At 40.1% G+C, this 71,646-nt stretch overlaps 4 protein-coding genes across 5 annotated transcripts; 2 read left to right on the top strand and 2 right to left on the bottom strand.

The window, feature by feature from the left end:
• Nucleotides 1–34,773: 34,773 nt before the first annotated feature.
• On the top strand, nucleotides 34,774–41,205 carry LOC145501871 (uncharacterized). The gene is made up of 2 exons (XM_081481258.1): nucleotides 34,774–35,423; nucleotides 39,976–41,205. Exons 1-2 carry the CDS (start codon nucleotides 35,267–35,269, stop codon nucleotides 41,166–41,168), a joined length of 1,350 nt encoding a protein of 449 aa, XP_081337384.1. The 5' UTR covers nucleotides 34,774–35,266; the 3' UTR covers nucleotides 41,169–41,205.
• On the bottom strand, nucleotides 41,206–51,189 carry LOC145501874 (arrestin domain-containing protein 4-like). The gene is made up of 6 exons (XM_081481261.1): nucleotides 50,865–51,189; nucleotides 47,720–47,946; nucleotides 46,379–46,586; nucleotides 45,258–45,418; nucleotides 44,114–44,351; nucleotides 41,206–42,870 (listed from the first exon to the last, which is right to left on the bottom strand). Exons 1-6 carry the CDS (start codon nucleotides 51,085–51,087, stop codon nucleotides 42,788–42,790), a joined length of 1,140 nt encoding a protein of 379 aa, XP_081337387.1. The 5' UTR covers nucleotides 51,088–51,189; the 3' UTR covers nucleotides 41,206–42,787.
• A 239-nt stretch (nucleotides 51,190–51,428) lies between these two features.
• LOC145499924 (DNA repair protein XRCC4-like) lies at nucleotides 51,429–60,856 on the top strand. 2 transcript variants are annotated; one of them, XM_081479439.1, is made up of 13 exons: nucleotides 51,429–51,705; nucleotides 52,645–52,793; nucleotides 53,906–53,941; nucleotides 54,570–54,671; nucleotides 55,137–55,202; nucleotides 56,049–56,105; nucleotides 57,122–57,176; nucleotides 57,685–57,717; nucleotides 58,757–58,835; nucleotides 59,062–59,113; nucleotides 59,380–59,492; nucleotides 59,781–59,885; nucleotides 60,171–60,856. In XM_081479439.1, the coding sequence occupies exons 1-13, from the start codon at nucleotides 51,576–51,578 to the stop codon at nucleotides 60,259–60,261; spliced, it is 1,068 nt and encodes a 355-aa protein (XP_081335565.1). In that variant the 5' UTR covers nucleotides 51,429–51,575; the 3' UTR covers nucleotides 60,262–60,856. The 2 variants fall into 2 exon arrangements, with proteins under 2 accessions (XP_081335565.1, XP_081335566.1); XM_081479440.1 differs by lacking the exon at nucleotides 57,685–57,717 and having other exon boundaries at nucleotides 51,431–51,705.
• Nucleotides 60,857–62,972: 2,116 nt separating this feature from the next.
• LOC145501897 (creatinase-like) lies at nucleotides 62,973–70,618 on the bottom strand. Its single transcript, XM_081481290.1, has 6 exons — nucleotides 70,414–70,618; nucleotides 69,459–69,657; nucleotides 65,458–65,555; nucleotides 65,061–65,367; nucleotides 64,161–64,275; nucleotides 62,973–63,668 (listed from the first exon to the last, which is right to left on the bottom strand). The coding sequence occupies exons 1-6, from the start codon at nucleotides 70,519–70,521 to the stop codon at nucleotides 63,218–63,220; spliced, it is 1,278 nt and encodes a 425-aa protein (XP_081337416.1). The 5' UTR covers nucleotides 70,522–70,618; the 3' UTR covers nucleotides 62,973–63,217.
• Nucleotides 70,619–71,646: the final 1,028 nt, after the last annotated feature.

The following is a 71,646-nucleotide window of genomic DNA, read 5'->3' as shown; positions in this document are numbered from 1 at the left end:
ATTTAGAATGTTTCGGTTTATTGTTACTTTTGATCCGATTTAGAACAGAAACTGTTAGTACTTTGCTCTGAATTTGATACTGGGTTAGCGGTCAATGTAACGTTGATGACAAGAATGCAGAATATGCAAATTGTGTGTATGGATGTCCCGGAGTCCCAGATATGCTAATCGGGCTAATGTGTGCGTGAGTAGGACACAGCTTGATGAAGCGAAATGTTTTGTTTTGGCGTCTTGTTTGTCGGTTTTTGTGTGAATAAATTGAAAGAAACAACAAATATCTTGACATCTGCAGAGCAATACGTTCGGAAGTGGATGAAAACAAAAAAAGATTATACGACAAACGCTAAGCGACCTTCGTGCATTTGAAAGTTATGCAAATATAAGGCGTCACTATACAAACATGGTTATTTTGCTTTTCAATTGAGCCATTGCTTTCTCTGATCAGTGTTTCTGCGGAACGTCACATGATAATTTATTTTATATCATCGACTTCACAGCAAGGATTATTATTAGTCTGTTTACAATAACCATAAAGTCCATGGCCTTATGACGGAACTTTGTTCACCTAGCCATTGTCATGCACGTTGCAGTGTAACTAAATATGAAGTTGACTTCAGACCGTAACAGCTATTTTTCACGTCTTGTAATACACGGATTTCTTTACTTATAACCTTTGCTGGGCCATTCTAACGTATAGCAAACGGTTACATTACCGTTTAACGTATGGGAATTTTTTCTAACTGCTCTCCAGTGGTTAAAAGTAATATATCAAACACAAGAAACAGGGTTTCATCTGGATATCCAAACACCGAGAGGAGAGTTGAAAATACGACGCGCATCAGAGTACTTTTGACGAAATTCGAGGCGTTTGAATAGCCGATGAAACGCTGTCTCGAGTGTTTGATATATCTTCTCAATCGAAACAAAAACTAAGGAGTAAACGGAGAAGTAAAATCGTCAAAATCTACGCTAATTAAGACCAGGTATCTAAACCTCCTTCACGGTTGTGATTTTAACTTGATGAATTATTAATGAGTTTGAAAATTTCCGATCTAACGTTTTGACATTCTAAGCAAACCGGGTAATTAAGGTTAACGTGTTTAACGTCTACGAGGAAACTTTCTAACGGGTAAACTAACGGATGACTAACGGTTTCGCCCGTTTAACGGTAAGCGTTTAAGTATGTTATCCCGTGAACCGTCATTTTCAACCTCGAGCGTAAGTAGAAATCAAAACAATCGCCGGATGTGTAATTTGTTTGAAACGCTTATATTTTAATATTAATCGCATCTATCAAAAAATTCCCGATCGTGATTGGTTCTCCGCGAGCATATTTGTCACGTAATCGGCGAGCGATTACGTGGATGTCCAATTAACAGTATACTATTTGAACTATTTGTACTTGGATACCTGTAATTGAATACCCAAGATATTCGTAGTCCATAACGAGATACATATCACCAATGGAATACCAATGGTTGAGTGCCATTCCATTGGTACCAATCGTACCATTGGTACCAATGGACGGGTAGAATGCACCCCTACTCAGCCTAAAGCCATCGCAAGTTTTCTAAGTCCTTATAATGAGGTGCATTTCACCAATGGAATACAAAAGGATTGAGTGCCCTTCCATTGGTATTAATCGTACCATTGGTACCAATGGACGAGTAGAATGCACCCCTACTCAGCCAGAGGCCATTGGAAATATTTTAAGTCCTTGTACTGAGATGAATTTCACCAATGGAATACCAATGGATTTAGTGCCATTCCTTTGGTACCAAACGTACCATTAGTACCAATGGACGAGTAGAATGCACCCCTACTCAGCCTAAAGCCATCGGAAATATTGTAAGTCCTTATAATGAGATTCGTATCACCAATGGAATACCAGTAAAAGAGTGCCATTCCATTGGTAACAATTGTACCATTGGTACAAATGGACGAGTAGAATGCACCCCTACTAAGCCTGAAGCCATCGGAAATATTCTAAGTTCTTATAATGACATGCATATTACCAATGGAATACCAATGGATTAAATGCCATTTCATTGGTACCAATCATACCATTGGTACCAATGGACGAGAAGAATGCACCCCTACTCAGCCTAAAGCCCTCGGAAATATTGTGAGTCCGTATAATGACATGCATGCATTTCACTTACGGAATACCAATGGTAGGCCTTGGCGGATTGTGCTCCTAGAAGTGGCATATTATGCTACTGGCAGTACTCGAAATTTTGCCAAATTATGCCAAAATTATGCCAGAAAACCCAAATTATGCTCCTGATTTCCGAAATTATGCTCACAAAATGACATATATTCCGGCCGTAGATATAGGCGCGCAATAACGACACCAAATTATGATGTTTTTCAAATAAACTGTTGTTGAAAATGTATTTGTGTTTTATGGCAGTTTGTCTCGACCCTCAGCTGTCCAAATTAGCTGCTCGCATCTCGGAACCGTTTGTAAAATGTCTTCAACGACTTAACGATCACACTTGTATATACTGACTGAACCAAAAGAATATAGCACTCTCTTGATTTAAACTAACTCAAACTACAGCAGCTTATAGCGAACTATAACGTTGAAAGTATCAAACCACGAAGTAAATCAACTTGTCTTGACAGTTCTGAGTTCTTTCAACACCAATAATTGCTTGAATAAAAATGGATAAGAATAGTATACACAAGTCAACATCAGCGCTTGTTGTACTGCAACATTATGCTGGCCTGGAGATAGTCTGCAAGAGCGCTGTCCTGCTGATCGCTAAATTCGCCAGAATTCGCCGAAAGAGGCCTAGTAACTAAGCATGTCAGAACAAAGTCAATGCTACTATTAGCGTAGCTAAAACACGCATTGCAAGAACATACCACCTAAATTTAATTTATTTATATAGAAAATACACCATATTTACTAAATTTTATGAATTTATGCTCCAAAAAGTGCTAAAATTTGCTAATTATGTCGTGGCAGTGCTTGTTTCAAAATTGTGCTTTTTTGCTCCAATTATGCCAAAAATTATGTTTGCACAATCCGCCAAGGCCTACCAATGGAGTGAGTGCCATGCCGTTAGTACCAATCACATCATTGGTACCAATGGACGAGTAGAATGCACCCCTACTCAGCCCGAAGCCATCGGAAATATTCGCAGTCCTTATAATGAGATGCATAAATCTAAAACCTCCTGGCTAAACTCGAGAGGCAAAAGACCTAATTTAGCTAAATGTTCTGGATAAGTTCAATCACATTTCAAGATAAATTTGTTGGAACGTCGTTGAACACGCTCAAGGGCCTTGTTCTTTTGTTTAGTGTAGGGAGACCAGACTTGACATGCGTACTCCGACTGCGGTAGTACCAACAATTTATATAGAATCAACAAAGTTTTTTGGTCACGATCAGTGGAGCACGTTCTGTAGATAATATCCAACATCTTATTTGCTTTACTTATAATTATAATGAAGTTACAGTTGTATGAAGGTAACAAGGCGATGAAACCTTTTCTCACCTCGCCAAAGTAAGCCCCAGGGCCCAAGGTGGCGACCACAGTGGTGTCATCATCTCCAATGACCTCAACCAGACCCCTCCTGATACAGTACATCTCCCGACCCATGTCTCCGGCGTAAATGATATAGTCACCTGAAATCAAGACGGTTCGAAATCAGTGTTTGGAAAACAGGCGTATAAAACACTAATCTGTGATAAAGCGATATACTGACCTGGGGAGAAAAGATACGAAGCGGTTTTCAGGGACAACTGACGAAGAAAATCGGCATCTCTTTCCATAAAGATAGGCACCTAAACAAAGATAAGGTAAATACTTGTATTAGGCCATTTTCGTATTCTTAGCATTGGACTGGAACTAGCTTGCAACTGAGGCTAATGATTGGGAGTCTTTTCAAATGCAAATGAAATTTTTCTCTTTTTAATGATATTTCCCGCATGAGCCTCCATTGCAAGCTAGTTCTAGTACAATACCGAGAATACGAAAATGGATGATTTTTCCACCAACCACGAAATGAAATGTGAAGGTTTAATAATAAAGGGTTTTTTTCCTTTTTAGTCAACTCGCGGCTACGTGACTATTTGCCGTCATAGAAAACTCGGGCTCGTAGTCTAATTGTTAAATGAAATAAGAAATGAGCTTCTCAGACTCAATAATAATTCATGAAGTTTAAACAAAGGAAGTCATGTTCATGTCGGTGTTGGATATCTAATCTTAATTAGCATGGACCTTTTCAATTTTATTTCTCCGTTTTCTTCTTAGTTTTATTTTCTAATGAAAAGCTATATCAAGCCCTCAAGACAGTGTTTGACCACATTTCCAAACACCTCGAAGTTCGTCAAAAATACTCCGCCGCGCGTCGTATCTTCAACTCTCTTCTCGGTGTTTAGAAATGTGGTCAAACACCGTCTTTGGTGTTTGACATTTTATATCATGATTACCTTTGCCAAGAGGTCTTTTGTTTCTTCATACGAGAAGTCTTGTTGAAGTGACAACGGCATATCCTCGATCATAGTCTTCCCTCCAGGGATGGCTTCTCCTCTAAAAGCACCGTAATGTGTTGCATCAGGAATAACCATATGAAGTACCTATGAATTAACTAATTATAATATAAGCCTATAGAGCGGTTTTCAATTGAGTGTCGAACGTAATCGTAATTTTTGGTTTTGGTTTTCCTACGGTTTGAGATTGGCTGAGTAGTCCATTTGGTAAGTAACTGGTTGGGTTTTGACTTTACGACACTCGAAAAACGCTCTAACAATATGACCAAATAAGCAATTAACGTCCTCAAAGCCGACAAGACAGACGTATCAATCTGTTCAAGGCTCCAGATTTATCCCATCTAATACCTGTGAACTCTCCACAAAATCGCCAGATAGTTCTCTGTACGAGCGATTAACGCCCGGCTCAGGTTTTGTTGTGCCATGAATTCTTGAACGGCTTTCATTTTCGCGACAAATTCCACCCTAAAACAAGAAGATACCAGTCAAGAAAGATGGAGTAACTGAATTAATCCAGGAAGGTCAAGAAATTGTCAATCCTTGTCGCGTATTCTGCTCACGTGGACAACCCAAACCACTTACACATATTTTTATCCTCCACGAAAACATACAAACAGCGTGCGCGTGGTAACATTATCCGCAGGCAAAGCGGGAGAACCGGGTACCACATCAAAAATTAACTTGAGAGGCCAGCGTGACTATATATGGCAGCCGATATGGCGGACTAACTCCCACCCTTTTCTTTCACTTGTTACCAGACAATCCAAACCAACCCAAAGGTCATTAAACCCTTCGTCTGGGCAGTCTATGGAACCTGAGGGCCCATTATGAGCAATAAAATGTTTTGAACAGCAATTTTCCAAAGATCGCTTCTTTTCCTTTTTTTCCTTAATAGCGCATTCCGTATACTTTACGACGAACCAGATCTTAACCTGACGACAACAAATTTATGTACCATTTGCTCTGTAGTGCGATGCGTACAGAGATATAATTTTTTGCATACTTAGGTGCCGCTGAATTGGCAAGAGTAGCAGTAATACTACTAAGGCAGTATCCATACAACAAAAGACCAATGAGCATGACCGCTATGGCAATCAGCTGGCTCTCTGTATTGTGGGCATGGATGTCGCCATAACCCGTCGAGGACATCGTGGCTGCCGCCCAATAGAGACTGGCGATATAGTCGTCCAGGCCAGCGATGGTCTGGGTTTCTCCAGTGTGTTGGGCCCAGCTTCCTGGGGTACAACTACAAGGCAAATCCAGCAAAACAACTAAATCCTTAGTACTTAATTATATTGGCAATCACGAACTTTGCAAATTGTTCTTGGTAAAACAAATTAATGTTTTCCTACTTCCTATCTAGAAAACTATTAGAACAGTGGTTGTATCTCTTCATGTAATGACCATCGGCTCAGCACTCGCAATTCAAAGAATGCTTGAATAATATAATGGCTCTTTCCCTGCAGGAGACACGCCTGTAAGGGATTGTGGTAGTTGTATTCACCAAGTTCACTCCAGGTCGTCCAGGTCCATGATGGCGGCACACTTGAGAGCGCATGAAAAGTCTCTTTCGAAAGGACGAAATGGTGGCATTACATGTTACGTTCCTGAATGCTTCAATAGGGAACTTAAGGGACTTAAACTTGGGGGCGACAAACGACAAACGAGCGAGCTTGGGAAAGAGGGAGACGTCGTTCCCGCCAAAATCCAAACTTAAGCAAAGAGGTATTTTTGCGACGGCAACCCTTTCGAAACCTGCCTCGAAAGCTTGAGAAAACCTCTGTGGAAAATGTCTTTTCCCGAAACAAGAGAGATGCTGTTACTAACGTATGATGGTAAAATAATTTCTGATGAAGAATTCGTCAGTGGTCTTGTGGTAGAGCTGCCGTTCTAAGAACCCTGATTTTCCGCACAGTTCGTATGCAAGATTTGATCTTCAAAACATTGACGAAACCGAATGTTTGGCAGAGTTCAGAGTCCAAAAACAAGACGTCCCTGTGCTGGCAAACGTTCTTCAACTAGCAATGAATATCCATTGTCAACAAAGAACAATATGTGATAGAATTGAAGGTTTATGCATGCTGCTGAGAAGGTTTTCTTATCATTGCCGTTATTCAGATATGATCAGCCGATTTGGAACGAGAGGAGCTACAAGCTAGTGGCATTGATTGTGAGTCAGGGACAGATTCCATCGGTCCCTGACTAACCTTTTCTCCTTTATCATAAATTTTGGACTATCAAGCTTGTTCAATCTTTCCTGAATTGACTCCCAGATTTTGCCACGGTCTGGACTGCCTTTCTTGTACTGAAACAATTTGCTAGCAATCATTTGACGCAACAGGAGAATGTCATGGACATCTGTCCATTCCATTACCAGTTGTTTATTGGTAGCCATCTTCACGCTAGAGGTTAAAAAGTTCAAAAAATGACTGTAAATACTTGACAATCGCTCGTACAAGCGTCAAAGCGATAGAATAATATTTCAAGTATCACTAAGTTCAAAACATTACAGGAGAATTGATGTAAAAACACGAAAATCATAAAAGCGAAACTCGCGTTTTACATGCGACGCCAAAATAAGCAAAACAAAGTCGGTGCAGAGTCGCGACGGCTGACCCTGTCGGCGGGAAACGTGGATCGGAAGTAAATCTGACTTCCGGTTGCCGTCGCCCCGTAGAAAACGTCAGGGCTAAGCTAACCCAAGGTTTACCAGAATATTGATTTCAATTTTGTAACTTTTCAGTGAGGATTTCTGCAGATATTGTTTGTTCTTCAGTTTTGAGTTTGAATAACCTCAAACTACACAAAGCATAAGTAGTGAAAAACATTTTAATACAAGAAAAATCAACTCTTCGGTTAACATTTAATCCTGGGTTAGCGTTAACCAGCTTTTGAACAACTCGGCCCAGGTGCTTAAGTTCCCTATCAATTTAAAGTGAAACGCTGAGGTTAATTATATTTTCTGCATCGAGAGAGAAGTGGATAGAACAAATCGAGATGGAAAACTTTACTCTCCGCACCGAGTATGTTTGGCACACTTCGAAGGTGAGGAGAAAAGCTACATGAACAGTGTAGCAACCGCATTTGCTGAATTTGCATTTGAGTTGTCGCTGTAGATATAATTCAAGTGTGAGTCCCGAAACGAGGAGTTTTCAGAAGGCAAGCCTTCGTCCGCATTGTCCTCCATCTTGGACTGGACTCGATGAATACAACTACCATGTTTCCCTGTAGGCAAGCTTCATAGAGGGAAAGGGCCATTTGCTTATACACCATACCAATGCCTACAAATGCTTTTAGAAGAGAGCAACCACTACATCAGCTGACAGCTATCAATCATATATGAGAACGTAAGCCCAGGAAAAATTAACAAGTTAAACATGACTAAATGTGTTTGTCTTTGACTGTTTAAAATTCGGTCGCTCATTTACATACATACAGACATACAGACATACAGACAGACAGACAGACAGACATACAGACAGACAGACAGACAGACATACGTTTATTTCACGTCCCCTTGGGGCTTTTCATTGAAATATATTACAAGATAAAATGATATGGAGTAAAATAAAACACAATAAAATTAATTCTATCTACAACTAAGAAAGTAAAATTCAGAAAGATCAAACAGAAGCTTTTAAATCAATGACAAACTGAAAGCAAAGGCGAAACAAAGCTGGTCTACTCTGGTTTATGTTCTCGTTATACTTTTCCGTTGGTGCTAATAATAGATGTCCAAAAGGAAAAGAATGGCGAGATGCTGGCTAAGAAACCTGGGAATGTCTAAGCCACACAGTGATGGGGACTTACGTTTCTCCAAAACAGGCACTCACAAACCACACGCAAGCGCTGATGTGCGTGGTCAAGATAATGTAGATTGTGAACTTTATGGCTCGTACTTTACCAATGCTGTAGTTTAAGTTGTTCTCCAGGTTAGTGAAAAAACGTGGAATCTAGGAAAAGTCACATTGGAATTAGCCTATGTTGTGTATCACGCCATGGTCTGCAGAGCAGTTTCTTAACCCAACTTGGCATGGGCACTGCCTCGTTATATCAAGGGTCTGTACAAGTAGAGTTGCTGTACTGGCATTTCAGTACTGACTTAAGGTGGTATGGTACCCTAAAATATGGCGATGTTCATGAAAAATTCAATTTCTTGGAAATACAAGACTTAAGACCCTTGAGGATTGTCAAAAACATTTTGAAACGATCTTGCCGAATTTCCTTCCAGATGAGTGTGAAATTTAAGGAAAGTACACACTTTTTTGGTATAAGTTTTTGCACGTGGCAACGGCCATAGCAACGACTGTTTACTATAAGAACGTGACCAAAAATATAGATTATTTTTAACTTATATGAACGAAACTATTTAGAGAAAACTTTTAAGACATGCACAACTCGATTGGTTTAATTATTTGTGAAAAGCTTTGCTTCGAATTGCCATCACAGGCTCATTCATTTCCCTTATGACAAGGAATATTTCCCACAACTGCGGTAACTTTTTACAAAATAGAACAACCATTGCACCCCCTCCCCCGAGATCCAATCTGCACCCTCTCCCCCCCCCTATTTGTGGCTCGTTAAATGCTTAATACTTCGTGTAACAAACTTAAAGTGCATTTTTCTCAAAAGTTTACTTTTGTACCGACTGACTTCGCGCCAACATTTCTACTTTGCAAGGTTTTTAAGTAGAATTTCTGAAACTTGGGCTCATCAAAGACCAATAGTGTCGTGATGATATAAACCAAAAAAATCGTAACATTTTAAGGTCTGTCACGTGACATGAGATGATTTGTCCACTGGGTGTGGTAAAAAATAAGGTTATTTCCAAATAAAGCTGTAAAAAGCACTGAAAATAAGAGTTAACTGTCAAAACTTAGGTTCATATCACAGAACAAAACAGAAACTTACATGATATGCTTATTTGACAGTCAATTCTTGTTTTGTAAAAGAGCAGGAAGTGTTGGCGTCAATACTATAAAACACTCTTCAGAAGGCTGTGGCTGGTTTCTATAGCAACCATTTTGAGTAAAACTCTAGAAATTTAATTTCTCTTCTTGAGTGCAATAGCACACAACTGATCTTTCTTCACCATATTTAAACAAACTTTTTGGTCCATATTGAGGGTACCATACCACCTTAACTTTTCGGCATTATTTAGCTATCAGTTTAATACAAAACCGTGCCTTTTCTCTGCTGAAACGTAAAACTTTGATAAACCCTATCAGTTGAACCCACACCCTCTTATATTCGGCCGGAAGTCAAGTTGATATTTCTATAGTATAGACTGTAGATGTCTATTGGCCGGAAGCGCCTGTTCGCACCATGTTTCGATTGGTAATAATTTTTTTGTTTTATTGTAATAGTTTATTTACACTCGCTACTTTCGACAGAGATCGGATCATTTATAAACACGGTTTAAGATGATTTCCAGTCCGTAATGCGCGGTCTCAGCACCCTAATGTTTCAGAATGTTTATAAACATTAGAAATCTCACTCGATGAATGCGAATCGATGTTATTCGTTACGAACCACATACCTTATATTTGAAGCTTTTCTAATTCTTTTCCAACAGCTTCATTGATTTCTACAGCTGCGAAGTTGTTTCATCAAGTGATATGAGAAAGAACGAAGCATTAAGCTTCGACCGCTTCGCATCCATAATGGCGGTTGTTTTTGAAACGCGAATTTACTTCACGTAAGTATTTGTAAAAGTTTACATTTTGTGATGTCTTACGTGAAGCAAACCAGAAAACGCAAACAAACTCTTGAGAGTGCGTAGTACGGACTGGAAATCATCTTTAACCAAAAGGTCAATAATCTCGTTCCCAGAGCCCGCGTGTCTTTTGGTCAGCGTCAAGACACGAAGCTCTGGAATAATCAATTTCCAGACTCCAAGATTTTAAGAATTCCGGTTTCACGGCGCATGCGTGCCTTGGTTTAAAACTTGGCAATCTCGTTCCCGGAGCCCACCTGTCTTTTGGTTGGCGCTGACCATAACACACGCGGGCTCTAGGAACGAGATAGCCAAAAGCTCATGCACACACATTTCTGAACGTTTTGCAGGCATTACCAAGATAGAAATGATTTCCAGACAACAAACGCAATCTGATAAAAGTATATATTGTATCTGTTACAATGTACAGATACAATGTTTCTCTTAGGGGGTAGAAATCCTCCTAAATCCAGCATCAACAAATCAAGTAAATGTTTAACTTACCCTGACAGCTTTGAGAAGCCGATTTAGACGAAGAAAAGCAAAAAGATGCCATCTTTCGTGGAAGATTGGCTCTGTAGTGGCTAAGATCTCAATCGGCAGGATGGCCAGCAAGTCGATCCAAAAGAGTAGGCTCCATTTGTAAGATTTTCTAATGTCTTTCAGTTCTACAACAACAACAACAACAACAACAAGCTTTATTTACAGTGTTGTAAAAACTTTTGTAAACTTAAATTTAAACGGTAATGATTTTCGTGAACATATAATAAGGTGATATAGCAAACAAGTTACATCGGTTTGATCTAAAAGTACAATATTGGGTAGATCAAAGCAAGATATGAAATGAATTTTACAAATGGAATGCTAACATAATGATTTGTAGAGGTCATAAGTTCGCCGATGGCTTTTAATGAAGATAATTGTTTAAAAGTCGGAATGATATGTTCTATTTTTCTATAAAATTCATCTCTTAGAATAGAATATTTATTGTAATATATAAGAAAGTGAGATTCGTCTTCAATTTGATTAGATTCACAAATAGGGCAGAGCCTGCTAACCCTTGGAATTTGATCATATCTACCAGTCTCAATCCTTAGTTTGTGATTGCCTGTCCTAAATTTTGCTATTTTTTTTTTCTTTCGCTTAGCTCGCTTGTTAAGCCTAAGTAAGAGGAGGGTGCACAATCATTCTACAAAATGTTAAAAATATCTATAACTATTAAAGTTTTGCGTGGTATGTCACCAGTATAAAATAGACTTTTGTTGGAATTGGCTAACATACTGTTTGATTTTAACGTTAGTTAAGTACGTAAGATCGAAAAAAGGTATATTGTAAATTCAGATATATTTATTATATTAGGATAAGGCACAAACATCAATGACGAAACTATTGTCTTTCTTAGACAATATTTCAAGGCTAGGGATTTCCTATGCATATACGCAGAGTGTCTCCAGTCTTCATCAGTTGGCAGAGCTAGGACAGATCGAAGGATGGGGACTCCCATATGTAAAGGTCGGCGATGCTCGTCGCAAAATTTGAACTCCCAAAAGAGATCAATCTGGGTGTAGCTCGAGCTTTATTTGACCCATAAAAGATGCCATTTAAAACGGAAAAAGTCCCGATTACCAGCCGCTGTTCAGGAAAGGAGCCGTCGCTAATATACCGAATTCGAGAGACCGGTGGGTCTAAAAACGGAAATTAGAACTTTAATTATCATTATCATTATCATTATCATTATCATTATCGTTATAGTTGTCGTTATCGTTGTCGTTGTCGTTGTCGTTGTCGTTATCGTTATCGTTATCGTTGTCGTTATCGTTATCGTTGTCGTTGTCGTTATCGTTATCGTTGTCGTTGTCGTTGTCGTTATCGTTATCGTTGTCATTGTCGTTGTCGTTGTCGTTATCGTTATCGTTGTCTTTGTCATTGTCGTTATCGTTATCGTTATCGTTGTCGTTATCGTTGTCATTATCGTTATCGTTGTCGTTGTCGTTATCGTTGTCGTTGTTGTTGTCATTGTCGTTAGCGTTAGCGTTGTCGTTGTCGTTGTCGGTGTCGTTGTCGTTATCGTTATCGTTATCGTTATCCTTGTCGTTCTCGTTATCGTTAACGGAGAAACAACAATATAATATTTAGTGTAAATTCTGGAAGAAACGTATACTCGGAAAAAATCCGAGTCCCAGATGGGATTTGAACCCACAATTTGACCCTTGCTTACCATAGAGTCTTCAGTAGCTCAATGGTTAGAACATCCGACCAGATCACGGAGGGTCGTGGGTTCAAAACTCGGATTTTTTTCGAGGATACGTTTAATTTCTCCCAAAATTTATTCTTAATATTATTATTACTATTATCATTATTTCCTCCAGTGCACCCTAAAAGATATTTTGACAGCTAAACATAGTAGCATTTCGTTAACAATATCCTTAATTAGACCAGATTCCTTGATTTATACCCCTGAGCGAGACGAAGAGCACCCCCGACCTTTCAATATGGGAGTCCGCCCCCACTCAAGCATCTTAAGGCATGCCAGGTTCCTTGGAAAGACTCCCTGGGAAGTTTAAAACTTTTTTCTATAGAAATAACGTTCCTTTTTGCCCTAAGAAGACCAAAAGTACACACCAATAGGAATTAAATTTGGCGTCCTTAAATCGCCTAAGATATTTTTATTGCGGTCAATAGTAAAACCTCAAATGGGATGGGAAAACATAACTTACGCGAAAGATAAGATGTCATTTATTCTTTGCCTTTACTCAGAGAAACTATCCGTGCCCGGAATGGTCTAATTTGTCATTCTCTTGACAAGATATTAAAAGACAAAATATGTCACGTGACCTGTTGTACTATTTTTCTCTTAAATGATACACTACTGCCAATCATTCCGGCCAGAACCATAGAAGGGAAACCAAGACAATTGCCATAAGGCTTCAAGTTATATCCTTTCTATGGCGTCTTGCCACCCCATTTTGACGGTGTTTTGGTAAATCCTTCAAAAGTTATGGCTGGTTTCAGATTTTATGCAAATTAGGATGAGACACATGCCTTAACATGCTTGAGCACCCCCGAGGGGAATGGACACGGTGAAGACTTTCAAACGATTGTAAGCGTTTCATCAGGGATTCTAACGAGAAAAGACGGGACACCGATGGCGGAATATTGTTATTGTTTGTATTATATGACTGAGAAAATTACTTCACTTTGTTTAGCTTTGTTGGGATTCTTAAGGTGGTTCGATACAGTTTTTTCTGGACCATACTTAGCATTTTCAATTTGCGTTTTACCAACCTTCCCTTACTGTGATCAATATGGAAGTTATACCAGTTTTTGGAAAAAGATTGAAGTTTGGTTGAATGTACGAGTCAGGTCTGTTATAGAAAATCTGATATCAAAACAAAACTTCACTGACACATTCTGGTGTCTTTAATTTTGGAGTAATTCCACTAAGGTAGCATTCTTCCTCCAGTCCATTTAATTTCATTAAACAAAGAGCATGGTTTAAAATGTTTTCGCGATTTATTCGAAATCAAACATACAGAATTTTTTTTTATTCTTGCATATTCCCCTTGACATACATCGTAATTTCAGAAATTGGTATCAGATTTTCTATAACAGACCTGGTTAGTACAAAATTCATGCTTTACCGATTTTCATATTTTTGGTTTCTCGTTTCCATGGAAATATCCATTACCTTAAAAAACACATTCAACCAAACTTTAATCTTTTTACAAGTACTGGTGTAATTTCCACATTGATCAGAGGAAAAAAGGGTTGATAAAACGCCAATTGAAAATGCTAAGTATGGTCCAGAAAAAACTGTATCGAACCACCTTAATGTAATGTTTGAATTGTTTTTTTCAGTTATTTTCTCGGCTACACTAGACTTTGTGCTGTAAACACTGCCGAGCATAAATAAAGTATTTGTTTTAGCTGAGCGAAGGCCAATTTCTCGTTGATTTTTAATTTGCACAATTAATCTGCGCGCTTTCGTAATTTTCTCAGTCATATAATGAATGAGAAATAGTGGGAAAGCTCAAGCAATTAAAGATTGACACTACTGGTAATATATGAAAATTCTTTCAAATACCACTCGCTTAAAGCCTTCATTCTTATCGAAGAAGAGAAAGTGCATATAGTCAACATTCAATCAAACTTTTTTTCTCATCTTTTAAATGAGAACGCGCGCTGCTGCGGAGTCGTCGATATAACACTACCTGTGATAGTCTCAGATGCCATGTTAAATCTCAAAATGAAGTCTCCGACCAGTACTAAATCCAATAAGTACGTAAAAACCAGAAGAACCTGAGTACCAGTGCTCTCTCCGTACCCGAGAGCATGTAAGCTTATTGAGAACGAGGCAACAAACGTGTACAGGAAACAAATGACGAGGAGAACAGAAAGAACGAGTCGCTCCCAGATCACCCCGAACCGGGAATTGGGCATGATGACGTGTTCAGCTAATTCCCCTAGAATATTACTGAAATATGAAACAGAACGAGTAATAATGATAATTAGTGAAACTGTTTAGTAGTGCAATATTGTGCTCCCGTTTAATTTATGTTCACAAAAGCCAGCAGAGAGAATTCCTATTTATGTAATATGTCGAATTATTCTCGCATTATAATTGAAAGACAGACTCATAGATGACGTCATTGACATTTTTTCTTTATTATATAAAACATTTCCTAGTTGTTCAGTAATAGATCACGGAAGACGTTAAAATGTGATAAGAGCATGCAGTGACACACTCAGCTATCACCTCGTACCTTTTTACGTCTAATGTGATCAATAACCGGACAGAAGCATGGCAACATGTAGCTTATCTGTTAAATTGACTGCAGTCCGCACTTTACAACTTGAGGACTTACAACCGTTCTATGCTCACTCTTGCATCAGTTTTTTCAAGACATGTTCTGCATAATATATTGCTCTCTAAATCACAAGGAATGGTAAAATAGCTTCATGTGTGTAAAGGAAAAGATTTTTTACAGAGTTGACTAGTATTAGTTACGTACAGTAGTTAAATGTAAGGAGAGGAAAGAGCAATAAATAGTCGAGCCGAGAAACGCACGGCTTATCTGATACCGCTTTCTGATAATGAAGCTATATACCTTTTTTTCTTTGCAGATGCCTGTTCGTTGAATGCCTGTTGACAGACAAGACACCAGTAAGTCAGTAAACAGATCAGGGCAAATAAATAGCAAACTCGAAACACGAACAGATTTGTAAATTATGCCATTTATATAGATAATCCTTTGAGTGTTTATTCCGACAAAAAAAACGTTCTGAGGAACTCTGATCTTGCTTAATTAATTTGAGGCGTAATCAGTTAACAAAAGAGGGGGGGAAAGTTGGAAAAAGCGAACAAAAAGTCAAACAAAGCATGCCTAGATGAGTATGAATGGATGAACATTTCAAAAAGCTATGAAATCAAGCTTTTTACGATAACTGCAGAAATTCTCGCGCGCTCATTGGTTAATTTTCATTGTCAAAAAGCGGACAGACACATGAATTTATAATTTATGCGATGCTTCAACGAGCGAGAGTGGACAATTTGACAAATTGTTATCGTAAAAAGAAATTGACGTCAGTTTTTCGTGCGTCTATCCTGTTATTGATCATGAATTTCGTCATATAAAATTGTCAAAGTAGTCTGCGGATCCATTCTGCTATCGCTTCGTGGATCCACAGCTACTTTGACAATATTATGACGAAATTCATGATCAAAAACAGAACAGACGCATGAAAAACAACAACTTTCCAAACGACTTCCGAAAAGAATCATAGGTATCATTTTTATCATTTTTGTGCAAAATCCAGCTGTCTAAAAGTAAGTGCAGCACCTTGTTTAATTTCCGTTAAAAAAATCTACCTTCATTGCGCCATACTCTCAGAAATGTTTTTCAGTAGAAAGTTAAAAAAAAAAAGCAAAGACACTAAAACAAGTTCTTTGCCGAAACTTAAGTTTAAGCATATGCTTATCTTTACCGATAATCCACATTTCGAAATTATCATTAAACAACTCCCTTTTCGCAGTTGTTCCTTACCGCACTTTCCCTTAGGCACTGTTCTGCTTCTTCGTTTTCCATTTCCAAGAACGTTTCTTTGTCGCCCCCTCCAGGGGTGTCTAATTTCACGTCGTTGAGATCGCATCGATTTTCAACGGCCAAATACAACTGCTCTGCCACTGAAGAAAAGAAGTAATAGAGAACGTTTTCTTATTATGAGCTTTTAGGAAAGGAAAGCGGCTAAGGCAACTGCAAGCAGATGAGTAACCTGCGCAGATGCTCTTTGGCCTCGTCTCGCAATCTTCCTTCTCCACGAAGACGTTCGTTAGTGAGTAAAGCGTGACAAGCTATACGAACGTCTACGAAGAAGATGTAAGGGGAAAATATTCCATGCTATCAATATTCGTCTTACAGGAATTGATATTTGAGCGAAGGTTACCTTTCTAAAGTATCAGGGACACTAAACAGATTTTGTAAAGCAACGTAATCAACAGAGACTAGCAGCCATGTAAAATATTTGGAACAAAATAAAACTGATAAGTTTTTTACATAAGAGAAGAGTTCGACTCCAGCATGGTTGATTTAGGAAGACAACAAGGTCTTCGTTTCACTGTTTTGGGACATCAATATGGCTGACGTGACATCATGTGAAGACACTCTATATGGAATTTATTTTCTAAAATCACCGACTTCTTCCACGTGAAGATGTAGTGCGCGCGCAAAGAAAGAGGCCTGGGCCGGATTGTTCAAAGGCCGATTAAACTAACCCAGGATTAGCGAGAATTTTGATTTTAGTTTTGTAACTTTGCGGAGAGGTTTTCTGTCTATATTGTTTGTCCTTTAGTGTTGAATTTGAATAATCTCAAACTATAAAAAACATACGCAGTGAAGAAAATTTATATCCAAGAAAAATTTATACTTCGGTTAACTTTTAATCCTGGGTTAGCGTTAACCGGCTTTCGAACAACCCGGCCCTGGTTATTCCGCCCGAGGAGGGGGGTACTCCTTTATATGGGGTATACAAGTATGTGCGGCCTCAATGAGTAGGGTTTTTTACCTGTTTTGGTCAAAAATCGGGTATCGATTTTGATAATTTTGTTTTAGAAGAAGCGGCCTTTTTGTTATCGATGAGACCATCAATAAAAGCACTTCACAATACCTCAACATCGCTCTGAACTGGGTCTATTATTCGATGAAAAGATCCTTTGTGAACGTACAATTGCTTTCAAAAAATAATGCACTGACGAAATTCAGAGCAAAATGGACAACACTATGTGTGTGAGCTGCCCCAAATATCTTTGTCACGGACTATGCCACTTCTATTTTTTCTACTTCGTCTTTCATTTTTATTTACGTTCTGTTAGTTTTTTTTTTTCTCTTCTGTATAAAATTGATCCGTTAATAATAACATCCAATGTATCGAAAGTTAAAAAAAATCCTAGTTATTCAGTATCGCAAATAGTGTAAAGTAGCTGTATGAGCATTGTAAAATATCTTATACGTATTGCAAGTAATGTAAAGTAGCTGTGTTGTATTTTATGCTGTACACGTAGATGTATTGTAATGTTAGTTGTATAAGTATTAGTAATGCAAGTTAGGTAACTGACTCTATTGTATGCAAATAAAAGTTTATTTTAAAAAAATAATCATCATCATAAGGCAGGTCTAAAACAGGGTATTGATTTAAGGGTCGGGTCTTAAATAAGGTATCGAATTTACAGTCAGGACATAAATAGCTAAGGTAGGAGAATTTAAAATCGCAGATTTTGGTCTTAAATAGTGGTAAGGGTTTTGGGGAGGGGGCCGCACGTCACACACCCCCACCAAACATTTCTGAGAGTATCCTCGTCGGGGGTTATCCAAACTACTAGATGATGACAACGGAATAAAATGGCACTAAAACCCACCTCCAGGGTAATGTTTAAGAACTCTGTTGAGATCTGCTCTGTCAAGAACAAAGATGACACACGGAGAGGCAGCACGAACAGACGCTGATCGTGGAAAATTATACACCATACTCACCTGAAAATGATGACACAGAAATATAACAGACATCTCGCAAATTAACAATGACTGCGTTATAGTTGAAAACTAATACACAGATTTAGCCAAGCCTAAAAGCGGAGATCCTGGGCCAGGTTGTTCAAAGCCCGATTAAAGTGGTTCGAAATAATTTCATGGCGCGCGCAGCCTGGGTTCTAATAGTGCGCATGTAAGGTATAAAAACCCACGAAAGCCCGCGAGGCAATGTAAACAATATTGCGCCGGTGGTGTATTCGGGTCTCCTTTTTGAGCGCAGCATTAAAGCTCGTGGGCAAATGTATTTTTAATAATTTGCTTCTCTCTATCAGGGATTCCTCTTCTTTGATTACTTCCTCACTTCAGCGTTTGCGTCACTTTCACTCGCAGCGACCGAGAAAAATCTCACAACAGCGATCGTAGCTTTCCTTGCAGAGTCCTACACGGATTTACGTGGCTAGAAGGAGCTGTTTATTCGTTTGTTTTAGGCAGCTTTCATACAGAATATGTTGGAGAGGAAACGTCTAATGGAAGTAAAATTAGAGGTAGACGGGAAAACACCTAAAACACAGCTCGTGAAGATCGATAGTTGAAGTTCGTGACACGTTTGGTCGCGTTTCGTCGTTTGGCAAAAGTCAAAAGCTAAAAGAGAAACAAAGCAAAACTTAAGATTCTCGAGCAGTTAATTTACTCAAAGGCGATATGATAGAAAGAAAACTTTGGTTTGATGGGGACGAGGAACGAGCGGTACAGCACTAGTGAAGAACGCGAAGTGTTTTGTTGAGATAAGCTTAAGACTTATTTGTTTTGTTTACTTTTCAATTTCAACCGCACTGTTAAGACCGGTCAGGCGAAGTGTGAAATTGAATGAAACCATTACAAGCGATCGTTTATACAAATAAAATGAAGATATGAACACCACAGTTGTAACGGCGTGAAAAACTATTTCTGTCCACGAATAACAAACAACATTAGTCAAGAGAACATTTCTTGCATTCGGTAGATATTGAAGCACGTTTATGCAAACTTTATCCTCCTGATTTTGTCACTTTTCTTCTAATCCATAAAAAGATAGAAATGAAAAATATCTCCTATTATCAAAAAATACAAATATTCCATACTAACAGCTGGAAGCTGACATCGTGTTATTCCTTTACTTTGCTGATTGTTCCGCGCACGTGGACTCGATTGAGCGAGTGAAAAACTTCGCGCATGAGTAGACGCGGAGGTAGTCGACTCGCAATTTTCCTTCATTTTCCAAATTCGCGCGTCTATATTTCCGCTTCTGGTCGGATAAATTTTTCGAAATTTTCGGTGACGTGTAAGAGCAATTGACTGCGTTTGTATACTTATTTTTAGAAAATTCTGTGAGAAGGAAAAAATTAAGAAACCAACAATCGAAAAGTAGTTTTTTCTTTCAAATGCTCCTCAGAATTTTATTTTTTTTTTAACTTAAATATTTTGAAGATCAATCCTGATAACATATATTATAGGAGTTTGAAAAGATTTCTCCAACCTTTTTTCAAATAAGACAATAGATTACAATTTTGCACAATTAAATGTGTCATATGGTTGCCATGGTAACAGGTTTTGGGGAAAAAAATATGATGAAATGAATCTGTGCTGTTTCTTTCATTTCAGCGGTAAATTTCATACTGGTACCAAACTGTACTTAAAAGAGAATTTGTAAAACTTGTTTGTAGAAATGAAGCTATTTCCAGCTACCTTCAGTTAACCCAGGATAAGCGAGAAGTTTGATCTGAGTTTTGAAACTTTGCGGTGAGGTTTTCTGTATATCGTTTGTCCTTCTGTTTTGAGTTTGAATAATCTAAGACTAAACATAACAAAAGTAGTGAAAAGCATTTGTAAACAAGAAAAAATGTAAATATACGTTGGTTAACTTTTAATCCTGGACTAGCGTTAACCGGCTTCCGAACAACCCGGCCCCGTTTACAACAAGTAAATCTGACAAGAGCCCGGAATCCAATCGAAAATCAGCTCTTGGTAAGCGGTCAACTTCAAAAACAACAGTGACCTAAATGAGCTCTAAACCTGAGCCTGCGATATGGTCACGTGATACTGGTCAGTGGATACCTTGTTTTGACAGGTGTCAATTGGCCATAACCAGGAGCCATAATCGGGGACGGAGACCGTAAGCGCGCGCCATTTCAAGTATTGGGGTTGTCCCCATGATATGGGACAATAATTCTATTTTTAGAACAAATTGCGCCATCGCCTGCGGCACACGCGCGTACATGCCGCGAGGACTTCTGCGGGTGTCGCGTGGGGGAAATGGCGTCCGAAATTCCCGAAATTTTTCATGTTTTTGGCCCACAACTCAACGCGTTTACGACTGTTGGAATTTTGCTTAATTAAGTATTTTCGTCGTAAGCTGCTCCAGTTTGAGTAAAGTAAGACCGTGTCGAATTTAGGCATGTTCCGCTTTAAGCTTATATATATCGCTGACCAAGTTGTGTTGCGACGGATGCTTCTTTTACATGAGCTGTACATTACTCCACTTTAAATTTCACATATGTTGAAGATTAACAGCTTTTCCATTACACAGCAAAAAACTAGCTGGATATATGTAGATATAGCAGAGCTTCAGGACTTCATGGTTTCCTAGCTCCTCTTACCACACGCTTGCGAGGAATTTGCCAGTCGATCGCGATCGAAAAGTAAAACAAAATAATTGCTAGTTTGAGTTTCGCCTGAATTGATGTTTCATCAAGGCCCAATAACTTTACGTCCGTAGATACTGCTCAGTTTTATTTGTGTAAAAATCCAGTAAATTCTCTGTTGTCGATGAATGAGAGTGCCCGCCGATGCGTGTTTTGTACAGTCAGTAAACATGACAAATTTGACTTCCGCCGTGCCGCACTTTCGTGTGAAAGCGTACATCGAACTCAAACAATAACTCTATAGTTTTTAAATATGTTTAAGATTGGTAAATGTTTGAGAACATATTAAAAGCTAAGCTGAAAATATGTGACTAAAGCAGAAATAATCAGCAAAGTTACAATGACGCTTTCTTTAATCAACTTGGAATAACGATTTCGATTTTGTTGATCGAGTTATCAAAACTCCTTGTCTATTTTCATTTTCGCAGTGTAAAACTTCACTATGCTTATGTTGAAGAAACCCACATGATGTTAGTAGCCTTTTTTGCGTTCGTGAAATTTGTTGAAGCATCTCAGCACAAAAGATAACGAAAAAAATCTTTGTCAAGATTTGTTGACAATTGAAAACACCGACTCGGACTTTAAAGTGTGCGAGCTGCACTATGCAAATGAGCTAATTGTACGCGTCAGACTTTCCTTTCAAAAACTTTTGCAAACTCACCACACAAGCAGAAACAATAAGAAACCATCAAAACAGATTTTGGTTATGATTAACCATTGTCTGAGAAACTCACAAATTAACTCGATACCAGAGTATAGAGTTCTCTTGCTATATTCTTAAGTCAGGACAAACGCTAAAACATACGCGTAAGCTTACAACAAGCGCGAGCAGATCTTATTATTCATTCCCAGCGCGAGATTGAAGTCTTGTTTTCGACCCTGAAAAACCCACCTTTTCCGTTAGCTCAGAGCATAAAGCTACATATAAGCGCCCTGGTTCGTATTCCCTACCTTATTCCCTGCCATTACGGTGAAAAATACGCCAGAGAATCTCGCAACTCTCACCATTTGATCACGCAACGTGACAGCATCCACGCGAGAGCCCCCGACATGTGCGTGGATCCGCGCGGATATATGACGTCAGGATGGCGCAATTTGTTCTAAAAATAGAAAAATTGTCCCATATCATAGGTGTGCGCGGATCCCAAGACTTACGGTCTCCGTCCCCGATTATGGCTCCTGCCATAACATGAATGTTCAATATAAAAGAAGGACGTTATAAACCAAGGCTGCATGTCTCTTTCAACCTATTGGCTGGAGTATGACCGCCATCTTGGCCAACTCCGCCGTCGCCGTCGTCGTCGTCATGCGTACACCTCCGCAAGCAATACCGCTAGCCATGATAACCACGAGAAAATCAATTCATGGGTTTCCTTTTATTTCCTGTATAAACATGGGGCTCTGCTTGGCCACCCTTCGTGCCGCCGGAGCTCCGCTATAACATTACCTCAGTTCGAAGCTTTTACGAACCGAAAAGTTCATGGTGTACCTTTTCCCAACTGCTAAATGCAAAGGACCTAAAGACGTAAACACTGCGGTCTCCTCAATTTCAACTCTAATTATTTGATTTCTTTAGAGTAAATAGGTGCATTTTATTTAACTTCTCATGAATTCAAATATTGCCGCACGTTTGTCATTATAGCGGCCACGAAGGCGAGCAGGCAGGCATGACGAAAATATCTTGATATCTACCGAAGAACAATCCCGAGGAAAACATGGATGACTACTATGTATCAACTAGCTCGTACTCTAATCTTACAAGGAATCGTACCAAAGATCTATTTCCCTTTTCTAACACCCAAGCTCCTGGGCACACCGCAAAGCCCTTAAACTCTAGCTACCGTTCAAATCACATTTGCAAAATTTCCACATTACTTCTCGGCTGTAGATGTTTGGTTATGACTTCAATGCACGTGTTTTATAATATGCACTTACTTCACCGAACAGTTTCCCCTCATTCATAGTCACTAACACTGTGCTTTCATTTTCACAAAGAATCTGTAGGTTGAAAATAAATCAATCAAGATAACTCTCATTTAAATACACGTACGGTAACCAGCTAGTATTGTAGAGTCATGTTTGCTTTGGTAAATTGGATGACATACACAATGAGCCCGGAATTGAAGAGAACACGTCTTCACCAGAATGGAGTAAAAACAAGATCTAAACACGACTCGTTCACATTCTCCTGTGCATCGCGTGTGGTTTTGATTGTTCCACTGGACCGTCTGTGTGCTTTGTGACTGGCCAGAGCGATTTCGGTGACCACGTTTATTTGAACTGAGTTCTCATTGGCTAGTGCTCTCGCCTCCGGATCGAGCGGTCCGGGTTCGAGCCCTAGCCGGGAACACTGTGTTGTGTTCTTGGGTAAGACACTAAACTCTCACAATGCCTCTCTTCACCCAGGTGTATAAATGGGTACCGGCTAACTTAATGCTGTGGGGGGAGGAGGGGAACCCTGTAATGAACTAGCATCCCATCCAGGTAGGAGGAAAAATACTCTTAGGCGCCTCATGCTACAGGAACTGGAGATTTGCACCAGCCCTGATGAACCACTTGGCTCGCATGTAGACTTAAGGTGGCTCCCTATAGTTTTTTGAACCGCGCGCGAACTGTAATATATTACCACACGTATTTGCAGTCCTTAGCGTTGTTTGTGGAGCAGACACAAATAACCAAGATACGAGAGAAGAGGATTCCGCTAAATCTATAATGAGCCAGGATGTTATTCCCCAACAAGCTAAGTCGTGCAACAAGCTCGTAGAGCACGCATATGCACTTCGGAAATACCAAACAACAAAACACAACAAACAAACAAGGTCGAATTTTAGCAGCCATCATTGCTCATTTACAAGATGCTAGCCGTCCATAGCGTAAGAATTCCTTCCTCTAAACTTTCCTCTTTAAAAATGTGTAATGTATAATATTGCAAAAAGTAGCTTTAGGTAGGACATACGAGCTAAACACGATTCTTCTCCCACTTACACGCGCAAATGCCGTCAGTGGGTCATTGACACGCATGTGCGCGTGGTCGTCTCGAAATTTATGACGTCACAAAGAAGCCAAGAAGAAGAACAGCGATTGTTTTTCTCGTGTTTCCTTCCGTGAAATTTTACGAAAGTTTGTATACTTCATGATACAGATGCCTACTTCACAATATCATTTTTTGTCCAAATTTTATCGAAGGATTTTTCTTTTTTAATCAAAAGTAAGAAGATTAAGGACTTGAACGAATCTACCAAATAAACTTTTCATTTTTTCTAATTAAACTATTGTCCGAAATCGTTTTCATAAAACTGCCGAGTTTAAAGATATTTTACCGAGACTAACTCTAGAAAGAGAAGCAAGTAGGTGGAAAATTGCAAAAAGTCTTTACGATTGATTGTTGCCATGACAACAGTCTGCAATACACTCATTTGAACGAAAAAGAACCCCCAGGTGTGTTGTTAATCTTCACTGCGAGTGCCAGGGGCCTAAACCCGAAGGTGAAACAAATGGTTCATTCTAAGTTCTTCATCCTTCTTCAGGTGAAGATACTGTTAATACTGTAGGGAGCCACCTTAAACAATAAAGCCGTTTACCAGCTGTCTCATTGACTCATTGTGTTGTTACTTCTGTTGCAACTGGCCTTATAATAACTTTGCTTTTGATTTCACGACCCCCAAATGCAACCCGTTTTGTTTTTGCAAGAGTAATAAGAATTTTTGGGGAGGCGCGGTGGCCTCATGGTTAGTGCGCTCGTCTCCGGATCAAGCGGTCCGGGCTCGAGCCCTGGCCGGGGACATTGCGTTGTGTTCGTGGCAAGACACTTTACTCTCACAGTGCCTCTCTCCACCCAGGTGTATAAATGGGTACCGGCGAACTTAATGCTGGGGGGTAACCCTGTGATGGACTAGCATCCCATCTAGGGGGGAGTAGAAATATTCCTAGTCGCTTCATGCTACAGAAACCGGGATAAGCTCCGGTCTGATGGGCCACTTGGCTCGTATGCAGACTTTACCTTTTAATAAGAATTTTGCTCGAAAACAGCAAAGTAAAGGTAAGAAACACTGTTGCGTGTTTACGGATTGAGCTGTCTGGAACCAGTATTGCATAACTTTTGATCATTCACCAGCTGTCTTTAGTTTAGACTTATTCCCAGGTTCGAACGTGAACTAAATAAAGATGTAGCATCAAGACAAACAAACCTCTGCTCGGCCGCGGTGAATGTAGAACATGTGATGTCCAATGTCTCCCTTGCTCGCTATGATCTGATTTGGCATATAGAACACGGGGCGTATAACCAGAGAGAGCATGCGCTTAAAACCAGGGTTGAGACCTCTGAACAGAGGAGCCTGCAATGTTCAAGGAATGGTGAAACAAGGCCTACCTGTACTCTGTATCGTGAGTTCAATCAAATTCAGAACTAGTTAATTATGTATAGAGTTTATCGCATACCTTCTCCAAAACCTTTTTGTTGATCATGAGAGATAGTTCAGCTTGGAGGGTCAGGGGTAAATCGTTGAACATGCCTACTCCACTTACGCCATGATTATGTGTCCACTGAAAAGAATTAGGAAAACCACTCAAAGCCTGTTAAAAATTAGACTTGATTTGAAACCCTTAGGGGAAGGTAAAGTGGCCTTCACATGTAAAGAGCTGGAACTAAAGTTCTCAAACTCATTACTAATTCATCAAGTTTGAACAAAGGAAATCGTAACCGCGAAGGAGGTTTGGATGCCGCTCTTATTTAGCATAGATTTTGACGATTTTACTTTTCCGTTTACTCCTTAGGTTTTGATATATCAAACTCTCGAAACAGTGTTTCATCGGCTATCCAAACATCTCAAATTTCGTCAAAAATACTTCGCTGCGCATCGTGTTTTCAACTCTCTTCTTGGCGTTTGTGATATCCCGATGAAACACTGTCTCTCGTGTTTGATATATTACTTCAATCATCTCGCAAATACTAGTAACTTTTGGTAAAAGGAATGAAAATACATACAGATGTAACCTGTGAATGGAGATTCCTAATAAATACTATGCTGGGCACAATAATAGTCACAATACAGTTGAACCTCCCGTAAGCGACCACCCAAAATGTCAATGCTAAGTAGTCGCTTACGAGCGCTTAGACCATTTTGGGTCAAAATTTTGTGTCATTAGCATATGGTAATTTGAGATAGAGTGCAGTGTGTGTGCATTTTTTCTTCAAATTTTTAAATGTTTTATTCATGTGAAAAGTCAATTTCGAGAAAAAATCCGGTACTACCCAGGAATGCAATAATATTACACCCTATAATCCAGTTTTCGCTCTATTTTCTGTCAAGTGGTCGCTTACGGGAGGTTAAAAACAAAAGAAAATGTCAAACTTTTAGCTCTAAGAGTGCATGGTCGCGCTCGCTTACGAGAGGTGGTCGCTAACAGGTGGTTCCAAATATAGTAATTTGACTTGAAAACTTTTGGTATTTCGGAAAACTGGCCGCTGAGGAGAGGTGGTCGCTTACCAAAGGTGGTCGCAACTGGAGGTTCCATTGTATGTGCATTTGCATTGTATTTTTGATTCGTAAAGTAATGTATCAAACACGAAAGACAGTGTTTGACCACATTTCCAAACTTTTGACGAACTTCGAGGTGTTTGGAGATGTGGTCAAATACGGTCTAGAATGTTTGATGTATCTTCTGAATCGAAACTAAAACTGAGGATCGAGAAAACGGAGAAATAAAATCTTAAAAATCTATGCTAATTAAGGCCCAGTTCATACGTCGCATTTCTGCCATCTCGAATTCAATTCAACGAATTAAATTCGACAGAAATTCGACGTGTGAATCGGCTGCCGCATTTCTGTCGCCCGTTCGACTGGTCTTGTCGCATCATCCGACAGAAATGCGACACCGATTCAGACGTCGAATTTGTGCCGTGTAGAATCTAATGCATACATATTATCTTAATGTATTGAGCATGCGTAAACGTTTTCCCGCCAAAGAAAAAGAAGAAACTTGACCATTCTCGACCCAATGCAACCTGAAAATATTTCAACACATACTGCGCCGTTGTCAACCTTCTCCTTCTCGTTCCATTGGCGGACAATTTTTAGCAAAATTAAAATCCTTCGTCGCTCAGTATTTTCGTCCGCCATAATGAATACGCTACGTTTAAAACATTTTTCGCTGGCCGACATACCCGACAATATAAATTCTGAATTAAGTGCGACACAAGTGCTACGCATGAATCCACAGTCGCATTTCTGCCTCACTTAACTGAATTGAATTCGACACGGCAGAAATGCGACGTATGAACTGGACCTAAAATTAGTCATCCAAACACCGTCACGGTCATGATTTCCTTTGTTTAAAGGCAATGAATTATTTATGAGTTTGAGAAAAATAGTTCAAGTTAACTTTTCTATAGCGGGACTTTACTATATCTGTACCTCGAGAAGAAAGGAAATAAAAGTAGTGTTGTCCTGCAGTTCGTTAGTAATTTAAGTACAGTGTATAATAATGGTAATAGGACTGAGTGGAGTCCAATTCGGTCTGTAATTATACGAGTGATAACAAAAACGGACGACCGCGCAGGGGCATTCCGATTTGTTTATCATGAGTATGATTACAGACTGACTTGGACGATACGAAGTCCAATTAGCAATTAATCATAAAAAATTACAATTTCCGAGAAAAGAAGAATAGCCAAGTCATCGAGTTGAGCACTCGAAGAGAAATTCCATATCTACGCGCACCCATGTATTATTCTCTATGTATTTACCAAATATTCGTAGTAAGCCAAGACTCTGTAACGTACGTCGGGGGATATCTCCATATTACGCTGCAATGAAAAAGACAAGTATCGATAGAAATAGTTGTGCCGTAAATTAACTCACATGGCCGTGAACAAGATGGCGTTTATAAGAGTACTTTTTGCCAAAGTAATAACACAACCACTAGTTATTGACATAGACGTCTCAATCTGATTGGCCAAGGAGGCGTCGTCTAACGGCAATATAGTGGCATGCAGAAATCAAGGACAAAACCATCTAATTCCCATCGTGTTTCACATTTGTTCTGACTCGTCAGTAACCAAATTGAAAGAGGTACGAGATTTAGCCTTGCTGAATTATTAAACTTCTCGCTGTTGGTTCCCAGTTTGCATAACGCCAACTTTATCCCGCCGATAACAACCACGGGTTTGCAAGTTTAACTGTTAAACAATTGCCCGGTAAATGTGGATGTTCTTCTAAAAAATTATTCAGAACAAACCAGATAGCTTGACAATGTTTCGAGGATTATTGCTGTAATGTCAATTACTTTTTACAATCAAATTTGCATGAGAAACCATATCTAGAGAATTAACCACTCGCTAGTGGAAGGCAAAACCTATACTGCGATTTCTTCCGTAGCACTAATATAGCGCCAGTGATTGTTATTTTAGCGTCTGCGAAACACACAGACTTGCAATGGGTTGTGGATGGGGTTTAACTGATATTACAGAATTACCATATTAAGAGAGGAAGCCACATCAATTAACCTTAGTTGGTTTTCACGCAGTTCCTGTATCCTGGCCGAATTTGAATTTGGGAAGATTTTGGTCTTTTTGTGGAAGGAGGAAAACCGGAGAACCCGGAGAAAAACCCTCGGAGTAAACTCGACCCACATATGGCACCGGGCCGGACTCGACCCGGTTCACATCGGTGGGAGGCGAGCGCTGCCTCACACCACTTCCCATCTCATCTGAAAATTGAGCAAAATTTTAAATGTCAGCCGAAAAATGAGGTGCTTTTTTAACTCATGGCCGAGATCTGAGATCTTCAATAGTTATACTGAAAGCTGAGAAATGGCTAGCTGATAGCTGAAAAGTCGACAGATATGTAACTAAAAACTGAGATCCCAACCCCGTATTCAAACCCTCCAATAATTATGTAACATACCATGTGGTCCTTGATGACGTCAAGGTGATGGACGTATCTGGCTCGTTGTGAGTCCAAGTTGGTCAACATGGATGCCATTCCACCCAAAATGAACCCAAAAAACAAAGCTATTCCCCCCAACATGGCAAATATGGAAAACCATTTTTCTTGTAAAGTAACAGCGTGCAGATCTCCATAGCTGTAATCGTATAAGGATTTTTAATGAGATTATAAAATAGAATTTTAATCTTGATGATATGCTAGAGAGACAACCCTCTTTGGCGGACCCGTTCAGCCTGGGAGCACAAGTTTCAGGTTATTAATGCTTTCAGTCATAACGAAGAGTCTATCTGCCTCCAAATGTCTATCTGTTGTTCTGTCTATTTGATCAACTGCGCACCTGTCTGTCTGTCTGTCTGATTGTCTGACTGTCTGACCGTCTGACCTTCTGACCGTCTGAACGTCTGACCGCCTGAATTCTGACCGTCTGAATGCCTGGCTGTCTGACTGTCTAACTGTCTGACTGTCTGACTGTCTGACCGTCTGACCGTCTGACTGCCTGACTGCCTGACTGTCTGTCTGTCTGCCTACCTGCCTGTCTGGCTGTTATCGGGTCGATCGATTAGTTGCCAATGGTAGCTAGTATGATTATTTAAGAGTTTCGGAAGCAGATTGTTGAGTCAAACCTTAGCTCGAGCCAGGCCAGTGAAAATCGAGAAGGCGCTTGGGTGGGTGACTTGCTTTACACTACTGTCGCTATAGCTGAATGATTAATTAAAAGTACGAATAATTTGTCTGTTAAAACTTACCCAGTGGAGGTAGCAGTTGCTGTTGCCCAGTACAGTGACAGAACATATTTCCTTCCAACGTCAGGAAGTTCGATTCCTTAAATAAATTCGAGCTCGTCAAAACAAACAGAAAAAAGAACAACACAGTAGAGAAAGTTTAAGTTCAAGTTACTACTCGATCGGAGATAACTGTTGGAGAAGAAGGTCTTGTGTCTTGTTTTTGACAAACTTCAAAAGTGAATAAGCCGTCTATAAGAACTGCGTGCTTGAATTTAACTAGAAATTCGGTTGAAATTCCGGAAATTCCCAGTGACGAATGGAATTTCAGGAAAAAAAGGACAACCTTGCGAAGTTTCTTGCCGAGAATTTAAGTTCCATTTGATTTTTCCCCCTGACGTTCCGTAATTCTCGTCTAATTTAACGTTCACTTTTCGGAAACTCCACAATTTCAGGATTTTCTGGAGACCTTCCCATGAAATTTCCAAACTGTCTGTTCCCGTTACAAATTTTCGGTTGAATGGAAAGCACCCTAGGTCTTTGCAGTCTGTGGTCGTGGGAATTTTTTAAGAAAGATTTCAGTCGCACAGTAGTATAGATAAATCGTCAATCGAGCTCGCTCGGGACCGTTTTGGGAGAATGTCGTCCTTGGCGCTTGGCTACGCTTGATATTGTACGGCCTTCCAGCTTGGCTAATTAGATATATGTAATCTACTAGCCCATGCTCCTTGGTTCTGCTGTAGAAGCTCTCTTAACGGACATTATTATGTAAAGCGAAAAGCTCTGCCTTGCTCCGCATCAAGTACAGCGTACCCATTATACAATAAAGATATTTTAACAGGAAGCCCACGACCGCGTCACTTACGTGGTTTTCAGAGGGGCCCTGCATACCTAAAAAGCTAAAGGTTAAAAGTTTAAAAACGATAGCTATTCTACATTTACAAAGATAAAGTTAATGATGCATAAATTATGAAATAAAATTAAGAAATAACGGCCTAAGGAAGTTTAAAAACGATAGCTATTCTACATTTACAAAGATAAAGTTAATGATGCATAAATTATGAAATAAAATTAAGAAATAACGGCCTAAGGAAGGCCTGTAGCTGTCCAGACACCGTTTGTTATTGGCTCACGAAATGCCGCATTCCCTGCCACAGTGGTCACAACCTTAACAGGAAATCCATTTGACTGTTCTTTGGCTAGACCAACCAAAATTCGCGCATTCGTTTTCTCAAATCGCTTAATCATGACTTGTTTGTTGTTTGTTCATTTTTTTGTGCTTAATAATTATCAGAACAAATTAGCCGTACATGGCATGATCTACCTGTTTTAAGTTTCACCGCCCAGCTTTCGGCGTCACATGACGTTTCAGCAGCTCCTATATTGGGACACGCCAGAGAATACCACACGCATGACATCAAATGAATCGTAATCGTACCGATTGTAGCATCTTTCAATGCCCGGATGAGTGGCGTATTAGTTCCCAGTTCGTTCTCTCGTGCTCCTGGAATAAAAGCAAAGTCCAAAGATTTTGTTTCTGCAATAAAATATCTATATGTTATCTGCCGGCTGGGAGCGCCGTATTGAGCTGTACCCTAAGTCTTTAGTACGAGACTGAGGGCACAGTTTTTCCCAGGAGGCCGGCATATAACGTGTTTACTTTTTTTTCGTTACGGTATTGCTTTGAGAGCAACTTTTACGTTGAAGTTCAGTTCAAATCTGGCGTGCGCATGCGTTTGACATTTCTGGCACGAAAAGCGAGACCAGCGGTTTGCTCAGAATCCATAATTGTTTGACTCTGTGTTCAACGTTAAATTTTACGTTGTTTTAAGGCGTAACAAAAGCTTGAAAAGTTCCAAAAGTTGGAAATTTTGGAGCGGTCCGTACTCGTCCCTACCCGGATGGGAAAATCCGGAGCGCTGGAGCGCGCGCAATTAGCCAATCAGATTCAAGGATTTAGGATTCCGGACCGCTCAGAAGCTACAGAAAAAAATAAATCTTTTTAGCGAAATGAAAGAACGCATGCTACAAAAGATGCTACTGAAAAATGTAAAATGTGTGTAATAATTTACTCACGCACACCGAATTGAAATTACGAGTACTAATTTATAAGGTGGAGGGAGGGCGTGGAGAGGGGGGGGGGGGGGCAAGGGGGCGGGGACGAGCTAAAAAATCCGGAGAGAAACCTCGGACGAAGTATAAAATCCAACTACAAACTCGACCCACGCACGGCACGTGTACACGATCAGAGATTCCAATCCGAGATTCCATCTCGGGCCACATCGGTGAGAGACAAGCTCCGTTCAACGCCGTGCAATCGCTGCTCTTCCTTACGGGAAAATAAATAGACCGGAAAGAGTAAAAATGAAAGAGGCAGTTAATCGTGTCTTTTTCTTACTGTAAGTTTAAATTTCTTTTCTTTTTCACTCGAAACAAAACCAACTGAAAAGAAACCCCGGTATTTTTCTGCAACTGAAAATTTCTGCCGCGTTATGCTTAATTTCCGCAAGTTGTTTTCAATAATTTTGTTTGAGGGATATGTTCTTTTTTTTTTTGGAAGGGGTGTGTGTGTGGGGGGGGGGGGGGTGGGGGTGGGGGTTGGGTAAACAATAAATGGTAACAGCAGCTTTCCATACTCAAATTAGATACCCCTGAAGGGAAATGAATAATTTTCCTAGCTATTATCAACTCTTAAAACTGCAATTTTCTCTGCTGATTTATTTATTAAGTTTAGCTTGATTAGTTCAATTTTACTATATTATTATATTATTATTATTATTATTATTGTTGTTGTTGTTATTATTATTGTTTTCTTTTGTTGGGGGGGTCAACTCACGAAATTTCTTTTTAAGAGACGGCTCGTTATATATTACTGGGACTGTATACTACACCTCGTACCCCATTAAAAAATGAGCAGCTCTTACATATACACTTCAAAGTTGTTAAACTAACAGGCTCTGATTTTTTTCACAACCTTCCATGTAACACTTCACAAGGACTGCATGCCTAAAGGATTGCCTCTTGTCAAAATTAAAATAGCCAAACAACGTTTGCAATCTAAATTGTTTCGCTGCGGTTTAACAGTTTCACTAGCGAGGTTTCTCTCGCTCGAATTCTGCCATAAATTTCACAATAAAATGAAATCTAACGCGTGCAGCTTTAAAACATGTCGACTAAAAGACAAAATGTATGCAACCTACCGAAAAATGACAACAGCCGGAGTACTCTCAGAATACGGTTGAGCCTCAACAAGGTCAATGTCTGATGCCATCTGAGATGTGTGCCAACTCCAAAAGCCAGCAGATCCAACGGTAAAAGGGTCAGTAAGTCCGGTATAAACATGCCACGGAGATAACGACGCCGAATAAGCGATCGGTCGGTGATGAGTGTTCCTTTGCTGAAATATCCAACCAAAAATCTCAGCGACACATCCACGAGATATAGCGCATCAAAAATGTAAGCCAAAGCCCAAAGCGTTGAACTTTGTGAATCAAAGCTTACTTGGTAAGGGACAATCAGACAGGTTAAAAATATGAAAATGGAGCTGACGGTTTCCCAGTGTCGAAAAAGACGCGAACGAGGATTTATGACAAAAGGAAACTTTTGGATATTTATCTCCTCGTTGGCGAGTGAAACTCCACTGAAAGTAACTTGAACTTGTTTGTTCCACGTGGCGGACATACTCGTGCGGGGAAAAACAAATCTCTCAGCGCTACATGTTGAACAAGGGGCTGAGCGCGAAATGTCGATGAAAATAGAACACAACGGTTTTTTTCTGTGCTTGTGTTCGTTAAAAGTGACGCGACAAAAGGTTTGGGCGTCATTTGCACGTGCAAGCACGTCACACCCTTGTTGTGCGCGCGCGTGTAGCAGGCGGTTTTTATTGGCATGAATACAAACTTTAATAAACTCGAACAAACTGCAAAGGTTCAATAAATTCCGGATCCACAAAAGGCAAGTTTCAAATAAACGTCGGGAGCGTTTAATCGAGAAACAATGATAGGGTACCTCAAAGACATTATACCTTCTTTTTTCCATTTTCAAAGCTTACTATTTCGTCTGTTCATTAGGTAGACACCAGGGGCCCGTTTCTCGAAAGCCCAGGAAACCTTTTCGGGCCTGTAAAGCCATTTTTAGTTAATCTGTACCTAAAAGCGGAAAAGTGTATATGCCTGAAACTTCTTGTATGAAGGGAACCTCTGTTCATATTAAGAATACGGGAATAAAACAGCTCTGGAATCATAAGGTTCGAGAGTTTAATTTGCTATGGCTTTCTGGGTGCGAAAACTTTTCGGGACCTTTGAGAAACGGGCCCTAGGGCCGGGTTGTTCGGAAACTGGGTTAACGCTAAACCAGGATTAAAAGTTAACAAAGGAATTAATTTTTCTTGTATAAAAATGTTTTTTACTGCTTACGTTTTGCGTAGTTTGGGCTTAGTCTAACTCAAAACTGAAGGACAAACAGTATAGACAGAAAACCTCACCGAAGAGTTACAAAACTCAAATCAAATTTCTCGCTAATCCTGGGTTAGCTTAATCGGGCTTTGAACAACCCGGCCCAGATTTAAGAGCTTTTTTTCCATATTCAATAATACTCAACGGTTACGCTTACGCGACAATTAAGACGTGGAGATCTTTGTCTTTTCATACCATCCATGTTTAGTCACACCATGAGTTTGAATTCTTGCTTTCAAATGAATGAAATATTCATCTTTTTCCTTGAGTCGGAGCAAAAGAAACAATGCGGAAAAAGCTGATAGAGCATGACTCCTAGATTGAGATGTTACAATAAATCTTAAACTCCAGAGAAGAAGAGACGGAATCTGCGCTATTCAATCAAACCCATTCTGCTGCATGGCAGCTTTCCACTCGGACCCATTCATTACATCGGTCAATCTTATCAACCTTCTACCGGCCTGGGCATGGTCATGATCTTTTGAGAGCTAATAATAGTATCTTATCAGTCATTATACGTAAAGTTTACCACACCTCAAATATACATTCTTTGAGGGTCTTAATTACAAATATATCTGTGAGACCCAGCGTTTATTCAGGACCTGGCGTTAAATCGAAAAAAAATACCGTGTATGTTCTTTGTTCCAGCACCAGGCTCTGAGAACGAATGAACATTTCCCGCCATTTTAAAGCTTTTGTGATGTAACATTGCGTGGTTGTAAAGCTATTGCCCTGAGATCGATTTTATTCTTCACCTGATCGAATCTCGTGCGGGGCACGTGACTTGGCGAGAACCAGTGAAATAGTGTTGGTTTGTATTAGTTTCTTATGAAAATGAACGTACAGTATTCCAGTTACGTATGGTAGACAAAGGAACTACATTTTATTTTGTTTTCGTTAGTTTTATCGCAACATGTCCGTCTTAGAGAAGAGCCACTGATGCGCTGAACGAGAGACAACTCGTGGTCTCTGCGTTTAGGCGTTAACGTTATACAGTATACAGACCGGTGGCGGATCCAGACCTTCAGCTAAGAGGGGTGTTGGGGGCGGAGGGGGGAGGCGGTTTTGTTTTGTTTTTGTTTTTTGTTTTTTGTTTTTTTGCGTGCCCTGCCGACTTTTCTTCCTTCCTCCTTTTTTCTTTTTTACCCAAAATAAGAGGGGGGGGGGGGGCGGCCCCCGGGCCCCTCCTCTAGATCCGCCACTGCAGACGAGACAGCAGATGATTTGGTTCAGCGGAGGTTTTCGCACTACTGACGCCAAACTGAGGTTATTTCAGGAGGCTCTCAGTAGAACACCACGTCAGTTTTCCGTGGTTAAGTTGAATAAGGCGCTTTGCGTTTATGAACGCCAGTGTGGAGTCAGGCAGTGTAGTTTACGTAAGTATATACAATATTTTATGTAACTGATATTGAAAATATTTTGTGCAATTCAAGCCATCCACGTACAGTCACACACTCCTACATGGGAAAATATATATTTGCTAGTACTCGCCAGAGGAAGGAAATGTTGCTTCGGATAGTTTTAAGTCGATTTAATTGCTTTTAAACGCATTTTTAAAACTTCAAGTTACTAGTACATTTAATTCATTTGACCGTTGTTTTGGTCGCGCACAAACGGGAATAAAAATAATCTTATATCTCCGCCCACGCATCACCATCCCCGATATCAGTTCACGCTACAGAAAATAAAAGAACTAGTGTTGTTATTCACTCCCTTTCATTTTGACTAAGTTTATTACTTTTCACGGATGATTTTCGTTTAGCAAGAGACCATGATCTAGATCAGAGTCCTGCTGTCAGTAAAGATCATTTATGCTCTGAAAGGCTGGAAAGACGAAATATCGGCTTATAAACATAGCGATGCTAATATGCATATCAACACTGAGTTGTTACGTTGAGCCCTGACCAAACTGAAGCGAACCCGCAAGAAGACCCACGTTGAAAACTTGGGTCTACTTACACTTGGGTTCATTACTGGGCTGCCATTGACAAACCAGTCATAAATGTGTATCGAGTTTGTTGCTGTCTCCTCCGTCACACGGTGCGAAAGTTGCGCAATCGTACAGCATGCATTCCATGCTTTGTCGTAGGTTTATATCTGTAATTCGTTACGCACTGGCTACGTTATGCTCACAGAGTCAGACGCAGACGTCATTTGCGGTTGGCGTAAACTAAAAGTTATTGTTGAGCGATTTTGGAACGGGTAAGTCAGGGACACACTTACTTACCTTGAAAAGAGCACATTTACAGTGAGCCTAAGGACGGTGCCTACTTTTGTTAGTGCGCACACGTTCTATGCATCACGCAAGGCAGGTTTAAGCGCCACGCGCGCGCTGGGGTTGACACCGACGCAATCAACTACGCTACCAAGTACACGACTAAAATGAAAGCAAAATTTTCCCACTGTGACCAAATCAAGTTTAATGAACCTGCACTTAAACCAGGAACACCAGAATAACAGCATATCGCTGACCATTAACTATTAACGTCTTCCAGCTGAAAAACTAGCTGTCATCTGTCGCAAATTATGCTGAAATCCAACTGTAAGCATGTACCTGCAGATGGCGTAGTGCCCGCGCATAACAAGTTCGAGATATGCAAATGTTTTACTTACTGGGGAGGTGACAGGAAAATATGTAACGGGCACCGTAAAGGTTTTCAAAAAAGATCAACAACTTTAAAAAACGCGTGGCTACCCCTACATTTTATGTTATGAAATGGAAGTGGCAAGCCTATTCAACACGTGATTAGTTTCTGGTTGTGAGCAAAAGGTATTTAGACTGTATCTTAGCTGAACCAGAGGAAGGCTGTCAGAGACGCTAAAAGCGCCGTTGCAACGATTTTGTTATTAAAAACATACCAAAAATGGTTTTTATGTTACCATTTACCATGTAGTTTTAAGATCTTTATAAATGCGTTTGCTTTTCTGTCTGTAAAGGCGAATTTTAAGGAAATCTGTGAAGAAATATTCTTTCCTTCTTTTTTTCAGAAAAATGCTATCAGCATTTTTGTTGAGATTTGAGGCTAATTATCTCGGAAAAAAAGCATGGCTACCCCAATTTTTCTTCGGGGATTCCAGTAGCCCTTGCAAAGATCTACTTTTTCCGCGGGTCCTAACCTAGCGTAAAAACCTTTGTATTTAGTAAGCACCGTCCTTGAGTGCTCTTAGCTTAGAGCGAACCAACTACTCACAGACGCTCAATCCGTGAACTTGAACTTAGAATGAACCATTGACAAGCCTAGATATTATTTAATTGCTAGTATTTTCAACTTGTTATATTGTTGTTATTATTTAGTACACAATTTTTTAAGTCATACAGTGGTCATGAAACTTATCGTCAAGTGAATCCAGTGACAGTGACTGGACAGTTCAAGGTTGAATTGTAGTCAAATGCTTGCATGCGTCTGTACTTGACTTCAGCAAGACACAGGTCACAAATGGACTTCCTTCGCATACCGCATCGCATCACGTTTCGAGAAAGCAACAAGTTATCCATTCATTCATAGAAGAAAACATAACCTTTCAGCGGATGTAGTGTTAGGTTACATACTAAGGACAAACGTGACTCTAACGGTTTGAAAAGTAAAGTACTTTCTCAGACATAAGTATACAAAAAAACACACTACTCAGTATTGGCAAGCGGAAGCTTCGTACAGTGACCCATAAGAGTGCAAACAAAAACACAAGCAACTGCTGCTCGCTGTCATTAAGAAGACAAACAGCCACTACTTGCTGTCTTTTCAATGTCAAAGGCTTACTTAGCCTGATTCTCACACGTCCGAGGTCGTTCGCGGCCCCTTCACTTCCCCGAAGAGAGGGGAAGCGAACTTGAAGGGGCCGAAAACGACTTTGGACGTCTGAGAATCAGGGTAATGTTTCCTGAGTATATCTCGTCCTTGGTTTTGATTGGTGGGTCTTTGCTGAGCTTTGTTTTACGTCGAACTTTAGTTCGCCGAGCGGACCTTTCGGTCAGAGCGGAACCGTGGGGAAATTGTTCAACTACCAAGTATCGATTTCAACAAAAATAACTTCGTGCGGTATAAAAATATGAGAAAGAAGTCTTGTTCCAACGCTTTCCAAGTACCTTCTCATACATAAATATACAAACAACATATCTTATATTTTTATATTGGCAAGCAGAAGATTTATGCAGTGATCCCCGGGGGAACAAAGTTTTAGCCGGGGAGGCACGGCCCAAAAGCCCAACTCCCTCCCTTTCGGACCCCTTTCGCATACCTTTTATTGAAAAGAGGGTACTCCTTTCACAAGCCTTCTTAAGAACACTGCATCCCTTTTCTAAACCCTTGGAACGACGATAATGAACAAAATTACTGGAGCACATCAAGCATTACCGGTGGGGATGTTAACCAAAAAAGCAAATATTTTATATTTAGTTCATGATCACGTGGGACTTAAATGACAGATTTCCCTACCGATTCATATACCTTAACTTGTAAAATCCTTACCCTTTTAAATACCTGTCTCTTAAAAAGGGAGCCCTCTTGGGCGGAGCTTCTTTGTGTAGGCCATTATAGGGAATACTCCCCGGGGGTCAGTGACCCACAAGATTGCATTGAAATACAAGTAACTGCTGCCCACCATCATTAAGAAGACAAATAAGCCACTCCTTGCTGCTTATCAATGTCAAATGTTTAAAAGATCATAACAGCTCTCTAACTTGGTATGTAAGGGAAATGTATTTTATCGGGTCATTTGTGTTTCCTTACATCTTGGTCAGTGTGTGGATCTGAGATTACCTTTGGTGAAAAGTCTGTATTCTGAGGGTAATGAAATACTTATCACGTACCTTTTTGTCGATTGTAAAGCGTCAGAACTAGACTACGAATAGTCCCTCTTTTGCGTCACGCACGACGGACTGAGCGAAAGAGGGACTACTGGTAGTCTACATGGAACCGACTAAATAGTTTATTTTAGTATATCAGTATTTTCAGTTTGGCTATTATAAAGTTAAATACACATGACGCAAGGGACCACAAACGATCTGTAAAAGATCTGATCAGCCAAAAATAGAAATAAGACATTGTTCTTAAAATTGTATTTTCATCTGGTCTCATGAGAGAAGCCACTTTGAACTGGCCTCATATTTTTCAATAAGGTAAAGATCAATTTTTGTCAAAAAGGTCGCGAAAATGGGGGCCACCGTGCTCGTTTTCGAGATAAGGCGCATTAGAAGTCAGTTTTCGTTATTAGCTTACACGATATTAGCTCAAAATGTGAAATGTGGTGTCACTCATTGCACTATTCTAGGACCTTTATTGTTTTTGTATATTTACGACCTGCCAAGTGCTTACATTTTGCATAACCTGGAATGTATGTAGAGTATGCCCCCTGGATGGGATGGTAGTCGACATAAATTTCGCTGGTAGCCATTTGTATACACCTGGGTGGAGAGAGGCACTGTAAAAGTAAAGTGACTTGCCCAAGAACACAACACAATGTTCCCGGCCAGGGCTCGAACCCGGACCGTTCAATGCCGAGCGAGTGGAGCGAACTTGACAATCAGTCAGTCAAGTGAAACAAATATGTACAAAACAATTGAATTCCATTATTTTTGTGAAGAGTCAAACATATAACAAAAAACTGCTGCTCAAATAACGTCTTGTTCTTAGGCCATCGTAGCTTGATCAATGATATCCTTAATCTGCTGCTCAAGGTTGTTTGCAGCCCCCTCAAACCCTGCCCTGGATCCGACTGTGCGTGCCATACTCTGTACAGGTCGAACGTTCTCGTCTACCAAGACTTAAGCTTACTGGGTTCTTTCCTGGAGTTTTGCGCCATTGCCTAAATTTTCAGGCGAAGCAAAAAAAGCCAGCTGAAATTGGTACTGACCATTCTCTGAGACATATCACAAGTGCGCTAGGCAACCAACTGAGGACTCATTTCCGTTCATTCTCATTCTCTTTTCAGAGACTAAGAAAGTGATAGCCAAGCTGCAAGCAAGCATGTCTTCCAAGGAGAAAAATGTATCTAAATTGCGACTTGTTTTGGTGCAGGGTGATAGTTATACTAACCAGGGAGATTACTCTCGCACTGACGTCAAAGTTCGAGATAAGAACATTTGGGTCTGTGAAAGCAACTCTCGACTAATGTTCTATGCAGGCGGAAGCTGGGTCATTACTGCTACTCAGTACAGGCAAGAAGTTCTCGATGGAAGTACTGGAGGGTTTGTGTCCTCAAAAGATGCTGACTTCCCTTACGAAGCCGACTGGGGCCCAAACTATAACGTCAGCGAAGTGTACCTATCAGCAGAAGGTAGATGGGTGCCTGCACCGGAGATGCCTGATAGGTATAGGTCTCCCTCTGTGCATATTTGGTGGTCAGCCCCTGCTAATTCTGAAGTACAGCGGGAGGGGATTACCTGGTTTTACAACGAGATCGCAGTGACGGAGACAGCAACTAGTACTTACCACATGACTAATGGTTTCACCGGAGGCTACATGGGCATTCAAGATCGCTACCCTAAGTGGGTTCTCTTTTCAATATGGGACAAGACGTCGACGGACGACAATCCAAATGCATCGCCCCATGACTTGGTGAAAGTACTTGCTAAAGGTGAAGGAGTGACAGTTCAACGCTTTGGTGGCGAAGGTACAGGAGGCCAAAGTTACTTTGCCTACGACTGGAAGGTGGGTCACAAGTACCAACTCATGGTCAACGTCCAACCGGACGCCCAAGAAAGCGACAAGGCCGTCTTTACCGGATGGTTCCGCATCCCAGAGCTGAATGTCTGGCGATTGTTGGCCTCGTTCCAGGTACGTCCGAAGGCAGCGAGTAAAAAGCTGGAAGGTATTTACTCTTTTCTCGAGGATTGGAGCGGAAATGGGCATCGACGCCAAGGCTTGTGGGGCCCGGCTTGGATTAAAACTAATGGTGGTCCTTGGGTACAAGCAACGCGGGGAAGTGGCTCAACCACAGAGCCAGATGCAAACAACAGGAACGTCTTCTTGTCTCCAGATTACAGGCAACTTGGAATGACCACTGGTGGACCAGCACTGGCCGATACGTCCCTCGGCCCGTATACGTGCGGTGCATCTAGCATTCCATCGGTGCTGACCTTGAATCCTCTGCCCGATGGTGATGGAGCGCCTGCGCGTGAGTGATCATGCGCTTACGAGCATAATCTACAACTTAAGGAGTACTGAACGAAGAATTATCCTGTTTACTACGCTGATTAACGTTCCACTGTTTTCATTTTTTTTTTTTTTCAAATTTAAACTTAGATGTTGAAAAATAAACCACTAAATCGATCCGCTGGTGTAGTCGACCAAAATAATCAACATTACCATATAGCTAGGCAATTAAGTGGAAGGAACTTTGAAACCTTACGGTTTTATCCCAGTATAACGTTTCTGTTAGTTCAGCAACTTATTAGGAAATACGTACTCGCGTGTATTCCAGGTTTTTTTTTTTTTTATTATTTCATTTGTTTAAGAATGTTTACAGCATCAAGTCCTTATAAGAAATGAACAGCATTACTAATTTATTTATGGCAAGGACTAACTAGGTTTAAGTCCTTAAATTTAGTACATACGAACTCATGGCTAGACCAACTAATGAAGTGTTGTTACACACAAGACCTGAAGTAAAATACTGAAGACATCTTTTAAATTATTATGTTATAATAAAGGTACAACGAGTAAGACCATTCTATCTGTAACCAAACGTCCAAAAGTTCTCTTGCCACCGTTTACAGTAATACTCTATTAAATATTTTTAATTAAAAGGTCATCCGCCCTTGCAATAGAGCGTTTTCACTTACAAGGCCAGCAGCCGGGTAAATTTATCTGAACAAAAGTGTGTTTACACAAAAGCGTTCGACTCCCACAGGACTGGTTCGGCACACCAACATGGCCGCCGTTTCATTGTTTTGGAACACCATTATGGCTGCCGTGACATCATGTGAAAACACTCTATGGGCCTTTTCTGAATCGCCTTTTGTCTGTTTTAAAATCAGTCTTCGTAAGAAAATATTTAACTGAAAATGAGTTTGTCTACTCAAAAAATGTACGTGCAGGTGAAACAGATTTTGATCTGAAAAGTTTCGCCGGCACGAGTGCCTGTTTTGACACAGATGCAAAACGGAACCTAGCCTGCAATGCAGCCGGACGTGCCACAAAATCCCCGGTACAGTCCACACCGGCGATTTAGACTGTTTGCGATGCAGGCTGAACGGAACCCGGGAATAAGCTTGTTCTCTACGGATAACTTTAACACCTTCATAACATAGAACTCGCTTTAATATAAAGATTCGCTTGGTCCCATAAAATACACCATTTATCATTCATCAGTAGAAACTCCAACTGACTCTATATTACGGACATCTTCATAATATGGGTATCTCCATATTACGGGCGATGCACTTGGTCCCCCGAAAAAAAAACAACTAGAGTTAATCATTAATCTCTACAAGTACCTTAGCTCCGCCCGTTTGCTCAATCTGAATGGCAAAGGCCCACTGCATAACATCATATTTCTAGCTAACTGGAACTTAGTTTAATTTACTGGATATATGATAACATCCATGACCAACCATTATTCTTTTTCGTTTTCAGCACTACAACTAAAATAATGTACTTCCCAATGCAACAGGAGCTGACATTAGCCTTCCGTGTGAAATGCTATCTACCTAAAACGAAACCTTAAACGGTGAATAAATAAACGATGTCCTTGGGAGGGTCTCAAACTACGAAATGTAGAGGTAAAGGTGTAGGAAAATATTCTACACCATTCTTGAATAATGATATGGTCGGCCAGTAGCAGACCCAGGCCTCTCGCCTCTTTGAACTCCAACGTCAGGAGGGCCTGGATCGAAAGGAACAGAGTTAAAAGTCAGTCTGCTGAGTGACTTCATAGAGTTGTTTTACAACTGCTGTTGCAACGCGAATGGAGCTAGAAGAATGTCTCATCACTCATCAAAACAAATCATTCTCTCTTGTTTGTTGAACGCGCGCGCCAATTCATTACTATTATCGTCGGGGAGTAGAGAGGGGTGAACCGACGGAGATTTTTGATATGAAACTAAATAAGAAAAAGAAAACATTTTCCGCGCTTCTATCAAGTTATAGAAGTTTGGGAGAGCGAGAAATGCTGTGGGAACACGAGCCAATAGGCAAGTGTTTCCACAGCTTTTTCAAGTTCTCCCAAACGTTCGCGAGTGTTTCTATTTAACAATAAGATTGTGAGCTAGGTAGCGAGGGCGCACACCGAATCAACTATCAAGCATAAAAATCAAGAGCAAATAATCTAATTGTTTTAGTATAACGGCTACTAGTGGTCGCTCAGAAGTTTAAGAGGAATCCTCTTCAAAGACACTTAAAAACGCAAAGAAAGCGGCCGCCATTAGGCTACTCACTATATACAACAGAATACATATTAATGAGTAACGTAGCCAATCAGAGAACGGAATTCCTGGTAGAACGCTGTAGATTTAACTAAAACTCGATTAAAAAAACAAACAAACAAACAAAAAAACAAACAAACAAACAAACAAACAAACAAAACACACACACATACACACCCACACCCAAAAAATGTTTTTTAGAAGGGCTGCACCCAAAGAAAATAACGAACGTGACTACTACTAACAACTTTCCTGTGTTTCTGTCGAGTTATAGATGGAATAGTTTTCAAGCAATCAGCGCGAATATTTTCTTAGGCCTTTTTTCTAACCTACAATATCTGATCCTTACAAAAGCAATCGTCAAATCTTAAATGCATCATTCTCTCCACTCCAAACCAAACACCACGACAACACGTAACAGTGAGGTGAAACGCCTGCGTACAACCAAGTGTCCTATACCATGGGAGCTTATCTCTGTTTCTGTAACATTAATTCGTCCTCCCCACACCCTACCCGCTAAAATCGGACGCTAGTCCATCATAGCGTTTCTTGCCCAGGATCATAACACAATGGCCTCGGCCAGGGCTAGAACCCAGAACGCTCGTTGCGGCATCCAGCGCGTTCACCACTAGGTCACCGCGTCTGCTGCTCAAAAAAATTGTACATCCCTAACCTTTTAATTATTCTCAATGGACGAACACCTACCATTGGCTGAAGCCCCCGATCCATCGCTAACAGTTTGGCCTCCCACTTCGGTCTCCTCTTCCGCATTATCATTGGCTAATTCAGCAGCAACACGTGACGCCAGGTAATTGGCAAGGGCTCTGTAGATTTGTTGACTTAGCACTGGGTCGATGGAAGGCTGGGCGCTAGGAGGTACCGTGGTTATTACAACTGGGAATGTTATATCGGTGTTGAAGGCTTTGGCCACTCGCACAATGAACTAAAAAGAAGAAACTTAATTAAAAGCTGGACTACGCGCCCGAGGTCCCTTCGCCTGACACGCATGCGTTGTCTGAGCGAGAGCAAGCAGCTGTATATAAGCTAACAGTCAATCAGTTTCCAGAATTTTGCCTTAGTTTATAGTTTCAATTAACCTCAAGGGGAGTAAGGGGCTGTTCACTGGCTAACTGGCTCAGTACCAGCAGGCCTAAATCCAGCTCTAATACACGCCACGCATGTCATTGGACATGCAATGTACGCATCGTGCAGGTAACTAGACGATGTGATTGGGCAGTATGCGCAATTTGCACACCATTTTTTTCTCTTTTGAAGGGAGGCGGGGGGGGGGGGGATTGTTCTTGCATTAAGTACGGCCATGAAAAGCGTTCAAATATGAACATCGTTTTAAAGTTAGCGCACGGTTTGTTCCTGAAAATTTGTGATGTACTCGTGTACATTGATTTACGATCGAGGCACTGGCATGACCAGTGAACTCCACAAAACCCGTCAATAAATACTCCATGTATGCGTGTTATCCATGGTATCATTATAAAGGGTAACCAGATTCGGTCAGTTGTAGACAGCTGCTATCAGTGTAGACCCTGTGTGCGAAACTCAGTTTAGCCTGGCTTGACTGGGGCGGATACAGGATTTTAGCGAAGGGGGTTCGAGACCTGACGGACCGCCCATGACGGTCCCCTGAAGGGGGGCCCGGAGGCATCCTCCCGCAGATAATGTTTGAAATTGAGGTCCTCCGAAATGGGATTGGCCAAGTCAGCGCGTTATATCTCTCATACATTTTTTTTAATTTAGGGGCTTTGACCGAACTTCTCCCCCCCCCCCCCCCCCGCCCCCCACCACTCTTCCCTCCCCACTAGATTCGCCCCAGCTTGAAGCACTCACGTACCCTTATTTCGTAGGATATTTCGATACAATTGAATCCCTTGGTTGTTGGTTGAACAGATGGAATGACAAACGAATCAAACTCAACACTAGTCTCCTCTCCCGGTGCCAGTCCTCGCTCGTTCTTGACGACATAAACCTTTTCAGTACATGTGCGTGTCGTACCTTCAAAACAAACAAGTAAACAAAACACATACATAATGCAACTCATACCTTTCAAAAACCCGAAATTCGTGCGATTTTGTAAACTTAACTAGGGACTCCATTTAGTCCTATTTGAAGGTCTCCATGGGGTGAGGGCTTTTCCGGCTAAAGGTTAATTTATTTCTCTTACAGTTAACCGAGTTCTTAGAAATTAAAATAAACAGTGTTTTTAAAATAAGTTAAAAATTTATTGTGATTACTGTAAAACATATTTAATGTCTTAATTACGACCATTTCGGGATGGAAAAGGTATTATTATTAAGTCTGCTGGCTTTTACCTATGCTACCAAAGAAGAAGAAAACACACAAAATGGCAAGAGATCTTGAAACTTTCGCTTTCGTGGCTTAAATCGTCTTACGGTTGACATTTTTGAGTAACAATTTTGAGGCAAAATTTTTGGCCCATTTAACGACCAACAGTTAACCCCATTGACGCCTTCCTATTACTATGATAGGCTCGGTTACCGTTTGTGAAGCAAAACCCAACAAATATCCTCTAGATCACAGGAGCATGCTCTTCCAATTTGCTAATAAATGAGCTAACATAAAAATACTGTGTGTAACTGCTAATGTAAAGGCAATAAACTGTGGGCACTTTCAATTCTATGAAAAATTCCGGTTTGAATTCCCGGAAATTTTCAGTGACGAATGATGAAACAGCCTTTTCAAGAATTTCCTTAAAAGAGGACAACCTTGCGAGTACATTGTATGCCAAAATGTTCGGAAATTTCTTCCCGCAAATTTCAGTTCCGACATTCCTCCCGGAATTTCAGGAATTTTCGGTTGAATGGTTCGCTTTTCCGAAATTCAACAATTTCCAAATTATCTGGAAACTTTCCAGAAAATTTCCGCACCATATGTCCACGTTTCGAAATTTTTGGAATGTTTGCTTGAACGGAGAGCGCCCGGTAACTCCCTTACCCTGAGGCGCCTTAAAGAGCACCCTTTGCACAAGCTGTACTTCAGTTCCTAAGACTTGTTTGCCACTCTCATTGCTGATATTTCCTGATATCTTGACCTCCTGACCAGGACAGTAGGCCAGCCGGTCTATACGCGCCTTGGCGTACAGCTGACCTGATGGACAACAGGGCCATCCTAGCATACGGTCTTCTCGTTTCATGCTTGGTTCCTGTAGAAAAAAGAAAGAATAAAGACATTGCCCGTTGTAAGCACAGTTAGCTGGCGTAACGCATAATTAGCTAGATTGAAAAAAAAGGGGGGGGGGGGGGAATCGGACGACTCCCACAGAAGCAGCAGCAAAATTAAAACCTTAGCGCGCGCAGACTGTACTGATTACCTCGTGTGACCAAGTTGCTTTTCTCATTTACCTTACTATTGACTATTTTTACAAGTGAATATATGAAAGACCATATATTTGAACTGGAGAGGAAGATGTATGAAGACATGCTTGATCATCGCAATTATACACACAATTTCTGAAATTCTGAAATTTTGAAATTCTCCGCGGTTCAACTCCTCCACAGTTCAAATAAATTATATGGTCTTTCCTATATTCACTTGTATTTTTATCGTCTACGGGTATATTACGAACTCATAACGCGACCAGCTCTCAGTTGGCTTGATAGCTCAGTTGTAGAGCACTGCACAGGTATCGCAGAGGTCACAGGTTCGAATGCCGTTAGGGCCTGAATTTTTTTTTCAGGCTTTAATTCCACAACTGCTTAAGTTGTGTGTATAACTGCGATGATCAAGCATGTCTTCATATTGACTATTTTTGTAATAATGACGCAAATATTGCAAGGGATTAGTATCATAGTATTAAATTCGCGGCATTTCCTCTCTAACGGCAAAAAAGTAACGATTCTGCGGCTTTCTTCTTTTTGCATTGGCGTTTTCTCATTTAGGAATTCTTAATCGCATCAGCAATATTGAGTGCATTTTTGGCCGCAACCTTGCAGCGTATGGCTACGTTGATTGTAGCATCTACAAGAAATGCTGCTTGTAATGTTGTTGTGTGTGTCGTACTCTCCGGGTCAGATTTACATCATTTCCGAGTTCATTTAACTAACATCTCTTTGAAAATGAGTCTCAGCGCAAAGCAATTACGTGAAACTTTTACTCGCACGTTCATTTTCATGCAGACCAACAAACTATTTTCGTTTGAATGGCTTCGCATCATCATGAAAAGTCGGTAAGACAGTGAGACCAACGACAACTCTGTCAGAAACTGGCCGCGCGCCAAAGAGATCTGCGAACGAAGTCGTCTGCAGTAACAAAGCGGTAAGGTCTCGTCATACTTACGAGTAACGTAGCGTCGTTAACCTGTACGCGCTCGACGATAAAAAGCGGACTGTGGGTTTGAAGGTTAGATCTCCACGGCCGGTCCGCCACAGCGTGAAGCCAATACCTTACACTGCCATAGTCGCCTTCAAATGAGGTCGGCAGGCTGTGAGGAGGGAGAGGGAACTGGAACGGGAAGTTGTAATTTCCGGGTTGAAGCTTTACGTCACTTCCGCCTTGAAACGGACCTTACGGAAAACCATAATAAATTAGCATGCATGGAGATTAAAAGTGATATACTGATGAAAATTGTTGTTAATTATGCCCCCCTCCGCCGGCAGGGGTTTTCCGTATTTCTTCGACTTTTGAAACCCAGATTTAGTAGATGAATATTATATATCGTGCATTTTACAACTCAGAAGAAATCGGTGAGCCAGGCATAAACATAGTGAGGTAAGAATGACTTTAAATAGAAAATGAGGAAGAAACTTTTAGGTCTCTCTTGCCGTAACAATCAATTTACTATTTTTGGACCTGATTCAGAGACCTTCTGTCCCAACATGTGTATTCTGTTGTGAGCATGAAGTCAAGTAACTTATGAACAGACTCCTGAAATAAAGAAACATTTGTTTATAACACTAAATTAAAGCACAAATTTGACTGTAATTTTTCATAAAAGGAGACAATTTTGCCATATTTGACTAATCCAATTAGTTCTATAATTTGTGCATTAAAAATTTAGGTTTTAGGATCTTCTACTGAGTGTCTAATTGGCGTAATTACATCACTTTCGTTACCGCTGGACGTATCATAACTTGACCCCAATTAAGGCAATCGTTTAGCTCTTAATTAAGGATATCCGCGGACACATTTGACGGCCAATATGGCTTGCTCACTTGACGGTTGACGGTGAAAATATTGCATTTTTGACCGTTGACGGTGAAACTATTGCGTTTTTGACGGTTGACGGTTAATTTTTTGGCCACCCCATTGAGACCCTCTTGATTAACTTCTTTTTACCAAAACTGTCTGAAACGTTGAAGTCCTCGGGTTTGTAGCCTTACTCCCTCGAGATTCTTGTTAAGTGCCTGGCTCTGAATCAGCGATCGAGGGTTTTCAGGCTTCCTGCAAAAGGGGGCTCTAATTCTTTATGTACAATCCTATGTTTGACCCCGACTTAACGATCCAACGTTTTGCTGAGAATCTTCTTAAATGTTGCAATGGGTACGAAACCTCCAGAAGACTGGATACGAACCGACTGAAAATGGGTACGAACCGTCTGGGCAATGCGAGTCGTTTAAATTGGTTTAGTGATTGTATATGGGCGCTTTACATTGGACCAAATATTCCGATTTAAAATTCCGGGTTTTCCACGTAACGAATGGAAGAGTATTTCTCAGTTGGTTGGACCAACCCGTCCCAGTTCATCACGTTCCAAGTTACGAAACAAACGAAAAGAAAACAAACAGCAGAATGTGAAGGTGAATTAATCAACATGACACGAGCGTGGGACAAAGAAAAATTCTGAGTCCCCGACAGGAATCGAACCCATGACCTCCCGAACACCGGGCGGGCGCTCTATCCACTGAGCTACGAGAACTCAAGGAGAGCAAGGTCATTTAACTGAGTTCATATATGATAGGTGTCCTGCATACTGCTAGGATCAATTTTTTTTTTTTTTTTTTTTTCTTTGTCCCACGCTCGTGTCATGTTGATTAATTCACCTTCACATTTCATTACCGAGCTTAAAATTCACCATCTTTATTAACTTATCACTAAACAGCAGAATCTTTGCCTTTTTGGCCTTTTTTACTTGCTTAGGAGTTGATAAACGACTCTGAAATTGAAAAAAACGATGTATTGGGCGAGGACGACGATATGACTTTTAAATCGAGTACGCGACTACTTTGAAGGTACGATACCTCTTTATTTTCCTGACGAGTTCAAGAGTCACTTTCGAATGACGAGGCAAGCTGTTCACTCACGCGGTCAAACCCACATTACGCAAAACTTACATGTATTTTCGCACCGCTTTAATACTAAAGCTTGTTGTGGCCAATCCACTGCAATAATGTTGAAGTAAGAGATTTTAAAAGTCGTCTGTCAGATAGAAAAACTTGAGGATTAGAGCCATGTCCGGGCTCGAAGAAACTGGGCCCGAGCAGGAATGGTCGAATGGAACGAATCAAAGCCAACGTCACCAGGTACACCCAAAATTTCGGAACGAAATTCCAGAAGTGTCTGTTCCATTCGCTCCCCCACTCGGAATTGAACACTTGGTCGAATGGAAAGCGCCCTATGTTACACTGCGATCTGTTACTTGCAAAGTACTGGGCTAAGCACAACAGTCCGTTATAACTTATCCAGCGCAGTACATGTAGTCAGTTCCCCTATTTATTCAGTTTATTCAGTGATAATTTGTGTACTGTACCATGGGTAACAAAAAAATGCTCCCTATTTCAAATCCTGTTTTTCTTTGTATTTCATGAAATAAAGTTATTATATAAAAATACTATGGACACCCCCCCCCCCCCCCCCCGCCACCCGCTAGCGGAAATAATGACCAATCCGACCATCTCATAACTCAACTTATTATATGGAGAAGAGTGTTTTACTGGGAACTAAACCACTCGTAGATTCCATACGCCACTTCATCCGGGACCCGAGTGGCGTATTAAGAGATCATGCTTAAAAATTTATACGCTTGAACAGAGAGTATCACTCAGGGTTTGAAATGTTCATGAATCTCGGGAGAAATAGGTTTGTAAATACGGCCATACTGACCAAGAAGAAAACACAGCCTAGCTTGGAGAAATGTGATAGTCGAGAGTTTTCTTCATTGCCCATGTGTCTGTTCTGTATTGTTCCGCTTTGACTTGAAACTGATCGATATTAAACTCAAATGACTCGAATAATCAAAACAGTTTGCTAAACGTTTCGGATCGCGCCAATGCATAATTTTTAAACAATTATTATTCCGTAGTAAGCAGATATTTATATCGCGCCTGAAAAATAATTGCCCACGTCGATGTCCAAACAAGGAATTACCAATCTAGTGACAGAAGTAATATTTCTTGAATAACACGGGTAATGATCACACATCAGGTTGCATGTATGTACATAGTGTTTTGTTTTAAAGCAGTGTTTAAAAACATATCGTTCTTACCTCTGCCAAGAAGTATCGATTGAAAACTTAGATAGGTCTCTTTTCTTTCATAAGTAACTTTACCAGAACGAATTCGAACGTGACCGAGTCCGTGTAGCTCGACACGAACACTTCTAAGGTTGATGTCCTTGTCTGTGTTGAGCAACAGAGCGCCAGAAATTGTTTCTCCGGGCTGAAAAACCTGCCTGTTTTCAGCAAGGACGAAGGCAAACAGAGGTGGCATGGTTTATCGCTACTTTTCAAACTATCCGCCCACTCAAAATTGAGGGTAAGTGACCTTGTGGCGAAAAACGTCGCCTGTGTTTAAAATTTCCTCCACAATATGGCCGCTTCACGGAAAATAACTGTTGCGTGACTCTTAGAAACTACCATTCATAATCATGATTTTATCTTTTGAAGCAAACAATGGTAAAGTAATTGTCAGGCGAGATTCAGGGATTCGTTGATTTTCAAAATTCGACAAAAAAAATTGTGCACTTTGTTGTATTTATTTCGGAAGTTTTGTATTTCTAACAACACATCAAACAAATCAGCCAAAAATAGTAAAAAAATAGATAACAAACAAATCTTTCAACCCAGTCTTCCCTCGGGAATTGTCATCATAATGCCCAGTCTTTCTCAGAAGGCAATCTGTGGCGCTCGCTCCCAAACGTTGATATTCCGTATTTCGTATATGTCTAAACCTTCTTTTTGTCACTAATCAATCGTAAAATGCAGAAGTATTTCTCGAGGATCGAGGTCGGAGGTGTGAAGTATTATCTACTGACAGAGCTATACGACAAAGGTAAAAATGGATTCGATCTGACAGTCTGTAATGGTGAAGATGTTTGGCGGGAATCAGGTAAGATCAGAGAAAAGTTCTGTTAAAAAAAAACTTAAAGCTTACATGGAAGCTTTCACTGGAAGAATTAATTGTCTTATAGTCATCAAAAATTTTGAAAGGTTGACAAAAGTATTAAACTTCAAGCTGATAATAAAGCAGTCTTGCAATATTCAAATTTCGTTAATTCACAAAACATGCTAAAATAAGGCATTATAGTTGGAAATCCCCGGGGCGGGCATGGCATTTGAGTTTTGATTGTTCAAATTCCCCTTTCTCAGCCGTAAATTTTATTCTTATGTCCCACCTTTTAACATATTTAATATGTGATCACATGTCCAGATGACTTGCTCAAATTCACTGCCTTCTCTCCCCCCCCCCCCCCCCACCTCCTCCCAACAGATTACGCCTTCCATTTTATACCACATTATTCTATCCCAGGGCACATCAACTAGTTGAATCAGACTGACCTTGGTATCCCCACGGGAGGGGAGAGTGGAAGTGGTTGGGAAAAGAGATGGGGAATGTTGATGTCTCTGTTTGATCGATAACTGTGTCGAGCTTACATACCAGACATGCTAAGCACCAATCCTCCGTAAGAAAAAGGATGGTGACTGGTACATTTACCCAGAATTCTTAGCCCATGAAAACTTTAACAATGCTCATAAAAACGTGCAGAAAAGTTCTAAAATCTGCAAACCTAGCATACACAATGTCGTTAGCACAGAGACAAATATCGCAAAAATATGGCTTTCCTGTTTTTTTATGGGCCGTGTAAGGTTCACATGGTCTTGTGGTAAAATATACAGCTGCCATCTTTTTTCCTACAGTGGATTGGCGCAATTAATGACGTGTGTAACATCAAGGCTTTACCACAGAGGAACTGTCCAGTTTATACTGTAACAGGTTTCAGCGAGTTTTCTTTCTTTGTTTGTTTGTTTCTGTTATGTGACTTCCCAGTTGATTCACTGACTATTGAATCCATGGCCAAGACTGCAGATATGAGTGTGTCAGAATTTGCAGATGAGACAGGTAGAGCCCTGACGGGCCAGACAGTAGGTCAGGATAATTTTGTGTACCAAGCCAAGTTGAAAGGATCCAATTTACAGGTTAGAAGTGAGCCTTGAAATAGTTTTTTTTTAGGATTTTGCATTTATTTATTTCTTGGATATGAACTTTAAAATCCTTTGAAATCTGGAAACTGTCGAACACTACTGACTAGGATGTGTCAGTGGTATTACTATAATAATTACATTTTAATCTACAGCTGTATTTGAGTACACTAATTTATTAATACAAGAATAACATTAAGATCTTTTATACTGATTTCAATATCGCAAAGATTTGATTGCCTTGAGGTTCAGGGTTCCAGATTCACAAAACTTTTTTGAGAAGTGTACATTGCTACTTAACAACAGACTTTTGTATTTGAACCATACGTTATATACATGTACATCTAAATCTAGACAGGCCTCAATTTGGATGTGCAGGTTCAAACTTTTCCCAGGTCATTTGTCAGTATATTTTTATTAATTTTTTTAATATGTATCGCAGTGGCCTCATGGTTAGTGTGCTCATCTCGAGCTCAAGCCATCTGGGTTCAAGCCATCTGGGTTTGAGCCCTGGCCGGGGGACATTGTGTTGTGTTCTTGGGCAAGACACTTAACTCTCACTGTGCCTCTCTCCACAAAGGTGTATACATGGATACTGACAAACTTAATGCTGGGGTTAACCCTGTAATGGACTACTCACTAGCATCCCATCCAGGGAGGAGTAGAAATATTCCTAGTCGCTTCATGCTACAGAAACTGGGATAAGTTCCAGCCTGATGGGCCACTGGGCTCATATGCAGACCTTATACCCACATGTACCTTAACCTTACAGGGCAAGATACTTTTGAAATGCAACAATACATGTACAGTGGATTTCTCAAACCATCAAATTTTTTGAACCAATTTTCGATTCCCTTAGATGTTCAAAAAATCAGAATTCCACTGAATACATATTAAATAGGTACAAGGGGTGGGACGTCAGGAGTTGGGGGGTGCACAAGAGGCTTGAACTAAACTACCAGTACTTCACATTCTCCACAGAATTACATTGTACATGCATTAGGTACCAGCCTTCTGAACTGCTCCAAAAAGGAATTTCATATCCCTATTTCACACCTTGAACTATGTTTCACCATTTGTAACGAAGATTATATTTGTCTGCTTTACAGTTTTCTTGGAAAAAACACGTTGGAGATGGTGTCAAGGTACAGAAACTGGCTCAGTCTTGTTTTAGATTGGCATTAATTTTGATTCCAGTTAGATTTGTAACTTTTCCCTGAACAGAAGGTTTCTGTTTATATATATTGTTTGTCCTTCTATTTTGAGTTTGAATTTAGCTGATCTCAAACTACACAAACAAGCAGTGGAGAACTTTTTTATACAATAAAATTAAAATACTTCGGTTAATTTTTAATCCAGGATAATAGCGTTAACTGTCTTTCAAACAACCTTCCCTGGGTTTTAATTTTGTGGAGTGAGCGCTTGAATCTGTAAATTAAGGAAAATATGTAGCTAAAGCAGAATTTATTATAATCCATCATCGCGCGCGATTGGTCTAAACACGTCACATGACTGAATATTCCCCAGCCAAAACACATGATTTTTTGGGGTGTTTTTATACTTATTATAGCCTAGTTTTCTATATTTTGGGGACACTTTTGATAAAGTAATTTATTCCACTTAAAAGCTTGTTGGATATGATATGATTATAATCAACTTGGTGCTATGCACCTCATTGGCTATCCACTGCCATCTCATGTCCAACGTGGAATAATTGTTAATTAATGAATATAAGCAAACTGAAAATAAATCCTTCTGTTTCTAACAATTCAGTTTCAGCTTGGATCATTGAGTCTATCAAAAGTTTGTAATGACAGCGTCCTTGTCATCAGCAGCATTTTTGACCTGGCAGTGGACCAAATGACACAGCTGAAGGTATAACAATTACAGTGCAGAAAATAGTGCATGTATTACGCAGTACATGTACCTGTAATCTATTTTACTTCTAACGATTGTGCATGTTTTTGTCTCAGTCAGTGCAATCACCATCATCATCACTGTCACTGATTAACCATTCGGTTATTAGCAGCTCTACTCACTCTCAGTTTCCATCAACATTTATAGTTTAAATAAGTGAGAGAAGAGGCTGATTTAAAAACTTTCAGCCATCTACATGTAGTTTCTGCCAAAAACGTCTCTGCAAACTAAAGCTACACAATCATACATGAGCCTGTACACCATTGAAGTGTTTTTACATGACTATTGCAACATTTTAGTTAATGTAATAATATTCTTATAAAGAAAGTTGTCTTTTAGGTTAAAGTGCATGTATTTGTTTGTTTGACTGTTGTATGTGTACTTGAAGGTAGTCTGAAATATTACCCTCCTCTTTTACTGTAGCAAGAAATGTCTTCCTTGAGATCTGACAATGCAAGACTTTCTTCCGAAAGGAAAGATGCTTTGAAGGTATGTAGTGACTATTAATATTCCTCTTGTTAGAGATGTCATTACTTCAGAGGCGATTTCTTGGTTAAAAGTCTCCTCTGCTTACATGTAATTGTATGTGATTAACATACAAATGTAAAATTCAAATGAAACTAGATAATTCATGAATAGATAATTCATGTATTAACTTTCGTGTAAAAAGGCAGTTTTGCAAGACCAAAGCAATCAGTGTGGCCAATCACAAAGGACATGTAGACAATCTAGGTACACTAGTCAGAACACGAAGCAAGTCGAACACAATGTGTACTCGGGATCCTGTGCAAGCAAATAACTCAAATGGTTTTGTGTTTACTTCTGTTTGGATGGGAAGGTGACCCGAGTTTCCTACACCAATCACTGAATTATTGTAGCAATATATTTGTGTGCAGCATCTTCATTTCGAACAAAAACACTAATTTCCCCGTCTTGATACATGTACCTTAATTATTTATGTTTTCCTTTTACACTGCTCAATAATGTCTTCACTTTCACGTTTGTTTTTCTTCAGAGAGCTCCACTGGCATCTTGGTGGGGTTTGCCACATTTCTGTGGCTTGTGGCAGATTTTTCATCCCCACCTTTGCTGAAGAGAGTTCAATATTATTGGTGGTTTCAACAGTTTAGTTTCAAATAAAATCGTCATATTTGTGGCCATTTATAACAAACAGTTGATTATCATTCTTTGTCCTACATGTACCTTTCTCTTCAGCAACTTGTGCAAAGCATTGTGGAGCTCTCAATATATTAAATCACAAAAAGTGTCTCGCAATAAAACACTTAGTTTCCCCTCCTTGATATATACCTTTTAATTATTTTTTTTCTTTTTAAGCTGCTCGATAAATGTGTGACGGCCAAGGAAGAAATGGAGAAAGATTTATTTGAAAAGGTTTGTGATGAACACAATGACTATTGATTTTTATTTGCCATTTCATTTGCTTGTTTGCTGGTTTTATTTCATACAGATCATATTTTTTTGTGACTGATGGAGTCATTGAAGTTGTATCACACCTTTTTTACCACATGTATATATGGGAAATTTTGTATGCATGCACATATTTTTTCCTATCACAAAAGTAATTATTATTTGTATGTAAAACGATATTATCTTATGTCATAGACTTGCTACATTCAATGCAAATTAAAGTGCCCATAATGTCAAATTTTTTGCCTTCTCATCTGATTCTTCATAACACCCAATTAACTTTCTCGAACAATTTTTCAATTTGCATAAAACGCAAATTTTTTTACAATTTTTTAAAGACGTTCAAATTTGCCGCCATTTTGGTTCACCATTCGCACCAGTCTTTCTCGGTTTGAAGTGAGTCGTGACGTAGGTTCAGGAACACATGATTTGGGTCGTGACTTATCTGACTTGAAAACAAGTGGGAGTTTTGCTTCAGAGTTGTCTACATTTAGTTGAAAATGCCGGAAAGGTGCATCGCTGCTCTTTGTAACAACGTTAATGATCCAGAAAACAACATCAGTCTCCCTGAACCTGCATCACAGGCATCAGTCATGTGGCCATTTTGAGCACATTATTTTTGTGATCAGCGGCAGGGGTCAACCGCAAGAAGATAGAATTCTGAGCTTTGTAAAAATTCCTAAAAAAATTGCATTTTTTCCAAATGGAAAAATTTTTTCGCAGAAGCTCATTACATGAAATGTAGAATTAGATGAGAGAAAAAAATTTTTTGACATTATGGGCACTTTAAGAGCAACAGCTTCCTACCCCAGAGCTGCCTTGGATTCCAAGATATTTATGTGCTAGTCATGCGTTTTGACATTTAAACTGTTTTTTGTTTGTTTGTTTGTTTGTTTCATCTGATGTTGTGTAATTTTATGTTTCCTACATTTTATCCTCCAGTTTGTGTAAAAATCACTGACTTTTTCTTTTTGTTGCAGTTTGCTGCTGTGCTCAATGACAAGAAAAGCAAAATCAGGCAGTTAAAAGAATTAGGTGTGAACATTTACTTGAGCTGACCAGCCTGCTGTAATGTTTTGCCTTCACAAAATGTCCATGATACTCCTCAGTCCAGCCATCCCTCTGGAATTTCCAGTTTTGGTTCATACTTTCTTTTAAGTAAAAAGTTTGGTTTTGAGACCCCCCTCCCCATTTCCAACCCTCCTTAGGGTGGGTATGGGTGGGTAAGGTTATTTTTTGGAACCATGCACACAACGTGTATGCACTGTATTTTATACTGGAAATTTTGTGTTGCTTTAGAATATGGTGTTGGAGGTAAATGACATACAGTAACATAATATTTCCACTCCAAGAAAGACATGCATGTCAATGAAGAGCCTACTCACACTGCGGGCTGGAACACGAAATGACAAAACTGCTTTGAACTGTGTGCATGACTGTATGAATGAATTTGCCAGTAGATAGTGCAGTACATCATTCTTAAGTTTAATCTGCCTGTTTATTTATTCAATATTTGAATACATGATTATAATTATTTTTGCAGTCAATGAGGCAGCTTCTGCTGAACCTGTACGAGGTACAATTATGCACAATCATGTACAATTACCGATTAAACATGGTTATGTGTAATATTATGAGCTAGTAAATTGTACAGGGTTTATAAATAAAGACTATTAACTGATAACTGACCCTCCTTTTGAAATTAATTAAGCAATAGACCACAAGTTTTTATGGTTTATAAGCTGATAAACCACACGGATGTTGGAAGAACACGAGAAGAATTTGTAAATCATGAGCCGCAGGCGAATGATTTTTGAATTCTTCGAGTGGTTCATCAGCCTATAAACCATAAAAACTTGTGGTCTATTGCTTTTATATAATAATTCAGAAGACATGCGCAATTTCCATGAGTTTACTGGCACAATAAACCATAGCTGATTGACCAATCAGAGTGCGTGCATTCATTTGATTATTATATCAAGAACAATTAACCAGTTCCCATGGTTTTTAAGTTATTCCAAGACAAAAAAAATGAATTAAATTAGTCTTGAGAATTAATGAAATTAGGTTTGAGAAACAATCAAGACACAATACTGTACATGTGTATGTTAACACCAATTTTATCAATGTTAATCTCATGAAGTGACATCTCATGCTGCGTGTATTTCTCAAAATATCACAAATTATGTCACATTTAAGTGTAAACAGTGTTTAGTAGTAATTAACTGTTTAAGCTTGTGTATGTGCACTACTTGCTAAGCTTTACTTGATTTGACTTTAGGCCCAGACACATGGTGCAACATTCCACGCATTATTGTGTACAATGGCTAACTTAAATTGTGTGTCCACTCTGCCTGCAAACGCAGATACATTTTCAGCTGTCACTTGGTTCCACTACGTTCGCAGGCTACCCTGGCCCTGAAATAGGTTGCATGCAATATTGCATACAATGCATGATTACAGCTGAAGTAGAACCTCGTTCTTCTTCAGTCTGCAATATTGCAGGAAACAATTTTGGGGTTGGACACAGAAGTGAAAAGTGTTGCATGAAATGTTGCACCATGTATGGCCCTTAGGTAGTGTTGTTTTAAAACTGCATACCTTTGTTTACTCAGGCAATAAGATAGCTGACTCACCTAACCAAAGTAACTCACATGACCAGCGCAAAGGAAAGTCCAAAGGAAAAGCAAACAGGTATACAGTATTATTTTATAACTCCAATAAATTTTGTTTGTCAAGTAAATGTATGTATTTACATACATTTATTGTAAATGTGTCTGAGACTCGATCATGGACTTGATCAACACTAATCAGTGACATCATAATCTTTTTTGTCATCTGTCATTAATACACAGTGCACATTTTTATGAGTCGCTACTTTAGTGTCGAAAGCTGTTATTTTCCTGCGTTGTTTTTCCAGGCATGAAGACTCAGAGGATGACACTGACATTGAAAAAATGGAATTAGAGGATGTGAGTTATGAAGTAGGATGAATGAATGTTTGTCATGTACAAACTGACAGTGATACCGTCATAAAGTACATGTAGTCATGAATGATAGTAATTATACATGTACATGTATGATATTACAAAAAGTTTTGGTTAGCAAGACTACATCCTTAAATCAAGACTAGTATTTTTGTTTTAATTTATGTTGATGTCTAGGTTAACAGTTCCATTGAAGAGCATTTTGCTAGTTTGGGTTCAATTTCAAAATAAGGGTTTTTTTGTTCTTGCAGTCACCTGTCGCAGATTCTATGAAAGGAAGTGAACAGAAACCAGCTTCATCATGTTTTAGTCCGTCGCTTTTACCAGAGGAGGAAAATGAGAGATTTGAACCTACAGTTAAAAGGTGAGCTATTTAATATCTAAAAAAAAAAATGTAGAGTAACCTGTTTTAGAATGGTGTTATGCTTGTGGGAAGACGAAAAAGACATCGTGAACGATAAATAATGGAAAAATAGCCCTTTGACTTTTGCCAGTTAAAGCAAAAGTCTGTACCAATTCGTGAATGGATATTTATTTTGCACTGCATCTCAGAGTTGAGCGCACTAGAATAGGTCTGGTCACCGCTCCTTGCTCTGATTTTCGTATACAAATCATATATTAACTGTCTTTGTGATTGATTTTACTTTATTAGACGCCGCCGGCGCGATCCAAAGCCTAAAGAATCCCCAGCAGCTAAGCTTGTTCTACCCAAGGTACCCTCTGTGAAGAAGACTCCTAGCAGCTCATCAGGGGAGAGGTGAGAGAAAAAAGAGAATAAAGCACACATTTAAGCAGTCGAAAATTCATTATATTTCGAGATATGGGGTGTAGCAAGTGATTATTCCCTAACCTAAACGGTGAGCTAAACCGTGAACAGTGATCGGTACTCAACAGTCTGAATTTAAAACAACGGCCCAAAAAAAAACAATAGCTAAGCTAAAATCCCGCCCCTCCCTTGCACCTTAAAAACGGCGCCTTCCACCCGGGCTACATGACGCTGTAACTATCTTAGTTCCTTTTCTTTCGTCTTTTTCTTTTTCAGTTCGACTTCATCTCGTTCACGACTCCGTCAACGAGACTCGGAAAAGTCTTTACCGGATGCTGACGATTTAATGGCTGAAATGGAACTGTGAAACTAAAACCTTGCGTTGATCACGTGACTTGTGAAATGGGCCGCTTTTTTGGCAGAAGATGCTCTGATTCGAAATAACCCTAGCATGTGAAAGCACCAGACAGCTCCGCTTGTGATTCATGGACAGATTACTTAAAGATGGCCGATAATGGTCACCAGCACTTGTGCTTTATTGGATCAATATTGCCACCCTACTGATGTCAGAGGAAAAGAGACACTGTGCTCCAGACATGGCCAACAGGACCCATTCATGAACCCGTCCCCTACAATAGGCCTAATCGGCCTAATCACGGTTTTCGACGCCATCTTGCCGGGTAGGCAAAGCGGTCAGAAATTACAGTGTTTGTATGGGAATCGGATTTTCAATAAAACCTATTGCATCTGACTGGTGAACTTTCTTAGAGCAAGTCACAGTTGGTTTTTTCGTTGAAACTTGGTGGGTGATAGTGAATTATCTATTGTGCAGGCGGCATAGGGCAACAAGTTAGATTAGTTTCGTGTCCTCGAATTTGCGCCTCCCCCCCTCGAATAAGCGCCCCCTTCGAATAAGCCCCCCTCCTGTCGGCCGAATTTTAAAATAAGCCCCCCCCCCTCCCCTCCCTCCATTTTGTGGACGAGTAATGAGACAACAAAGGATGTATAGTTTTCGTCATGTAGTATTAGATTTGTACATTGTTTCAGTTTGTGAACACGTTTAGTGAACACGTTGAACACGTTAAGTACTAGCGTATAACGGTGTCCCGATTTAAACTTTAGGATCAGCTTTTTGTCAATACATGAAATAGCTTATGTTGGTGTTTACGCGCAGATGATGTATAAAAAAAATGATCGTATCAGGCTACGAATTGGGAAAAATTAAATAAGCGCCTCCCCCCTCCCCCCGTCAGCATTTTTTTGTGTGTTTGCGCGTTTTTGTGTTTGCTAGGGGCCAGCGATAAAATCTGTGATTTCAAAACTTGCCAGTACGCACGAACAATTCCCGATTACGCGAGCTAACCGAAAGTTAAACAGCGAGCCGGAGGTTTCCATCCCCTGATAACCCATGGAAACGGTGAGCGAACTGTTTATTTTATTGTATTTTTTAAATAGCACTGGCCGAAATATCAAACAAAAAGTTATTTTTATTTCAGAACCTTCACGAAAACGCGAGGTTATTTCCATTCTCAAGGATTCCCAGCTCTCGGTTCTTGTTCGGTTTCTCGGTTTCCATCGGTATCATAACCTATTGACCGACTATCAGCTGAACGCACAATCTAATTAGCTACCGAGGAACGATCTTAAATTAGATAGGCGGAAACGGGAGCTGGTCAATCTCTGGAATGGCGAAACCCCCCTCCCGGGGGGGTTATCCCCATAATGTCCTATGCGATTTATTCCAGCTCGGAATTAACCCAAGAAAAAAGATGATAGTGGTTGAAATCCCTCGTGTGACTTTTTGACAACTGATGAACGCGTGTTTCCGCGCGCGATTTGGCTGAAGCGTGGAGTTTAACAGGGTTCGTACGGGTAATGGAAAACCTGGAAAGTCATGGAATTTTATAATTTCATTTGTCATGAAATTGAAGTGTGGGTCATGGAAAAGCAATACACTTATAAAAGGGCAAAAAGATCAAAAGTTGAAAAAAAGTTGAAAGTTAGAAAACTGGTTTTAATTCCACCAGCACGCATTTTATACGTCATAACGTGGGAAAATACCTTATAGTGTCTATACGGCCAACAGGGTTTTTGTGGTTTTGGTATCTCTATAACATCTAAAAATGCATTCAAACCAAAAAAAAATTAATTACCGTGCTTTTTTGCCATGAAATCAAGCTTTAAATTTCCCGCTTCGACTACGCCTAATAAAGTTGACCGTGTAATGAAAGATTGGTGACGAATGACGTCACTTCAGGAACGTCTCAAAGCTTCATGTTTTTATTTTGCTTGATTGACGACCGCACTGTTTCACCAACTTCGGTTTGTTTGCTTTTTGTCGACGAAAACTCCTAACCACTACTAAAACAACAGTGACCTGAACTAGCAGGATTTAGCAATTCCCGACTTGACGTCACGACCCATTCAGAAACCCAGCCTCTTTTTTTGCACTGACTCACGGTCAGCTTCATTGGGCGTGGCTGAAGCAGGAACTTTAAAATTAGATTTTTGGGCGTTAAAATATCGGAATCCAATTTTTTTTCTCAGAACACCTTTTTACACATTATAGAGATACCAAAACAGCAAAAAAAAAAAAAAAACCCTGTTGGCCGTATAGACACTTAAAATAATAGATTGTTTTGAAAATACTTTGAAAACAACTACTTGATGAAGGTCATGGAAAACTCGGAAAGGTCACGAAAAGTCAGAATTTTAAAAGTTCAAAAGAGTGCGAACCTTAAGTTAAATACTACATAATATATGTAGAGAAATAATTGGAAATCGTTATCTGAAAGAAATCTAGAATACTGCTAAAATACCATCAGATCATCTCCTCCGATTTCAGTGAGGTGACAGTTGATTCCGCCTTTGCCCTCATAAACTAGTACCATAGAAATCTACGATACAATATGATAACTTTATTTATACTTGGTATATGTGTGTAAAAAAATCATTTAAAAGAATTTAAAAATATTTCATGGACCCAACAAATTAGAAATGAAACGTCAGACTGATTAATACTTGACAAATTTCTTGTTGTTCTTCAAGCTATCGTAATTTAACTTAATTTTTACGCGGAATATATATTTCCATCTCTTCCACCAAAGCAACTACAACATACATAACCATGCGTAAACAAACATCAGTGTGATGGTTTGGCCAAGCTTACTCGCATGGTGTAATATATGGACTGACTAGCATTCTTGCGAACGCAAACGAATCAAGTTTCCATGTGTAACCACATAAGGGAAATCACCAGAAGGGAAACGCCAGAACCATAACAGAGATTACAGCTCAGCGTTAGATTCTAGTCTTAGTGGTCGTTAATTCTTTACAATGTTTTGTTCAGGGCCGATGGGAAACGAAGCGGTTGTATTCTCGACCCCAGTCTCCGTAATAATCAACGTGTCATGCTCCCTGTACCCGCCAGCCCCGGGTTGTCCCTCGGGAACCACAATCATAGGCTCCATAGTAATCACCATTCCGGGTTCCAATACGGTATCCACGTGCTCAAGAAACTCTAGACCCCAGTCTCTCCCATAGTAGTGAGAAAGAATGCCTGTAGAGTGGCCATACCCGATGACACGGTACTGCAGAATGTTGTGTTCCATGTAAATTTCGTTGAGGTCCCGTGCGACATCACTGCAGCGCTTGCCTGGCTTAACTATTTCCAATCCCCGGCGATGGACCTTGTTGTTGACTTCCCACAGTTCCATGTGGCGGTCTGAAGGCACGTGATCGTAGAAGAGTGTGCGCTCTAAAGCTGAGTAATTGCTATAGGTGACGAAAAAAAAAAACACACACACACACAAATGGAAAATGCGCAAATTTTTCGAAATATCGAACCATAACGTAACTTACGTACAACAGAAATGCCCTGATTTAGATACTGTCAAAATAAAGGTTTTAATTCCAAAATAATTCTACCAACCATTAACAGATTAATATCCTCGAATAGAATTAAACTAAACCTCTCTGTGCTGGTAGATAAGAACCAACTGATCTTAGGGAAGGTCTGCCTGAGATTCTTTATTTTTAATTAACGAATTTCTTGCCCTGTTTTTTGTTGTCGTTGTTTTTTGGTGTTGTTGTCCTTTCTTTCGCTTTGTCTTTGTTTGTTATTTATTTTTTCTTACCAAATATAAATAAAACTGCTCAATGCCGAGGGCATTTGTCCTTAGGACACAAGACGGACAAGTAAGAACAGTCTTCTGATTGCTGCTTTAAAGGCCAAAAATCAAGCATCTAACGATGAAATTAACAAACCCTGCTATCATAGGAAAACAGTTCAGACTAAGAATGTCTCCTTTTTGCACCCGCCTACTTGTAGGAAAGTTATGTGCTCCGTCTGTATTGATTCCTGACTGTAACCAAGACCAGGCTGAAAATAGAAAAAAAAAAAAAAACGTTACAATTTTTTATCCCTGAGACAGGTAGATAACAGCAATAAGCACACGGTACGTTTCCAACACCCAGGAGGAGGAGTCATGTTTTTAGCTACAATCATGGACAAAAGTCCTTGGGATACTGATGTAATGCACTGACAGTATGTGTTTTACGACTGAAGGTTAAAAAAGCGCTGCTATCCTTAAAACGCGTTGCTGTTGCCCCCTCCCCACCCAATACAATGTCGAAACTCAGAAGAATTCACAGGAACTAGTTTTCAACATTGTATATGGGGTAGGGGGAAGGTTAGGCAGGTGAAGTTGTATTCGCTTCTGGCGTGAACGCAAAAGCCCCAAAAGCGCAAATTTGTCCCAAGACTTTTGTCCACGATGGTAGGTTTCGGTAGACATGCTTAGGTCTGGTGTAATAGAATCTATGGATTGTAGAAACGTGTGATGGCTCATTTGCGCCAGTGCTTAAACAAAGATTTGTGTAGCATGACTTGATCAGGGGTATTACTACATTACTCTACCTGCACGTCTCATAGTCATCGCAGACCTTTCATCTCTCCCCTCCCAGTATTTTATCAGTTGCTCCGATCTCGTGTTGAGAGAAGTACTGGATGGTTTCATTGTTGCTGGAGTGCAAAACGCAAGTAGGCCGGCAGGGCTCCAATCCACACCACGCAATCGGCAGTCCAACATGCTAAACACTAGGCCATCGCATGTCACACAAAAAAATAAATACTCATTTTGAACTCAAGGAAGATTCAAAACTCACTGTCTCTAATGTCAATGTGTGGGTAGGTTGCCGCTATTTCTCGTACCATGGTGCTTGTTGAGGCAAGAGTTACTTCGTATTCTGGAACACCCTCATGAAGGGCCTTTATCGCGGCATACGCCCCGAGCTCCGCTATTCGGGAGCCCTGGCGTACAACTTCAATTTCTTCTGGGGACTTAACTCGACGTATCTGCATAGCCGCGTCCGCAATGTCCACAAACTTGGCCTGCGGTAAAGCCTCGGAGAAACTTTTGAAGGACGCTCCCACATCCGGGAATTCGAAACCCACTGTCTTTGCAGATTGTAACTGATGATTGGAGAAGATCATGGATTAGTGGCAATTGATTATTTTCAACTTTACTCAACTATTTCACGAACGAAAACAATGGTTTGGTACCTGTTGTTGAATAGCGTGATAAAAATTGTCCTTGTGCCAGTTGGTGTAGCTGATGTTGTCACAAGTTGTACGTCTCCATGGATACCCATAGTCAACAGCTGCAAACAAGCAAACGAACCTGTTAATTTCGAACAACTGGAGAAACGTCTGATAATTTCTGAAACTTCTCTAGTTCCAAGTTCTAGCAGACAGTCAATTCGCTTCCCTCGGGGGGTTGGGAATAAAGGGGTATGAATTTGTCAGACAAGCTCATACACCTCGTATTCTGGAACACCCTCATGAAGGGCCTTCATAACGGCATACGCCCCAAACTCCGCTATTCGGGAGCCCTGGCATTCTTTTGTTAATGTCAAAGTTATTTTTCAAAACACCCGGCGCATCAAATCCTTCTTCCCATACAAGGACCGTCTCAACCGATCACAATTATCCAAAGTCATTTATAAAGCTAGTTGCTGGGACTGCAATGATTTTTACATTGGGAAAAGGAAGCAAAGACTCCAACAACATTTCAAGGCCCTTTCGAAACATGATCACTCTTCTGCTATTGCTGATCACGTTAAAACAACTGGTCACAACATCAAATGGGACCATTTTGACATTTTGGCGTCCGGCAAGACTGACTACCATTGTAAGATTAAGGAGACCTTATTTATTCAAGAGTTGTAGCCAGCATTGAATGCCAATGTCAGCAGTGAGAAGCTTTTACTTTATTAGGAAAGCTTTTCCATTGTTCACTTTACAGACAGTTTCCGTTTGAAACGTCTTAAATTTCTACAGCAGATCTTTTTCTGTCTAGGTTCCAGACCCCCATTGATACAGTACAAATAGCTTTTCAAAAAATTTTAACGGTTATACTTTTGAAAATGTATGTTGACTAGCATACGAAACGTCAAGTTCATAAAATGCATGTTTTTAAAATGTTTATCACCGCTGTTTGTTTTACATTTTTAATCAAACTGCAATGTTTTTTGTTTTATGTTTTATACTAATATATAGCCACACTTATAGTTTACGGCAGAAAGGGTTTCATTTACCTAGATTTAACACTGTTACGTATGGAAAACATTCAATTCGATATCTAGGCCCAAGACTATGGAGCAAACTAACAAATAAAGAAAAATCGGCGATAAATCTCAAGCAGTTTAAGACCCACCTACGGAGGCTACACCAGGGCAACATCCTAGATGGGTGTGGTGGCGACCATCTTTGTAACTCATAATTCTAATTTCTCTTATAAGTCTTTTCTGTATATTACTTTTAGACAGTTCCAGCTAGGTGTCTCCTATTAGCAGTGGGGATTCTCCACTGCTAGATGTAATTGACACGATAATAAAGTCATTATTATCATCATTATTATTATTGTTGTTGTTATTATTATTATTATTATTATTATTATTACTATTGTTATTATTATTATTACTACTACTACTATTATTATTGTTATTGTTACTGTTGGCTTGTTACGAAGCCTGATAAGGAGGAAACCGCTAAGAGCATCTTTGAAGAAACAGCAATCAACATCACCACAGAAGGACGGAAGCATCTGGGTGCGGCGCTGGGCTCCAGGTCTTATCTTGAGCAGTACGTTAACGGTAAAGTCGAAGAATGGGTGGGGCAGGTGACAAAATTGGCCGAGTTTGCTTTGTCGCAGCCCCAGGCTTGCTACGCAGCATTCACTTTTGGATTAAAACACCGCTGGACGTACTTCATGAGAACTCTGCCTGATATAGAAGATCTACTCGCTCCTTTGGAGCGCGCAATAGCTGATGCCCTAATACCGTCCATTACAGGTCACAATTGTACAGAAGCTGAACGTGAGCTATTGGCGCTACCAGTGAGAATGGGAGGTATGGGCCTAATAAATCCGAGCCAAACAGCAGCTTTAGAGTATGCAGCATCAGCCAACATCTCTGGTCCACTAGCCCGTCAAATAAAATCACAGTCGCATAAGCCACCAGACGAAAGTGAAGTGCACGCTGTGCAACGGGAGATGAGCCAAGTGAAGTGTCAGTATCTGAAGGAAAAACTTGATGAGGTGAAGGGCTCGATTTCTGGAAAAACTTTGAGAGCTGTCGACCTTGCCACTCAGAAAAGTGCTTCTAGTTGGCTTACTGTTTTGCCAATTAGAGATATGAATTTTGATTTAAACAAGAGTGAGTTCCGGGACGCTGTGAAACTCAGGTACGACTGGGAAATTCCTGATACTCGCTCTGTTTGTATTTGCGGGGACATATTCAATGTGGATCACGCTATGATATGCAAAAGAGGCGGATTTATCATCCGACGCCATAATGAACTAAGGGATTTGGAGGCGGAACTGCTTAGCATGGTATGCAATGGTGTCGAAACCGAACCAGTTTTGCAAGACATCACAGGAGAAGAGTTGAATAGGGGGAGCCAACACCGCCCCTGATGCGCGGCTGGATATAGTTGCTAGGGGATTCTGGGAGAGGCAGAGGTCGGCTTTTTTTGATGTCAGAGTATGCCATCCGAATGCAGACTCCTATAGAGATTTGGATCCAGACCAGATATTCAGGCAGCACGAAACAGAGAAGAAGCACCAGTATGCCAGCCGTGTGTTAGAAGTAGAGCAAGCTACATTCACGCCATCATGAGTTTTAGCACGACGGGTGGAATGGCAGTGGAATGTAATCGATACCATAGTAGCCTTGCTGAGTTAGTTGCTACAAAGAAGGGCGAAAGTTATGCGACTACCATGTCATGGATCAGGGCAAGAGTATCTTTTACGCTGCATGCTGAGATCAGCATTACTTTGTTTAAGAGGCTCGCGAGCTCCTAGGAGAGTCCACTTAGAACTGTCGGACATTGATTTAGATATCGAAAAAGGACATGCAAATATTCGTTAAGGCAATTGAGAATGCTATTTCTGGGGAACTATAGCCGAAGCCACGAACACTGAGCCAAGAAATGGACCTGCATATAGCTACAGTGTATTTTTAAAGTAGAGTTTTTGCCATTTAAATGTGTAGAGTATTTTTTACTATTCTTATTTAAATTTTTTCGACAAATGATAATAGACAAATTTATAAGGGTTGTAAATAATGAGTGTAATTTGTAATTATTATTACCGAAAACTTAAGGAACAACAGAATTTCTGAATTTTTTTACCAGATACATGTAAGATTCAAGTTTGTATGGAAAAGTGCTCAATAAAATTTGTTATTTTATTAAAAAAAAATTATTATTGTTGTTATTATTATTATTATTATTATTATTATTATTATCATTATTGTCCCATGTTCGTGACAAACGGAATCCTTGTTGCCTTGCGTCTGTTTAGTAATAAATCACAGATTAAGTCAAAATGTGGTAAGAACAAAAACGTGGCATACGAGGCTATAGCCAAGTGTGCCAGTGATGTTCTAACCACATTTTGACGTCTTCTGTGATCTATTACTGAACAGACGCACGGCAACATGGAATCTACGTGTTTTTTGTAATAAAGAAACAAAACAAAATAATGTCTCCATCCACGCATCTACCTCCTTTAAATAAGTAAGAAACAATTAAAAAGCAAGAGCAATTCGACATATTATGTTTACGCAAGAGGACTTTTTCTGTTGGTTACATAGCCTCATCTAAACACGAGGGGGTTCAGAGAATTCGACACAATCATTCAAACCCGAGAAGCAGTCGAGGGTTCCCATAACTTTCCAGAATTCTTCCAGCCCCCCCCCCCCCCCCCCCCCTTCGTGTGTTTAGATGAGGCTGTGTAATCACGGAAAGTGTCCTATAAAATATGTCTCAACACTGCGCGCGAATCTAAAACATCACAACCGTGTCAAAACACTCTCATCTGAACACAACCACCGACCAATGAGAGCGCACGTAGTATCTCAATTATTTCATAAATTATTTTATAAAAAATATTATGAACTATCATGTTCAGCCCCATCACCCAACTGTCAAAGCACCATGACGACCATTTTATATAATCACGCGCTTTGCTCTTAAGACAGGGATTGTTGTTTACTACCTACATGGAGTGATGGTAACAGCCTTCTCATCAGTAACAATTATAGCGTATTGACGTCCCATCGAGCAGTACAGGAAATCACTGAAATAGTAAAGGTTGTAATATGAAGTAAACACGCATGCGTCAATGCCGTCCTTCTCCATGTGATGACGGATGCTGGACAGTCGCCGATCCATTTCTTTGGGGGAAAACAGTTGCTTGCACTGGAATAAAATTTATGCACAGATAATTTTTTTAATAACAAATTTCAAGCGTTCCTCAGCACCATCAGTTAATTGCTGTTGAAGTCATAATGATATGTGAATGAGTCAAAAACACTTTCAGGAAATAATTGTAAACGGGAAAAGGGAAAAGAAAAACTATTCCCGAATTTACTTGCTTTACTTGAAAAATCTTTGGCGCATGTGCTGGCTAGAGAATGAGGGCAACCTCGTCCCCAGGGCCCTCTCCACTTTTCAAAATGTGATAAAACTCTCTAAGACTTTTGGAGATTTTATACCACGTGACCCAGCCTTGACCAGGGTCTTCTCCCGACGAGCCGCCATTTTGAAAATCGTCGAGGGGAAGGCCCTGGGGACGAGGTTGATAATGAGCATAACGTATCTTTTTCGGTTTTTGAAACATCGTTGAATTCCCGGAAATTTCCAGTGACAATACCAGTGGAACAGCATTTTTCGGGATTCCTGGAAAGGAGGACAACCTTGCGAGGTATATCGAAATTTCTCATCAGGTATTTCCCTTCCATTTGACTTTCCTCCAAGAGTTGACGGAATTTTGGGTTGAATGGTTCGCTTTTCAGGAAATTTCCGCAACATTTGTTCCTGTTTTCGAAGTTTTCGGATTTTTTTGTTGAACGGAAAGCGCCCTTGGTCTCGCAAGGAATATCCAAATAAGATTTCGAAAATTTCTTGCCGTGGCATGGTACACAAACACTTGAAAGCTGTACACAACCAACGTACCTTCTCGCCATTGTGTAGTTTGAGTGTTCGCGGAAAATAGTCGTGCTTTGCGCGCCAAAGAGCTGGAGCTGCCAATTTCTTCAGTCTCCCAAGAAGCAATACTCTCATTATCACAACCGTCGGGATCTGTCGTGAATGAAATAAAAAATAAAATAGTTAACGACAACAACAATGAATATTGTAAGATTGCCAGTCAGTCTTCGGGATCTCGGTCAATGATTCCTGGCTCTGATAATCTGAATTAACATAAACTAATATTTTGCCGACATCGAGGGCGTGTGGCAGGCGACGGTTCATGGTCAGAGAAGACTCGCTCTTGCTTGTGCTTTGGCCCCGCCCACACTACGCCGGAAGAATTTGAAAAACGTAGAGTTCAGTTTGATAACGCATGCCATCAAATGTTTTCCGTCCACTCTACGCCAGAGCAAGAGAATATGATCAGGATCATAATCTCTTGGCCGGAGGAATTAAAAATGCAACAATCACTGGCCATTTTGAATTTGTGTTTGAGGTCAGAGAAATCGCATGATTATCGTAACGCCATGGTTTTCGAAAGCTCCGTTTTATGTTTCCCGAAAAGCCGGCGTTTTCAAATTCCCCCGGTTTGAAGAGCGTTTTCGAAAAGCTCCGTTGTCGTGTGGATTAGTGGAGGGTAGGCCTAACCGTAGAGATAAAGAAAATGAAATAAAGCCAACCCCCACCCCCTAGTTAGTTCCAATGATTGGGCAATTATGTTATTTTAATTATATAGCTGCATCAAAATCCAATACTGCCAACAGATCTATTTTTATTAATTTTTGCCAACTGTCCAAATTTAAAATAAACTGGATAGTTTTTGTTCGAACGTTTAGTTTAGCTTTGAACAAACTGTACAATTTAAGAAAAATCTGGATACTTCCCAGCAACCAATCAAATGTCAAGATAAATAACAGACCCAAGTATTGGCCAATCAGGTTACAGCTATTATCACTGCCATCAAACGTCAGCGAGCGATTGTAGTTTAAGTTTTATTATGTTTTGATAATGGTGGAATTTTCCGACTTTTCTCTCCACCTTTTTAACGTGTCAAACTTTCAAATGGAGTCTTCAGCTAGGTTTCCAGAGATAGATCCTACTGATTTACTCGAGATGACGGAGAATAATCAGCGCAAGAACACTCAAAGAAGCACAAAAACCGGGGTTAAAGTGTTTGACCTGTGGCGTGCTGAGCGAAGCCCCCGGGGGGGGGGGTAC

This window comes from Orbicella franksi, chromosome 10, assembly GCF_964199315.1.
Source record: "Orbicella franksi chromosome 10, jaOrbFran1.1, whole genome shotgun sequence".
NCBI classification, from domain to species: domain Eukaryota; kingdom Metazoa; phylum Cnidaria; class Anthozoa; order Scleractinia; family Merulinidae; genus Orbicella; species Orbicella franksi.
This window is presented reverse-complemented; position numbering and strand designations above follow the sequence as displayed.

Excerpts from the sequence above, each read along its gene's own strand:
- LOC145501871 (XM_081481258.1), top strand. The coding sequence starts at position 35,267 with ATGATTTGGTTCAGCGGAGGTTTTCGCACTACTGACGCCAAACTGAGG. Across the intron at positions 35,424-39,975 it reads AGTCAGGCAGTGTAGTTTAC|AGACTAAGAAAGTGATAGCC; the intron begins GTAAGTATATAC and ends TTCTCTTTTCAG.
- LOC145499924 (XM_081479439.1), top strand. The coding sequence starts at position 51,576 with ATGCAGAAGTATTTCTCGAGGATCGAGGTCGGAGGTGTGAAGTATTAT. Across the intron at positions 52,794-53,905 it reads TGAAAGGATCCAATTTACAG|TTTTCTTGGAAAAAACACGT; the intron begins GTTAGAAGTGAG and ends TCTGCTTTACAG. Across the intron at positions 57,718-58,756 it reads TTCTGCTGAACCTGTACGAG|GCAATAAGATAGCTGACTCA; the intron begins GTACAATTATGC and ends TTGTTTACTCAG.
- LOC145501897 (XM_081481290.1), bottom strand. The coding sequence starts at position 70,521 with ATGAGAGTATTGCTTCTTGGGAGACTGAAGAAATTGGCAGCTCCAGCT. Across the intron at positions 69,658-70,413 it reads AACTACACAATGGCGAGAAG|TGCAAGCAACTGTTTTCCCC; the intron begins GTACGTTGGTTG and ends ATTTTATTCCAG. Across the intron at positions 65,556-69,458 it reads GGCTGTTACCATCACTCCAT|CTGTTGACTATGGGTATCCA; the intron begins GTAGGTAGTAAA and ends GCTTGTTTGCAG.
- LOC145501874 (XM_081481261.1), bottom strand. The coding sequence starts at position 51,087 with ATGCCACCTCTGTTTGCCTTCGTCCTTGCTGAAAACAGGCAGGTTTTT. Across the intron at positions 47,947-50,864 it reads ATCGATACTTCTTGGCAGAG|GTCCGTTTCAAGGCGGAAGT; the intron begins GTAAGAACGATA and ends GTTTTCCGTAAG. Across the intron at positions 44,352-45,257 it reads AAATATCCTACGAAATAAGG|TTCATTGTGCGAGTGGCCAA; the intron begins GTACGTGAGTGC and ends TCTTCTTTTTAG.